Raw genomic sequence first — 72089 nt, 5'->3', positions numbered from 1 at the left:
TAAATTTTCCTATGGTTATTGTAAATTATTTAATTGATCTTTTGATATCTTAAGATGAGTTCAATTATGTGATGAATTATTAATTGACACATTGTTTAGACATATCAAAACTGTTTATACATTGTATATTAGAAATGCATATCAAAACTGTTTATACATTTTATATTAGAAATTCATAAGAGTGTGGTTAAAATGAATCAGAATTCCATTTAATTACAATATAGTCTTGTGTGGAATTATGATGTGCTGAGAAGAATTGGAGTATTGCTAGATACATGATTATGAGTGAATTTCAAATTATGTTGTTTGGACAATTATATAATTAGAGATATTAATGTTTGTTTTTAAGTAAGTACAAGAATTTTTATCAGGAAATCACAAGTTTTTCAGGAAACACTAGCTAGCTGTGGTCTCTGAATGTAATATTGTTGTAAATGTGTTTTAGTAAGTCTCTTTGTATTAGTTGTATTTGATGTTAAATGACAACTTTGTTGGACAATGTTAGATTTATGTCTAGATTAACTTAAAGGTTCTAAAGTATCTTTTTCTCACTCTTTTTGAGTGCTTTTACGACTCTAGGTCAACCCCCTATAGGCTGGGTACCTTTTAGGACCTAAATCTTGGGCTCTAACTTTTATTTGACTCTTCCCAAATCCCTTGGAAAGTGGGTGAAAAATTTGAGGCTTATAGAGAAGGCAAGTAACTTGTCACATCTAAACTAATTTCTTCAACTTCACATGCTGGGATTTTAAAGAGCTCAAACATGTGAATTCTTCCCAAAAAGCTCCCATGGGGAGAGTGTACACAAGTGCACCTCTTATCTCAATGCTCACATTTGTGGGGACCACCTATCCTTAAGATTTATTGGGTAATGAGAATGTGTGTGTGTGTGTGTGTGTGTGTTTGTGGGCGTGCACTTATGCATCAAATATTCTTATTAAATAATAATATTAAATTAATAAATGTATATGAATTTTATATAATTAAATATACATGCATACATTTATTTCCCAATTCATATTTTACATAAGTGTGCTTCTACTATTTTATATAAATACAAAATAAGATTTAACTATGTGCTTATATATAAATATATATCTAACAAGTTAGTTTCTAAAGTAATATATAAATAAGGGTTAGATTTGTCTTATTTCTATTTAGTTTTTATTGTTATTTTAGAAAAAAATTAAATAGCTTATAAGGAATATGACTAAAGCCCTAGCCACCCATGGTGGTTGTAGTAGTGGAAAGACATTATGGGAGATCTACATCCTTTCCCCCTACTTTTAAAGGAGGCAAAAAAAGTGTCATGGCCCCTATGACGACCATGAAATATGTATGGCCTCAAACCTATGGGCAGGGTCATGACGCTAATTAGAATCTTCACTAATTTTTAGCTTGTATGAAATTAGAAACTAAAACATGTAAATACATGCGTTCCAAATTATTTACAATATATTATTGTTAGGGTAGGTGACATCAACCTTGCAATCCCAAGTCATTTTCATGTGTCGCATGATCCTAGTCCAATGGGTACTTATATTCTTAGGGTCATGTGCGACATACAATTTAATATGTATTTACCTATGAAAAATTATAAATTTTGCATTTATAGAGGTGGATCTAGTCATCAATGGAAGTTAAATAATATATTAGAATAATATTGCTTTTAGGCATCCACATTAGAAATGTGGTATAATTGTATTTCCATGTCTATGTATGTTGATGCTTTTTGTTTGCATGTATCCTTTAGGTGGGTGCCAAAGTTTTCATATTGTGCATGTTAGCCATTAGAGAGTAGGGAAACACTCATTATTGACCAAATTTGAATGGCTACTAGTTAGAAGCCCATGTAAAGGCCATATAATCATTTAATTATTTTTACCATATTTATAGGATTATCAAGAAGAGGGGCATGCACTTTTTGCATGTGGATTTTTCCCTTGTTTTTAGGATAACACAATGGTTTCCATATAAAAGTTTCTATAAGTTAGGGTATCGAGTTAGTAGTTTCATAAGTTGTTTTGCAAGTTCTAGAGAAACAAGATGGTGCATAGAATTAGAGAGGAATCTTTTTTTTCTTTAAAGAATTAATATAAAAATTGGACCTTTTTAGTTGTTATTTTTTTCTTGTAAGGGTTCCTCTACATAAATATTATGTTACTTTATTGAGTGATTATTTATCCATTTTGTCATTATTTAATGTCACTAAATCACATAATCATATTTTAATGATCTTGAAATCTATTATTAGATTTGCATATACACTTTAAAGGTCAATATTATGGTGAAAATAAAATAGTGACTCCCACTTGTGGGACATCACACTATTAAAAGTGTTTAGCACTCAATGTTTGAAACACCTTCATCCAAAGGTTTTTCCTTGAATGAAGGTAGTGCATGTAACACCTTAAAATGAAGCACTGTTATGTGACTTATTCTCCAAGAGAAGATAAAGTTATGAAATAAACCTTTTACATTTAAAAAGGGAGATAAAAAAAATAAAGGATATTATAATCCTTTTGCTTAGAGAAAGATTAGTAAAGAATGTTAATGAAAACTCTCATAAAAGAGAGGTATAATTGTATTAATGAAATGTTAAATAAAGGTGACCTTTTCGAAAGGGTGTGATGGTTTAGAAAACCACCCCTTAAAAGGTTATATAAGTCATTTATGTGAGACTTGAGAAGGGCATGGAAATCACTCAAGGAAGAAGAAGAAGGTGGCTTGGTGGGCTATGGGTATGGGAGGAAATATAGTAATTTAGAGGGCACAAATGAATGAAGGTTAAGGTCATTGGTTGGCATGGGCATTGGAGAAGGGGCACACAGCATGTGTCCAACTCGGGGTACGGTGTACACTCGGGAGTGTCTTGGGTAGGGCTGTGTGTATTTCATGCCGTGAAGGCATGTGGGGTTCTGTGTAAGAATCGGGTTTATTTCATGCCGTGAAGGCATGCGAGGTTCTGTGTAAGAACCTGTCCTCCTGGAGTGCTTACTTGCCATAAAAGAGCCTAGACCTATGACTATTACTTTGAATTATAAATAATATGGTTGGTTTTGTGTAAGAACCAGTTTCCTCTGTGGGGTGCCATAGCCATCAAGGACCCAAGGCCACTAGAATCTTCTTGGAGTGAGAATGACTATTCCAAGTACTCAAGATTAAGATAAATATTGGAAAACCTTGATGCTATAAGATATTGAGAATGCTTTATGTATGATTTGCCAATAATATGGTTGAATTAAGTGGTTATATTATTCTATTTATTGTGTTGTTAATTTGCTTTATAATTATTATCAAATAATTACATGTTATAGTTACATTACTTATTTACATCTAATTTAATGATAATTACCTTTAATAAAGGAACTTAACATTAACATTTAATCTATTGATTCCGCTGCAAATAATTAATTAAGTCTTGGAAAAAAAGTGTCATTACATTTGGTATCAGAGCCTAAAGAACCTAGTGGTTATTATATCTTATAAAAGCATTGTTTAATTCAAACCATCTTATTCTAACAATAGCATCATATAGATATAAATTATGTTATAGAAATATATAATTCTTAAAAAAACAAAAATGAATTTATGAATTTCAAATTGATATGCACAATTTATATTACTCAACAAAATAATTTCTTTTGAATATTGACTAATATGTGAACATTGTAACTAGAAGCAAATCATCAAGATTTAATGAAACATCTAATAATTCTTGATATACAAGATATTTATTTCATCATGAAAATTATATATATAACAGATCAAGTATTGCAAATCCACACCCCATCAAAATTCCACCAAACTATTATGTTCTTTGCTTCCAAAAATGTCTATCAACTACACAACTTTACAAACTCATGATAGTCATGTAAAATTTGTACAATAAAAAAAACCTAGAAAGTCGACACCTCCCTTATGGTGCTATATGAATTTTCCCAAAATATAAATGAATCTATTTTCCTACTTTGGGAAGAGACGAAGAGACCAATTTGGTTCTCCCTTGGCTATCATTCAATGTAGAAAACTCTCGGCAATAACTACCTATATGAAGAGTTGTGTCCCATTTTTTTAATTTTTAATTTTTAAGTCTTTATAAATAGTTTGAAGGATGGCAATCTTGTCTCTATTCTCCTTCAAAGAATGTGTCATAGAGTTTAAATTCTCTAGTCTGCAAACAAATATCATAGAAAATGTAAATGACAGTACAATATTTCTTCCCTCCATTTCAAGTTTATTGCCAATGATGCTACGTGCAACTCTGATAGTTTCAATAAAGGAATCGAGACAACATTAGTTAATTTTCACTATCATATTAAATTTCAAAGGCCACCGCTTGATATTTTCTTATCGACAATTAATTGTTTATTGAAATTTGTTCAATTTAACGATACTTCAAACTTTAATGATCTACGCAAATGGGGATGTGTTTTCCAAATAGATATGTTTGTGAATTCTTCTATAATATGCATAATTTTATCAGATCCTTGATTGTCTATTGTGCATTATTGTTATCTTCTTGTGTTTGCCTTTCTTTTTCTATAGTTGAGCTTCTTTTATCAATCTTAATATATTTGTCTACCTTCCCTAGGAATAGGTCTTAGGCATCCAAGGTAGTAATTCATGGTGCCCATGAAGAGTCGATTCCTGTGAAATTTCAGTTGTGAATCCATTCTTTCCTCCTTGCTTCCCAATCTCAGATTTTGTACTTGACACAGTCCTTTCCTCCTAAAAATCCACAACCATTACTAGTACTCGAGTTGCATTCATTGCACTCACGTTTCTTATACATATAATATTTGATACTTTTCAAGCAATCCTCAGACTGGTCGTTCCATATACCTCTTTTTGCAAGGCCAAGGGAACAATGAGGGCATCCGCTTTCCTCTTAGAATTACCAAATGATCTATTACACCGCTGAGGTGTAGCTCTTGGTTGTAAGATAGCACAACTTTCACCTCTGCTCAAATAACATGTCACCTGCACTTTCTTCACTGGATTTTTCCTTGTTCCCATGTGCACCTTGGTCCGATCAGGGCTCAAATCTCTGATACTCTTTCTAACATCCATATCAAAACACATTTAATTGAATAGATTTGGGACATCACATACATAACTAATGGAAAAATAAAATAAAATAGAAGATATATTCAAACAGCACAATGCATGGAAGACCTGGGAACTACGTGCTAGGTATTTTTTCGACCATTGTCCAAATTAGAACTGCAACAGCTCCTTATTCTTCACCACTCTTGCCTCCACGAAATCAACGTTTTGCTGCCCAAAAGATTGGTAGTTGTAATATTTGTTCAATATGCTTCTCATACTAAAATTATTATCATGTGCTTGAAAAATACAATGTCTGCAACCTCAGAGGTCAGAACAGCCAGTTATTGAGATTTTTAAACACTCCTTTGTATCATTTACAAAAATTATCGGTCTCTGGCTATTTTGTTTCATATGAAAAAAAAAAACCAGACTTACTTTAGATGACTATTTTCACAATAACATATATTTTTAAAGGAAAAGCAAAATTGATTTTTTTTTGTAACATTAAAGATAGATATTACTGTGTACAGAGAGAATCTAAGATCTTTTTCTATTTTGTTTCAAACACTTTTTTTTTCTTTTTTTTAACTATTTTTCAATTCTAAATTAGAAACTAAACTAGTATATATATCACATAATGATATAAAAAATCTGCATCCCAAAAAAAAATGTGGAAAAAAACATTCTATAATGGTATTTGCTTATGAAAACATAATTATATTTTTGTAAAATTCATTTATATTATAACATATATAGATTTCAAAAGAGAAATAAAATACTAACAAATGTTAATAGAATTTTGTTTTGTTAAAAAAAAGAAAATTTGATTTTGAAAATAAATTTAAGATATTATAACAAACATTTAACAAAAAAAAAGAAGAAGAAGAAATAAAAGAAATTAAGTATTTCTTTTTTAGATTTATAATAGAAAATATCCTTACAATCAAGAAAAGATTTCTTTTATAAAGAAAAATAAATAAAAAATTAGAAACTTGAGTTTTTTTTTAAGGATGTATAATAGAAACATCTCTGTATTGATAATTAATTGAAAGTGTTATAAGTTTTTCATTTTTATAAATTAAAAACCATTTATTAAATTTATTAAGTTTTTAACTAGAGGGATCTTTCATACTCATATACAAGCCCAATTTTGAATAAGGAAACTTTAAAATAATAACATATTTAAATGATTCATAAAGATCTATCACAAGATCTAAAATTAGAGATAATTGTTTTAATTACATTAATCTCATACTTCTATGTAGGACATACCTTCTTATAGAAGTTGTCATTAGAATAGGCGCTAGTGTATTTGTACTTTTGAAATTTGTATATCCATATTATTTTGATTTGGTTTTGAGTCCATTTGGTTGGTTTTATTTTCCTTGGTATGTTGACTCCATACCAAAGCTACATTGTGATCCCATATCCAATAGTTCAATAGGTCCCATATTTAATAGTTCAATTTGACATCTCGAAAAAATATATTTAATTAAGTTAAAACATCGTAAGAGAAAACATGGAGACATGTCAAACTTACAAGGGGAGAAACAACTTTTAAAATTTCATGTTTGAATAGAATAGTATCATTGAGTTAAAATTAAAATTAAAATACATTAGTTACTTAAACAAAAGAAAGGTTAGAACCATTTGCTATGAAGGTCTTTGTGGGTGGTCATAACTTATTACTATTTCTTTTAAGATGCTAATAACATTATTTTTAGTACTATCTTTATCTATTGTACTTTTTTATTCGACTTGATCAACCCAATAACCTTGTACATGTGATTTATTTTATAAAAGAGGATATTCATGTAGTCCGGAATGCACGATTATTGTCTTTGAATATATGTTGAATATATAATAATGAGTGACTATATAGTATGAGATATGTATATGTCCCATCATGACATAGGATGATACTTTTAAATTTAGTGTTGAACTTACATATTAAATATATATACTAAAGAACTAAAGAAAATAGATTACATGATAATACAACTTGTTGAAGTTGAAATATATGAGATTAAGCATTTGGGATATACGTATAAGAAATATGTGTATATATAGTTCTCGTCGAAATTTCAATTGCCAAAATGATTCTCTCATAATTGTTTCTTAAAAAAAAAAAAAGGAAGAAAATAATATATTTAATGTAGTATAAACATATAATCTGGGCATATTCAATTACTGATTATGGTATTTTTTTTGAGTTGTGATGTAGATACATCTCATGCTAGTGAGGACAGCAGCTAAATTACAAGGGGAGAAATGTTATGTGACTTATTCTCCAAGAAGATAAAGTTATGAAATAAACCTTTTACATTTAAAAAGGGAGATAAAAAAAATAAAGGATATTATAATCCTTTGGCTTAGAGAAAGATTAGTAAATAATGTTAATGAAAACTCTCATAAAAGAGAGGTATAATTGTATTAATGAAATGTTAAATAAAGGTGACCTTTTCGAAAGGGTGTGATGGTTTAGAAAACCACCCCTTAAAAGGTTATATAAGTCATTTATGTGAGACTTGAGAAGGGCATGGAAATCACTCAAGGAAGAAGAAGAAGGTGGCTTGGTGGGCTATGGGCATGGGAGGAAATATAGGAATTTAGAGGGCACAAAGGAATGAAGGTTAAGGTCATTGGTTGGCATGGGCATTGGAGAAGGGGCACACAGCATGTGTCCAACTCGGGGTACGGTGTACACTCGGGAGTGTCCTAGGTAGGGCTGTGTGTATTTCATGTCGTGAAGGCATGTGGGGTTTTGTGTAAGAACCGGGTTTATTTCATGTCGTGAAGGCATGCGAGGTTCTGTGTAAGAACCTGTCCTCCTGGAGTGCTTACTTGCTATAAAAGAGCCTAGACCTGTGACTATTCCTTTGAATTATAAATAATATGGTTGGTTTTGTGTAAGAACCAGTTTCCTCCGTGGGGTGCCATAGCCATCAAGGACTCAAGGCCACTAGAATCTTCTTGGAGTGAGAATGACTATTCCAAGTACTCAAGATTGAGATAAGTATTGGAAAACCTTGATGCTATAAGATATTGAGAATGCTTTATATATGATTTGCCAATAATATGGTTGAATTAAGTGGTTATGTTATTCTATTTATTGTGTTTTTAATTTGCTTTAATTATTATCAAATAATTACATGTTATAGTTACATTATTTATTTACATCTAATTTAATGATAATTACCTTTAATAAAGGAACTTAACATTAACATTTAATCTATTGATTCCGCTGCAAATAATTAATTAAGTCTTGGAAAAAGAGTTGCATTACAAGCACAATCTTCAATCAAAGGTTACCTCCATTGGAAGGTGTCTTGTCCTCATTCAAAAATAGTAAAATTATATCTTCATTTGAAGGTGACCTTTGAAATAGAGTCTAAATTATGGTTTAAAAAGTAATAAAATGAAATGAATTTCCATAGTCATTTCATTTTCAAGGTCTAGCAATGTAGTTTGCATGTATTGAGCTCAATAGTGGTGAATCACATGTCAAAATTTTAATACGGCCCCCATTGAAGTATAGAGAGGTGAATCATGGGTCTTCAACTAATCATTTATTGTCAAACTACCATATTGCTTCAAAAAGAGGTTTTTCACACTTAGTTCTTGGCGAAATATTTTATTTAATGGATTTTTTCAATAATTGTTTTTTAAATTGATCAAATATAGTAAAATTTAATATATTTTTCCCTTAAAATATTTAATGAAAATCCTTAAGATTTATATTTAAATCTTAAATTATCATTTTGAAATCCTAAACTTTTTCTGAAACCCTCAACAATTATTTAAAAACCCTAAAACCTTCAATTCAAACCCCAAACAACTAGTTTTAAACCCAAAAATATTCTATTCAAACCTTAATATAGTTAATTTTGAAACCTTAAAATATTTAATTAAAACCCTAAATATCTATTTGAGAGTAGAAAATCTTTAATTGGTCATGTATTTCTAAATTAATTGACTCTCATCATATGTCATATGACTATGTGATATCAATGTTTATTTATTACTATTCATACCTTGATTCTATTTTTTCAATTCCAAGAAAGTACCTAATTAAACCCAAATCAGTCAACTCAAATTCCTTTTTCATGGCTGATTTGAACACGTAATTAAAAATCGCATATCAATATCAAGTGATCAACATATAAACACACAATTATAATCTCACCTTTCTCATTTATCTTAGTGTATAAAGTAGGCTCACTGCTACATCTATTGAAGCTATTTTGTTAAAGATAAGAGTCAATTTTTCTATATCAAGCTCATGTAGCTTGCTTAAATCCATAGAGTGCCTTCTTGAGTTTGCAAACTTTATTTTGATTGCCCTAAATATCATACCTAGGTGGTTGCTCCACATAGACCAATCTTCTTCTAAGAAACCATTCAAGCATGTTCATTTCACATAAATTTGTATTACTACCCATGTCTTTTGAGTTGTTATGGTTAATATTGTCCTCATGATGTGTAAACAAGCTACAAGTGCAAATGTCTCTTTGTAGTCTACCCTAGGTTGTTGTGAATAATCCTTTTCTACAAGTCTTACTTTTTGCTTTTTCACATCACCATTTGCATTCAATTTGGTTCTGTAAAACCACTTCAGTCATATCATCTCTTTTCCTTATTTAAGAATCACTAACTCCCATATTTAATTATTTTCTATAGTATCTATTTCTTCATCCATTGCATTTATCCATTTTTATTCTTTAATTGATTCTTCAAAATCAATTGGATCATCTACATATGAATATAAGGCAAAAAGAGAAGTAATATTTGCATTGTTTTCACCATAATTTTTCTCATAAATGTCTCTTAAATTTATAATATTTTGTCTCCTTAAGTTTTCTATTGTGGGGTTTGACATGTCACTTGAACTTGCAGAATGCAGACTTGATGGCCCAGCACCAAGAGTATCAATTGAAGATGGTGTTTGTTTCAGTTTTTATGGAGAATTTAAATGAGTGTGTAGGGTTTCCCTTCAACTTGATGATGGTGTCATTTGACCAATTGGTTGAGCTTGAATAGGCATTGAAGGAGTCACAATTGGAGGAGTGCCTTCAATTATAAAATCTTCTTTTTCTTCTTGTGGTAAGTTGGCTGCAATATTGATTGTTATTGTTGGTGTAATTATTTATTCATGTTGGATATTATTACACCTTACTTAAGTTTACTTAGGTACATGCATATCATAGTAGTTTGGGTATGAGACACTTGGGTGTTTGTGCCACATTGGGATAGTGTGTGTAGGACAATTCCATCTTTTATGGTGTGATCTTGTTACTACTCTGTCATATCCACTTATTGTGGAGTGATAATTCCACCTTTGGTGGCTTATCCACCTCATGTGGAATATTATATTGTTTCTCCTACCTACCACACCTATTTCCTACCTATCCTTGTTTCTTATTGAGTCACTTGTCATGTTTGTGTGCTCACATATCCATATAACCTTGCCTATATAAGCATGCTCATCTACATTGTATGTAACAACATTTGGTTGATGATCGAGTTGATCAATATTTTCATCTTGATAGAATACAGTTTATTCCTATCTGTTGTTTACCAAAAGTGATAAGCCAAGAACACCTGCAATCCTTCTATGAAATGGCCAATTTTAGTCTACAAAACACATCAAGGCTTGGACAACATAACATAGGACCCTAATTGATCCTCCTGCACTTCAGGTTCTGCTAGACCTAGGGGGAGACACCCTTTGATACTTTGAATACAACGATTACAGACACATAACTGCATCAACACTAAGCAGATAGATCATTTCACAAGCTCAACAGGTTAGGAGACACTACAGATTGGCTAGATTTGTACAAACCATAAGATGGAATAGAGCTTGGAAATAATGGAACACACACCCCTAAACATGAAGGGGAACTAGATTTTCTTTTAAAATGTGTATCTGAAAACATCCCCAAACTTGTAGGACCAGTGCCTTGTTCATTGGGCAACAAAGTCTCACACAGATTTGCAAATATGTCAATCACAGCTGCAAATTTGTTTTCCTTACAAAATATCCTTGCATTAATACCTTATACTAATGCATTACTTAGATCCATTCACAATATTATCAAATCTGGGACACATTCCATTATTCATGATTGATTATAGAATTTAAAACCTTCATTGAAGGATACCCACAAACAATCACACAACTTCCTTGAAATTGACAAATTTCATCCTCCTTGAGGATTGAATTCATAATACTGAAATGCATACACAGAGACAATATGGTGGGAAATTACTCATGCCTAACACAAGTAAAGCCTGCAACTAGAAAACACATCTTGAATGCTGCACTCAAATCCTGTGTACCCTAAAACCAAACAAAAGCATTTACAAACTTGGGTCAAGATATTCAGAAAATGGAAGCCATCAAATCTGGAGCATTTCTCCAAATTTCTGGAACCCTTACAAATGAGAAGAATTGAGAATAAGAAGAGGAGGGAAAGATCAGATCTGCCATCGAAATTGCCAAGTGTCTATTTTCTCTAACTGAAATTCTTTACCTTCTTCTTTCCCATAGAAATTGCTCTCGAAATATCTGATCTTTGTTGAAACAAACTCCATACTTGGATTCCTCACTCTGAGAGCTTTCCGGAAACATATAATACTTTATATTTTTACCAAACATTGAGCCCTGGGTGAATTAATTCCTCATGTGTGCACATCATTTAAATTTTTTATTTTTTTTATATAGTCTGAACTATATAATTAACATGCATTTAACTTTGATTTTTGCTATGATTGTGCCCTGATGCCTTGCCACGTGTTGGGACCTGATTGGTCGATGGGGTCCACTAGGCGCCACCTCGGATGACACCTCGTCACTCTGCCACGTGTCTGCTTGCTTGTCGTCCACCTAGGCGCCACCTCTGTGCCACATCATCGCCACCGGGATGGGACCTACCTGCTGGACATCTGACTGTACCTGCCACATCATCGCCACCTAGCTTTCGCCATTTTGCATTTCACCATTTCATGGCCTCTAACATTCGTGCATCTTTGCCTCACGAAACCGCGTGGACCGTCGGATCAACCCGGACTTGCTTGATCTTTACCACTGCTGCATTTTTGCCAACTCGCTTTCGCCATTTCGCAGCCTTTAACCTTCGAGCATCTTCGCCCTGCGAATCAACATGCATCGTCGGATCATCTTGGACCTGCTCACTGGTTAAGTCGACCCTCCTCTACAAAATTCTCCTGTCTACCTCAGGAAGTGTGCCTGCATGGGGTCCACCTGGTCGTCACTCAATCGCCACCTTGGTTGCATTGGGATCCGCACCCATGCGTGGGCCCACCTTGGGCGCCCAATGAGCACCGTGTGTCAAAAGCCTTGATGGCTTTGACATATTACATTAGTAGGGCTTTGGTTATAAATATCAAAAAACATGCTCACCCAGCCAATGTGGGACAAAAATTTTTGCCTGGAACTTCATTTTTGAAGCCTTTCCTGAGCTTTAATGGCATTTTCTGTGGCCTATTCACCATGCTATGCAGAGGGAGGAGATGATAGCTGCACTCTGTCGTTGGAACTTCAAATTTCCACACCATGCCAAATGGGGGGCTCTGGCCTGTAGATTGCACGTTGTTTCAAACTCGTTTATGCCCTCCAAACAACATACCACACAAATGGTCAAACTGCTGCTAATTTCATCACTCCACATGGATGTTGGCAAAGTCGCAGGAGGTTGGCTTAGCACCGTTCCACATGCACTTGCTAAGAAATTTCAAAGGCCTCTTCACAAGCCATTGTGCCACTCACACTCACAGTCAAAGACCGCTCAGAAACCCATGCAGAAGGAGATATTTACATAGACTGATGTTAATTGCATTTGTTTTGCCATCCACCAGAGGCTTTCACGTGAGGGAGGAGACACAAGGCATAGAAAACACCACGCTGAGGGAGGGGAATACTTGACTGGGCTTGCTGAATGCTTCAACTTCACACATACCCCCTCCACTGTCCACACATTTGCTTTTGTTCATTGTTTGGAAGATTTCACCGATGTCTTTTACCATGCCACGCACATCAAGGAGAGAATGGGAGGGGAGGGTGTTGATTGCATTTGATTTCTCTGCAGTTTTCATTTGTTTTTTTTTTTAAATACATTATGCCCCCTTTCAAAACTCCAATTTCAGTCTTTCAACATTCACGCAGAGGGAGACTTGGGCAGCACATGAAGGAGTTTTCTGTGGATTTTGTTTTCAATATGGTCCTCAGCCACCACACCATTGGAGATGAAGAGGCATGTGAGAGGTTTCAAACCAGATTTTACTACTTCCAGAACACTTGCTTGAGAACTTTATTTATCCCATAAACTCCAATGCCTTCTTCACACAGCAGGATAAGTAATGAAAAACAACAGAGGCATTCACATGGGGGGGGACCTCAATTATACAAATTCTGGTAAATAGGCATACATAAAATTTCCAATTTTCACATCAAAGGCATACCATCATCGTCTTCTCTTCACAATGATTAGAATAACAAACATCTAATCTGCAACTTTCTCTAGTATTATCATTGGTCAAAAGGGAGATTGCATGCCATGAAATAAGAGCAGTTCACCACAAGACTTAATGCATAAGCCTGAGCCAGGTCGGGCCCCAAAGTGGGTCCGACTAAAAAAAAATTTGTTTTAGTTCAACTGACCTTTGAAATGCTTCACGGACCTCAAACATATCTCTGGAAACGATCGGCGTCGTTTTCGGATCATTAATCCGCATTTTACAACTTTCTAACACTGGCGCCACATTTTCGCATTTAATCGCGAAGATGTATTTTTCAAACCTATCAAAACACCGTTCTGGAGCTCGCCATCTGACAAGCGTGTACTCTGATATGCAAGCATGAAATCTTCCAAACGGTTTCTCAAGACAAGTCCCGAGTGAAGAGATATTAATTGGTGAAAATGACCAACTGGCTTTGTCGACACTACGGACTTGATGAAGTCAATGTTCTGGCAACACATGACGCCTTTCTCAAAAATATCAAACGACCCCCGTAGGCCCTCAAATTTGAAATATAGGTACCTTGAAGTACATATTAAAACTTGGAAATCTTAGTTCAATCAAAAGACTGTAAGGATGCAAATGGTGCGCTCACAAAAATGGCTACATCAACTGATATAGCACTGAAAGTATGGATAACTGAAAATGATGGCTTAATGAACCCTTTTGAAAACCGATCAAACGGATTGACAAAGGCTTGAAATTTGAAACGTAGCTCATCATTTATACCAACATTAACCCGGAAGAAACATTATGTCATAGCACTTACTGAGGCAACTTTTACACTTATGCGAAACAGGGCTCCGACTAGCTGTCGAAACAGGGACTAGTCAAACCACACAAACTGCAAATGGATTGATCTTCAAAAATTGAGCAAATGGATTCGTTAAGACTTGAAAATTTGTAGGATAACTCACATTTATGCATATAATTGAATCCATTTTGAATTTATTCATGAAAATCAATAGGGAAAATGATACAAACACTCAAAGTAGGCTACTTAATAAAATCTGCTTTTGTGCCTAAAATGCACTTTCAGCTCACCTCTCGAAATGGGTACTTCATAAAATTATCCAAATTGAATTCTGAAAGTTGCACATCACTGCATAGGCCAAATGAAAGGTGTAGGACATGAATCCCAAGCCTTACCCCCTAAAAATCAATTGGCTCCATTTTACCCTCTCACAAACTAGGCCATTCAAACTGACTTATTTGGAAATGCAAAGCAAAAATTTGAATAGGGCCTCAAAACTTGACTCAATTTTAAATAGTCCCAACACTATCATCTATTTTGTCTCTCCATTTTTTATTTTTCATTGAGCTCTTGATCTTGGCAAAATCTCACATGGTATCAAAGCCATTAGAGCGTCATTGATTTGCCTTTGAGAGGCATTTTTGGAGGCTTCAATTTTTGGATTTGGGAAGGTGCTATTTTTGGGGCATCCTACAATGATTTAGACATCACAGTTGATTCCGAAAAGGAGTTTCCATAAATTTTGAGTATAAAATTGGCTTAGTTTGGAGAAAATTAATTTCGGGGGAATTTTTTAACCTATAAGGCTAGTGGTACGATTTTTTTTCAAAAAACATTATATTTTATTTTTTTGCGAAATTATTTTTTAAATATTTTAAAAATTTTGGAGTTTCTTAAATTAAATTGTAAAAGTTTTATTGAAATTTTTTTTTATTACAAAAAATCAAACTTGTGCAGGGTCGTACTTTGTCCCTACATCAATTTGTGCACGACCATACTCTGTCATGTGCCATCCCCGTCTGACCCCATTGTTGCATACTCCCGAAAGCTCTCTCTTTTCTCGGTCGTGGTTGTCGGTTCCACCTGTACATTGCACAATGCCACGTGGCACCTTTGGATTTGAGCATACGACACCCGATTACGCCAACACAACGCTCACTTGGTGCCCAATCGATTGCTCAATCAACGATCCATACAGACAGCTAGGAATACAGACTATCACACGTCTCTATCCTAGTCATCGACACATCACCTTCCAGTCTACCCAGTCAGCAAGACACGCAGACATGCCATATTAGCTTCCATACGGTCTGTGTAGGTGCCACGTCATCTGTCTGTATCGTATGGAACCCTTCGCACTGTGCCACATGTATTGATGACATCATCGTACGAACAACCATGGAGGGGGAGGTGAAGTTATTTTGACATCTAGATGGGTGTCAAATTTAAGCCCGCCATTTGCTGATGTCAGCAATTTTTTGAATTTTTTTTACCCCCTCTCATTTGGCTTTTGATTTCGCAGTCCGACTTCAGGAGGCCGTATCTTGGTCATTTTTGCTCCTTTTTTGGTGCAACTTTTTTTGAAATGGGATAGAATTTCATGATCTTTGCAGTAGTGGAGGAATTTTATGATTTTGATGGATGGATTTTTCAAAATTTGCAGATTTTCATGACTGTACTTGTCTAATCCCAGATTTTGCAACTTCAAAGGCTTCGTTTGGGGTCATAAGACCTCCTTTTTAGGTTCTGTTTTTTTTTAAAGTGCATAATTTTTTGTCTACTTTCATAATATGCCATTAGTTTGTAGGGATTTTGAGTAAAAATTTGTACTTTCAATATTTGGTCATTTTTGGCCTATTTGGTACTTGTATTTTGCTTGGATCTCGGTTTAGATCACTTGTAGTATTTGTTTGGAGTCTCTTATAGCCTATTTGAGGTAGTTGTAAGATTGAAATTAGAAGTCTAGCTTGCCTTGTTTTGCAAGTGTCCCATTGTATACACACTAAGTATAAAGTGTCAAAACATTATTTTGGGGGGGGGTTTCTTGATTGAGTGAATTTGGGGGGGTGTCTTGTGTGATTGTTCCTCTCTCTATCTTGTGTTTTTTCATTTTGGTGCTATGGTTTCTCCTAATTTTCCACTTTTCACTCCTCATAATTATGCTTCATAGAAAATTAAGGCATGAAGTAAACTAACGGAAAAAAGACTCATTCATTATGTAAATAAAACTATAATAGCACTACCTAATCCTAAGGCTAATCCTAATGCTCAAATTGAATGGACCACTGAGAACTCTATGGCACTTGGAACTCTTAGAAAGTATGTATCAAATGACCTCATTTTTCACATTGATAAGTGTACTACAATTAAAGAGCCTTGGGATATTTATGAGAAATTGTATGGCCAAGTTGATGAGATTAAGGGCTACAAGCTTGATAGTGACCTCAAAACATTGGATCCCAAGGATTTTGATACAATCCAAGATTATGTCACAAAAGCCAATGAGTTAAGAGCAAAGCTAAAGGATTGTGGCATTGACAAAAAGGATGCTCAATTGGTTTATAATTTGTTGGACAAGATTCCTTCAGAGTATGCAACCTTTGTATCTAGCTTTCACACCAATAGGTTAGCTCAAGGTTCCTCATACACTTCTCCCTCATTTGATGCATTCACAAAGATGTTGATACTTGAGCAATCTAAGTTGACCAAGATGGGGATTCTCAAATCTTCAAAGTCACAAACTTTGGTGGCTAACAAAGGAAATTAAAGTAATCAAGGAAAATACAAGAATCAAAAGAAACTTAAGTCAAAACGACAACAAGACGAAGCATAATCCTCCTCTCCACAACAAGGTGATTCTACATCCTCACCTAAGAGGAAATCATATAAAGACAACATTTTTTGTGCATATTGCAAGAAGTCAGGACATGATGAACATCATTGTTACAAGAAGGATATTGATGAGTTGAATAATCTTCTTGAGAAGAACAAAATCAACCTACCTTCTAGAATGTCTACTTCGGCTTCCAAAGAAAAGGATCAAGGAAAGGATCACTCTTTTGGGACAGATAAAGGAAAGGGACAAGCTCTTTGTGCTACTACAAGTCATGATTCAGGGAGATGGCTTCTATATTCAGGGGCTTCTCATCATATGGCATCTTCATAGTCTATGTTCTCTTCATTTGAACCTTGCCAGATGCCATAGATTTTCATAGGCAATAATACATACATGGATGTGATTGGGAAAAGATCTATTACCATTGGGGATAACTCCTTCAATGATGTGTTGTGTGTATCCCACTTAACAAACAATCTTCTTTCCATCTATCAAATCATACATGGGGCAACGCGAAATATTCTGGAGTTCACAACTGATTTAGTTATCATTAGAGACTTGGAGACTAGAGATATCATTGCGACTGGGGTGGTTGATCATGCATCTTGGTTGTACTCCTTTTCACATTTTGGTCCTATTGATGAGGTTGATTCTTCCTATGTTGATGATTCATATTTTGATGAGAACTTTGGGTACTTGAACTTGGGGATTCTCACATGTGAGCCCATGCTTGAGCCTTTTATTTCATCTCCTCTTATTGATATCACATCACCTCTTGCACCTGATGATGCATCTAGTGCGACCGTTTTTCCTTCTTGTGATTTAGTGTAGTAGGATATTACTTGTCTTCCAGCTTTAGTTGATTGGGATGACTACTTGATAGACATTGCAAGTTTGTTTGTGGACTCCTACATTGCATTTTTGGGAGACATCATTGATGATATTCGTCTTCTCTTTGACGAAGATGATCCTTCTTCGATTGTTGCGAGGGAACACTCTGATCCTCTTGTGCGTTCTCTACATGATCATTCTTTAGAGGTTGACATGATTGTGGATAATTTTGTACAATAGTTGGAGGAGGTGTCTTTATTATTTTAGGAGACATGTGAGTCTTTGGGACTTGTTCTACATTCTTCTACACTAGATCTTGGAGTGACTTTTCTAGCAGTGTGGAGCTGTTCACCACCTTTGGAGTGGGTATCTTTCATCATCGACATGGGGACACTTGAGTAATTTTCAGAGACTTCATTCATCATGAGTTTTTTTCCTACATATTCCCTTCATGATTGGGGAGACTTGATGGATACACATTTTGTTTTGTTTCTTCCTAAGGGGAGGAACTGTTAGACACAATGCACCACTGTGAGGGGAGTGAATAAGTGGTTCTCAAACTTTTCCCTTTGACTATCCTATGTGTGCATGTCGGATATCAGATCTAACTTAATGCAGAATTACCAATTAGTGAGGAGACTAATCACAAATGCATTCACACAAAAGGGACATCACATAACACAAGCATATATGAGGAAAAGCTAAGATGGGAAAAATCTCAGTGAGAAATGCTACTGGAGACTACTGCTCCAATCCAGCCTCACAATGAAACTCTGATTACACTGTTTAGGGCACCAAACCAAGGAGCACCAACCCCTAATTTAGGGCACCAACCCAAGGAGCTACAACCCTGATTTTAGGGCACCAACCCAAGGAGCTACAACCCCTGCACCCAGCAACAACTCAGTGAATACAAAAACATAATCATTTACAAATTAACAACCTTGTTACAAATGGATTTTGTAACTATTATGCAAATCTCTCTACTAGATCTTCTATCCAATTAACCGTCAATTCTCTACCTCACCCACTCACTTTTGCAATCTTATCTCCTGCTGCAACCTTCTTGGTTCAGTCACTTCTCCTCCTTTGTTGGTTCTCTCTTCTTTTAACTACTCTGCTGACCTCCACCAGTTATATCTTCTGCTGATTCCTTTCTTATCTATTCTGCACTCTTATACATCTCTTCACTATCAGTTTGGTCACCACCGGTTTCCTTCTCTGTCAGATTCAATGACCGAATAGCGGTTGCCTCCTAGATGTTGGTTGAACTCTTCAACTAGTTTCTCACTCACACACACTCAGTCTCTTTTCTGATACTCATTGAGTACTTGACTGATTTTGCTCTCACATGCAGTATCAACACTCTCTCCTTCAACAGCCCCAAACAATATCTTTGGCTTGCATACATATAGCTAGATTTTCCTGCCAAGATAAATATTCAAACTTGGCGCCTTGGTGCTTCTTCCACTAATGATGAGGCACATCGAATCCAATCAGATTTCATCCGATCTAATCGCCCAAACAACTATCTGCACATCACCGCCATTAACGTGTCTTCCAATACACATTTTCTAAACATAGAAAACACAACCCTGTATCTCGACCTACATATGTCAACTCATTTATGACCTAATTGTTTCCTTCTCGAGTTCCTCTTGCAATCCGATTTCCTTTCTTTGATCCAGGTGCCAACAACTCCTTGATCATTCATTGTCGTTCATTCTTCCTCGAGCCGCACTCTTCTGATCCAATCCACATATCACGGGCTCCATATTCAATACACACCTGTAGAAACACCAATCCCTACACGACACTTCACTGATCTCTGAATGTGTACCACTTCATCTCCACGTGGAAACTGTGTTGACATCCACCTCTGCTAGGTCACCTATGTCAGTATGAATGGGATCACCGACCAGCTCCATTATCGGGTTTATCTACCAGCTTACTAACCCTACTGACACAAATCACCTTGCCAATTATTGTTCCTGCCAATGTCTTATGGGTCCTACCGGTATATCATGTTTGCCAAATCATCAAACATGTCAGACCTCGGTAGCTATCAGGAGTAAATCATCATGTGTACCTTCATAAAGGAAGGTCTTTCACTTCTACTCATTCTGTTCACTATCCTGCATATCGGTGATCACCTAGATGACTCCATGTTATTATCCTCCAACACTTTGCACCTGTGGCAACACAACCCATCATTTGCATAATGGTAACTTTGAGATTGCAACTGCAGACCTCGTCCTCTCCTAACTGGGTCTCTTCAATGTCGGTTTGCCAAGATGGCAAACTTATTAATTTAATTCTCCTTCTCTGTCCTGGTAGGATACCTTGTCCTCACATGTTGATCCAGTGTGTATCTCTGATCTTACGCTCTCGGACTTCATCATCTTCCACTTGCTCATTCGGTTTCTGAATTCACTCACTTTCCTGTCTGAGAGAATCATTTTGCCGATACAAGTATGACTTCACCAAGGAGAGGATAAAATTTTTGGTTGATATATGTTACCCTTGTCTTCTTCATCATCAAACCATACATTATGTCAATCGGTTTGTCAAAGTGACAAACCCACTACCCTTCATCTGTCCCAACAAGTCAACATGCCTTCTCTGTCGATCTAGTGCATATTCTTGATTTCATGCACTTGAGGCATTCCTTTGATTCACTGGTAGATCCGGTGTGACCCTTTAAACATCTTCCTTTACCACTTCTTTCTTATCTCACAGAACTATAATTCACACTTTACATAATAGGAGATAAGCTCCACTTACCAATGGAAGTGGGTCCTTGTCATCTGCATCCTACAATGTACTCATGTGGCTTTCTTGTTTGTGCAACATACCTTTAAATAGGAACATGTGATCCGGTGTGGGGACATTCACTGTCTGTCATCTCTTCACATAGTGATTGTATGTCTATCCGGTGGGAGTCATATTGTTCTGCATCCATAATGCATACTGGTGACCTGTGCATCTCATCCACACAAGTCAAACACTAACTTGTGTACCGGTGACCACAGTGGTCATTCCTATGAATGATGTTCTCTCCCTTACCTTACCAATGTTCTGCAACACAAGGTGATATCAAGGATATCTCATCCTGTCCTCATCCATGATAGTGTTGCACATACATCTCTTATACTAGTAGACTTCTTATACCGGTTGACATCAATGACAACACAATGCCAACAGTCTCCCCCTTTGGCATTGATGTCAACGCATGTAGTATCCAGTATACTATAGTATCTTTCTCCCCCTTTGACAACAATGGCAAAGGGTCACATTGAAGGCTCTTTCTCTCCTCCTTGTTAGATTATGCTACATCTCCCTCTTGAGAAACATATAGGTAACCTTGGTTTGACACAAATCAAACTTATTTTAGTCTTATCTCTCCCTCTTTGACCTTCATTTTCTTCATCATCTCAAGCAGCACTACATGAGATGGAGGACACTCATTCCGACTGACACACATTGAGTGTACTAGTCTGATCCCAATTGTTGATAGGAATGATTTCTCATATAGAGGCAACAGCTAGTGGTATGTTCTTCCTCTGTGGAGATTGACCTGAAACAAATCATGCAGTAGGAATTCATCCTATTTCTCCTCCTTTCACCATCAGGGGCTCAGACACTACCAATTTTTTTATGGTAATGTTGGTAGGAATTAAATGTGATTGTATTATTAAAATCACATATCTCTTCTATGCAGGTAGATCTACTGGTTAACCAAATTCTTCTTCATTTTCTTTTCTTCACCACGACAACGGATGGTGACTTTGATAGATAGAAAAATTGAATATAGACATAGAAAAGTCACAAACACACCTGTGTTTTCAAACATCTGTCGGATTTTCTACTGAGTTCAGCATGTCTGATATTAATCAAAAAATATGGCCTTGAACTCCCCCTGAAACATAAACCTCTGAACTTCATCTATTCGGTCAGGTCCTAAACCGAGACTCCCATCTATACCTGTGACATCCACCATCATGACCATAATGCCAATTGCAAGTCACATATCCAACCTGTTGACCCATTAAGATTTATTCACATAAGGTCAGCTACCAAACCAACACATGTCATTTAGGTCCTTTCCAATATCACCTGTGACATAACCTCATCCATCCAGGCTACCGGAGTTACTATAATGATACCTCAACTCATTGACTTACATAACCTGCAACACTGATCAACATTCGTGCCAGTAACGTGCTGCACATATCAGTCTCTTATCTCTACCTGGGACACTTCCTCTTAACCTCTATCTCCTGGTCCCAATTACCTCTGCTACCATTCATTTCACCTATAGCAATAAACTGTCTTCCATGTGTAGTCAAGGCGGTAACTACACACACACTGCCATCTCATTTTCTTCCTCTTACTGACAATAGCTTGTTCATCTCCTTTGTCCCTTTCAACCAAGGGGTGAATGATCTGGTCAATATGTAACTCTGGGCCCTGAGTCCTATATCTCCTTTAAGCCTTAGGAGATATCACCTATGAATTGAATGCACAGTGTAAGTCCATGGTTCTATTATCTTTCTTCTTCGTCCATGCCTGCTTGATCTTACTTTTCTTCCCCTTTTTCAGTCCGGGGAGCAGGTCTTACTTTCTTCTTCTGCTGATTTGTCCTCACTCTACCAAATTCTATAGCATTACTAGAAGTAGTGTTGTAGTAGCACACAACATTCATGCCAATCTCATGATTGGGGAACCATCCAACGTACTGGTTTTCTCTTCCTTTTCTGATCATGCTATTGTGGCTAGTTACCGGTTTCCTTGGATTCCTTGATTGTGCAGGAACATTTCTCCTCTTGTTCCAAGAAGGTCTATGTTGCCCATATCCCCTGTAACTGCTCTCACACTTAGCATGGTTGTTCCACCAGTTGCCATAGGAATGTATATTCTTCTTTCTGCATTCATAACTTCTACGACCTAATCCATTACAGTTATAACACACAATATTTACAATACTAGGAACAACAAATGGATTCTTCCTAGCGTAACCGGGAGAGGGCATATGCATGCTTCCACCCGTAGATGCATTATGCTCATATGCATGATTTTTATGAGATCGTAGATTGTTTCTTCTAGATCCCTTTCTACATTCTTATACTCTATGGCCATAGCCATTACATGCAAAGAAATAACCGGAGAAAGGAGGCTTATTACTTACAAATTTATTCTTCCAAATATGAGGTGATCTTACCGGTTTGGCATCTCCATCTCTGCTTCTCCGGGAATGGATCCTAGGATGTACATTCTCTACAGGTCTTCCATCAGATCCCTTCTTCTTCCACACTTGTCTTGATTTGTGGACAACAACATCTCCTTGTCTTCTTTCAGTAGGAGGTCTTCCAAGCTACCTTCTCATGTTCCTGCTTCCGGTGAAGCTTTCTTCTCCTATCTTTCCCTTTCCTTTGGGATCTACATTGTTTCTTCTTGCAGCGCTGGTCCTCATCCTTAATCTCATGTCCTCACCAGTTGTGGTCACTTCAATCTTCCTTCTTCGAGCATTCCTAACCGTGAAGGTCTGACCCTTTCCATTTCTGTTTGAGGAGACAAATTGAGTATCTTTGTGGGAAGTCTCCTTGCTTTTGGAACATTCACTGGAAGCATATCCTAATCCTTCGGCATCCTTGGAATGTTTTGCTAATTCAACATTTTATCGAAGGCTTCAGTGCTTCCCTCATACCGGTTTCTTACCTTGAGTTCATTTTTGCATTTCTCAAGGTCTTTCCTCAGATTCTCCATTTCCTCTTTCAGCTTATGACACTCTTTGTCCTTTGTTTCTACTTCTAGCTGGAGATCCTCACATCTTCTCTCCTTAGTATCAAAGACTGATTTCAACTCACCAATCAATCCTTTTGCCTCTTCTAGTTGAGATGTCAATATGCAGATATTGTTATTTGATTCTTCAAGGCATATTCTCAACCTGATGCATTCTTCATGAACTGAATCCTTGTACTTTTTAAATTCCTTTCTAACATTTTGCAACTCTTCTAGTGCACTTACCAGTTCACATTAAAGATTTACTTCGGCTTCATCTTCATCATCACTCCTAAACACATCTTGCCAGTGAGATCTATCTGCTTTGTCACACTTTGATGTGTGCACTTCACTTTCTATTTCTTGTGCCATTAAGAGATGAGTTTCCTCTTCATCAAAAATACAATAGCTGAGCGATCTACTATCAACAATTCTACGTGTCTACTTTGTTGTCCTTCATGCTTCCACAATCGGATTCCATAGTGAATGGCTCATTTCCATAAAGATTCTTCATTCTATCCCATAGACTTTTTGTTGATCTACACTTATCCACCTATGAAGAGACATCACCGGTAAGCCCACTGAATATAGCCTTCATGGCTTCTTCATTGCACTTGCATCTTATTTCTTCTTTAGATCCAGTGAGAGGAAAAACATTCCTAGGGAGACCATTAACAATTGACATCTAGATATCAAAACCTAGAGAGGCTAGTTAGACTTCCATTCTACAGCTCTAAATAGAATAGTTTGAACCATTAAAAACTGGAGCAGGGATTGACACTAAACAAATCATTGTGTTCTTAAGCCAGAATCTACCCAAGCTGGAGAAAGCTCATCTGACTGGGAACCTAGGCTTTGATACCAATTGTTAGACACAATGCACCACTGAGAGGGGGGTGAATCAATGGTTCTCAAACGTTTCCCTTTAACTATCCTATGTGTACATACTGGTTATCAGATCTAACTTAATGTAGAATTACAAATTAGTGAGGAGACTAATCAAAAATGCATTCACACAAGAGGTAAATCACATAACACAAGCATATACTAGGAAAATCCAAGATGGGAATAACCTCGGTGAGAAATGTTGTTGGAGACTACTGCTCCAATCCATCCTCACAATGAAACTCTGATTACATTGTTTAGGGCACCAACCCAAGGAGCTACAACCCTTGCACCTAGCTACAACTCAGTGAATATAAAAACATAATCATTTACATATTAACAACCTTGTTACAAATGGATTTTGTAATTCTTCTGCAAATCTCTTTATAGGATCTTCTATCTAGTTAACTGTTGGTTCTCTACCTCACCCACTCACTTCTGCAATCTTATCTCCTGCTGCAACCTTCTTGGTTCAGTGTCTTCTCCTCCTCCGTTGGTTCTCTCTTCTTTTAACTACTCTTCTTACCTCCACCAGCCCTATCTTTTGCTAGTTCCTTGCTTGTCTATTATGCACTCTTTTGCATCTCTTCACTACCAGTTTGGTCACCACCAGTTTCCTCCTCTGTCAAATTCAATGGCTAGATACTAGTTGCCTTCTAGTTGTCGGTTGAACTCTTCAACCAATTTCTCACTCACACACACTCAGTCTCTTTTCTGATACTTGTTGAGTACTTGACTGATTTTTCTCTCACATGCAGCAGCAACACTCTCTCCTTCAGCAGCCCCAAACAATATCTTTGGATCACATACATATAGCAAGATTTTCCCGCCAAGAGCAACATTGAAACCTTGCTCCTTAGGGTTTCTTCAATTGATCACGAGGCACGTCAAATCCAATCATATTTCATCTGATCTGATCTCCCAGGTAGTTATTTTCAGATCACCGCCATTAATGCGTCTTCCAATACACATTTTCTAAACATAGCAAACATGGCCCTATATCTCAACCTGCATCTGTCAACTCATTTATGACCTAGTTGTTTCCTTCTCAAGGTCCTCTTACAATCCGATTCCCTTGCTTCGATCTAGGTGCCAACAACTCCCTGATCATAAATTGTCATTCATTCTTCCTCGAGCCGAACTCTTCTAATCCGATCCATAAATCACGAGCTCCATATTAAATGCACACTTGTAGAAACACCTATCCGTACACAACACTTCACCGATCTTTGCATGTGTGCCACTTCATCTCCACGTGGCAACTGTCTGCATCCACCTCTGCCAGGTCATCAGTGTCGGTATGAATGGTGATCACCGACCAACTCCATTACTGAGTTTATCTACCGGCTTACTAACCCTACCTGCATAAATCACCTTGTTAGTTATCCTTCTTGCCAATGTCTTCTGGGTCCTGCCGCTATATCATGTTTTCCAGATCATCAAACATGCCAAACCTCAGTAGCTATGAGGAGCAACTCATCATGTGTAACTTCATAAAGGAAGGCCTTTCACTTCTGCTCATTCTGTTCACTCTACTGCATATCGGTGATCACCTAGATGACTCCATGTCATCATCCTCCAACGCTCTGCACCTATGGCAACACAACACATCATCTACATAATGGTAACTCCATGATTGCAGCGGCAGACCTCGTCATCTACTGATTGGGTCTCTTCCCTGCCAGTTTTCCAAGATGGCAAACTTATCAATTCAAATCTCCTTCTCTGTCCCTGTAGCACATCTTGTCCTCACATGCTTATCCGGTGTGTATCTCTGATCTTATGATCTAGGACTTCATCATCTTCCACTTTCTCATCCAGTCTCTGCATTCACTCACTTGCTTGTAGCATTATGCCGGTACAAGTGTGACTTCACCAAGGAGAGGATACAACTTCTAGTTGACATATGTTACCCTTGCCTTCTTCATCATCAGACTAGACATCATCTCAACCAGTTTGTCAACTTAGTGACAAACCCATTACCCTTCATCTGTCCTGACAACTCAACATGCCTTCTCTATCAATCCTGTGCTTATTCCTGATTTCATGCACTTGAGGAATTCCTTTGATTCACTGGTAGATCCATTGTGATCCTTCAAACATTGCCTTTACCACTTCTTTCTTATCTCACAGAACTATGATGCACACTTTGCATAATAGAAGATAAGCTCCACTTACTTGTGGAAGTGATTCATTGTCATCTGCATCTTGTAATGTACTCATGTGGCTTTCCTGTTTGTGAAACATACCTTTAAAATGCACGTGTGATCCGGTGTGGGCACATTCAATGTCAGTCATCTCTTCACATGGTGACTTCATCTCTATCCGGTGAGAGTACTATTGTTCTGCATCAATACAACATAGTGGTGACTTGTGCATCTCATCCACACAAGTCAAACACTAACTTGTGTACCAGTGACCACAATGGTCATTCCTCTAAATGACGTTCTCTCCCTTACCTTACCGATGTTCTGCAACACAAGGTGATATCAAGGATATATCATCCTTTACTCATCCATGATAGTGTTGCACATACATCTCTTATACCAGTAGACATCCTATACTAGTTGACATCAATGACAACACAATGGCAACAGGAACATTGTTCGACATTCATGGAGCAGTTTCTTCATACATCTTCGAGCTTCTACCATTGATGCAAATTCTACATTGAGGGGGGGCTACTTGGTCTCTCTTCTTATTCTTCTCTCATATGGGGGGACTTTTTCCTCACATGGGGTTTTGTCCTTCACATACTTCTATGAGAGGTCTTTGTATATAGTTTTCATCTCTCCTTTTGGGGGAGGTTTTTTTCCCATTGGGTTTTTCTCTCTTTCCCTAGTTTATGAGAGATTGCTTTGGTTTGTGTGAATTTGCATTTGTACATGGGTACCTAACATGGCCTTGTAGTCGAGACCCATCTTGCATTTCTTAGTTACATTGTAGACTTAAGTGCATTTCCCTAAGTTTCACTTAAGGGGGGGTGTTGGTGTAATTATCTATTCATGTTGGATATTATTATACGTTACTTAAGTTTACTTAGCTACATGCATATCATAGTAGTTTGGGTATGAGATACTTGGGTGTTTGTGCCACATTGGGATAGTGTGTGTAGCATAATTCCACCTTTCATGGTGTGATCTTGTTACTACTCTATCATATCCACTTATTGTTGAGTGATAATTCCACCTTCGATGGGTGATCCATCTCATGTGGAATATTATATTGTTTCTCCTACCTACCACATGGGTAAGTGCAAGGCAATGGGTCACAAATTGAGGGAAGTCTACGCGTTGGAAAACACGCTCTTAGAAACGGGGGGCCGAGGCAAAACTAAAAGGGACCTCGCTTTGTTCTCAAACGAGGTCCCATTTTTAAAAAATGGGCCCTCATTTTTAAATCCGATTTTACCTATTTTTTCCGGGCGCATTTTGTCATTTTTACCTGCAACTATAGTGAGAAAAGGAGATAAAAAAACATGCCCCCATTTTGTGGACTCCATTTCAAGACTCCACCACTATCCCAAGTACACATTAAATAACCCATTTTCACATTTTTTAATTTTCTTATATATTTTTTTTTCTATTTTTTGAGTATTATTTAAGTTTTTTTGGTATTATTTAAGTTTTTTTCAAAGTAGCCTAAAAGTAAATTTCTTTTTAGATTTGTAAATTCTTAATTTTGATCAACAGTTAACCCTAAACCCTAAACCAAAATCAACAAATTTACAAATCAAAACCAAATCTAGATAGTTAACAAAACAAAATATCAAATTTACAAGATACAAGATATCTCACAAACATTAAACCAAAACCAAATCGAAACAAAACCAAAACTAAATGGAAATCAAAACCAAATCGAAACCAAATCGAAACTAAATGGATGTATCAAAACCAAAACCAAAACAAAATATCATGGCATAATAGGTCCTAACATAATAGGACCTATTATGGACCTATTATGACATGTCATGACATAATAGGACATATCATGTCATCATGGCATAATATGTCCTATTATACCATGATATGGCATAATAAAGTCAAAATATGGCCTCTCAAATGTGTCGAATAAAGAAAATGAACTATATGCTATTGAGCATACATAATGTCAACTAACATATGAGTAATCATGTCTATTAAAGACTGTGAAAGAGACGCTAGTGTATGAGTTATCACAAAGTTTCTGTCTGAATCTCAATAAATTTTTTCCTTTTTTTCTTTCACTTTATAATGATTATCAACTTGTTTGACCAAATTCTCTTCCTCTATGTTAAAATTCTTTATATTGTAACTTCATTCAGCCTAATGGTGCAAACTCAACATTAACACATATATTCTTACACATGAAAGTGGTGGGCTACCAAGGTCAAGGGCATCCATAGTTCTAAATGTAAACCTCAAGGGTCCTCATTCATGATGACCCTACTTAGATATTCCATTTGGTAAATCAAAGGCTTTATAGTTTATACACCAATATTAGAGGGATTTAATTCTCTCCTCTTGTATAATATCTCTAATTTCTTAATGAGACCTTCAAAACATGAATATTAATTAAGCATTAGCCATTGACATAGTCAAATTATTATAGATTTGATAACTATTTTCCCATTATTCTATGACATGACATAATAGGACCAATTATGGACCTATTATGGCATGTCATGGCATAATAGGACATATTATGCCATCATGTCATATTAAGGTATCTCATGGAATAATAGGAATATAGTAGGTCCTATTATGCCATGGCATGGCATAATAGTCCTTATGCCATGAAATGGCATAATAGTCCTTATGCCATTATGGAAAATTATGTTCCTATCATGCCATGTCATGGTATGATAGGACCAACTATGGAGCTATTATGCCATGTCATGGCATAATAGGACACATTATGTCATGATGGCATAATATGTCTTATTATGCCACGACATTGCATAATAGATCCATGGTTGGTCCTGTCATACCATGACATGGCATAATAGGACCTATTATGCCATCATGGCATAATAGGTCCTATTATGCCATGACATGCCATAATAGGTCCTATTATTCCATGAAATGGCACAATAGGACCTTTTATGCCATGTCATGGCATAAAGGTCTTATTATGTCATATTATGACATGTCATGGTATGATAGGACCAATTATGGACATATTATGCCATGTCATGGCATAATAGGACCTATTATGCCATTATCAAAAATGTTGCATGCTGCACCATGTTGTCTCAAAAATGTAATCCTGACATCAAAAACCATACTAGAAATATCAAGATATTTCCATTAACATATGTTAGTTTTCTCACCAATTACATCACCATCTACATGCAAGATAGTCAATGAATTCATGAAATCCATAGTGAAAACTATTGAGACATCAAGAGACTTTACTTGTAGTAAGATTTGATGCACTATAGAAAATTTCAAATGGACGTTGAATCTTTCAATATTGAAGTTGTGAGACTTGGGTTAAATGTTTCTAGGATTTATTTTTTTAGGTATTGGGCCTTTCAATAAACGAAAAAATTTAACCACTTCTAGGAAGCCACCATTCCAGTTCCTTAAATCACATGTGTACCAGTATTGTTCTTAATCCTCATTAGGAAATACAAAATCTACCACTATTAGTTATTGGTACCTTTCTAGTGCCTTGGATCTTTTTTAGGTGACCATGTGACCTTTTGCGCTATTCTAGAGGGTTATGGGAAGTCAAAAAAATAGGTGAGATGTTTTAAATTTAATGGATTAGACAAAATCCATAATTAAAACCACAATTTGAGCTACTGGACATTGGGTAACTAAAAATTCATTTTAGAAGAGGGAAATCCAAATGTATAACCTTAAGTAATTAACATTACTCTTCAAGTTTTAGATATCAAAGTTTAGGCTTGATTCATACCTAGTACCATTTCGAAGGAAATTCTAATTCTCAAACTTTGATGGGAAATATTTAGCAAGTTATTAGGTGAAAATATTTATAAGGAATCAAGGAAAGAGAAATAAGGTGGGAGGATGGATGAAAGTTTGACTTAAAAAAATAATGAAAGAATCAATAGAGCTAGAGAATTAAGCATAACTTGAATAATTGCTAGATGAAGAGAAGTTTGACAACTCAAAAAAGAAGCAAGGATGAAATTTTTTAGAAGGTTGGTTATTAAAATGACAAGGATGACAAGGATGATAAGGAACAAGTAGCTAGGTTAAGGGATGATTATGGCATAATAGATCCTATTATGCCATGACATTCCATAATAGGTCCTATTATGTCATGAAATGGCCCAATAGGACCATTTATGCCATGTCATGGCATAAAGGTCCTATTATGGTCCTATTATGCCATGTTATGGTATGATAGGACCAATTATGGACCTATTGTGCCATATCACCAAATAATAGGACACATTATGCCATGATGGCATAATATGTCCTATTATGCCATGACATTGCATAATAGGTCCATAGTTGGTCCTATTATATCATGTCATGCCATAATAGGTCCTATTATGCCATGACATGCCATAATAGGTCCTATTATGCAATGAAATGGCACAATAGGACCATTTATGCCATGTCATGGCATAAAGGTCCTATTATGGTCCTATTATGCCATGTCATGGTATGATAGGACCAATTATGGACCTATTATGCCATGTCATGGCATAATAGGATCTATTCTATCATGTCACGACATAATAGGACCTATTCTATCATGTCATGGCATAATAGGACCTGTTATGCCATGATGGCATAATAAGTCCTATTATGCCGTGACATTGCATAATAGTCTACCGATTATGCCATGACATTTCATAATAGTCTACCTATTATGCCATCATGGCATAATATGGACCTATTAAGGCATGACATGACATGATTTTCTCGAATTGCCAACTTCATCATCTAATTCATCTCCAACACTAAAGTACTAATTCAATATGTTTACTTAGTAAATGACCAGTTAGAGAGTTTACCATCTAATATATTAGTACTATTCCAACACAAAGTACTAATTCAACATGTTTACCAGAATTGTGACTAATTATTTATTATATATTACTTTATATATGTTGATCTTATTTTAGATTTTTTACAAGTTCATGTATGGAATATGTTATATTGATTTTAATATTTGATGCATTTTACAAGAAATGAATGCATTAAATTGAATATATAATAGATTTATGAAGTTTCAATGAAAGTTTTTATTAAGCTTTGTGCGCAAATTTTATATTTAAAGATTCAATAATATGTACATGTATATATTTTTTAAGTTCAATATTAAATTATATTTCATGTGTATCTCATTCAATAACATAGAAATGTTACTATTTATAAATGCTTTTTGTTAAACTAAAATAGATTCTTCTTTGACATAGAGTTGTATATAATTCATGTATATCTTTATATATGCAGGAGCTCTTTGATATGATGGATGTGTTTGACAAAGATGAATTTTTAGGTGGAAATCCACCATCGCAACCCCATCCTCCTCCACCTCCACCTCCACCTCCACCTCCACCCCTAGATTATATGAAATTCGTTTAAGAGAAACAATTAATGAAAACCTACAAGTTATTGAACAAAATATTACTTCAATCCAAAATGAGCCAATCACCCCCCCCCCATCTTCTAGAGTTTGCAAAATCAATTCAAACTATTGTTGAGTCAGTTAGATCAATTGATTCTCAATTAGGTCAATTGCATAGACGACAACAAGAGTTGCGTGATTTTTATGCTGATGGATTAACTTATAGGCAGATCACTGATCTTAGAATAACCAAAGCTCATTTATGTCCATATTTTACTAACCCAAAAACAAAAGAACCAATGCAACCTACCCAAAAAAGAATTTCAATTAGGTGGTGTGATCATCTAAAAATGGCTAGACACTTCTGGGATAGATGGTGGATGGTTTTTGATTATCCACCACATCGTAATTATGAGGTCCCTTTATATTTTTTGAAGAAATTATACTGTGAGTTTGTATTGCACAAAAAACCAAATTATTTTTATATTAAGTCATTCTAGGGTGTTGGTGGTGGAATGCCATAGCATAGATTAGGGGCACGCACTAATAATCCCCTACTAGATCCACCCATGGTTCCACTTGTTGCTCCATCAATTCTTGCAAATGTGCAGAATACATCATTCATTAAACATTGGATGCTTTGACTTCCCTCATAGGTAACTTGAGTGAGCAAGTTGCACACATGGAATCTTCTCCTCAATCGATGCCACATGTGTACGAGTTGTCATCAGATGTGCGTAGGTCCTACTGCTGATCCAGGATCCACTTCAGTTGCAGCTAAGCATGATGCAACAGATGATACTACGATGACATCATATATGGATTTTCTTTGCTCTGATGATCATATTGAGAAGGTATAGATATATATACTTGTACATGTCAATATGTAAATTAAGTGCATATCTTTTTTTTTTAATACAATCTAATACTTCATTAAATAAATTTTGTTTATGTAGATAAGGACTACACCAAATACTCGAGTCAATGTTGCATCTACTCCTACACAACTTGGCACACCTTTTGGGGTATAGTATCAATTTCTATCTAGACATTGTACTATCTTTTTAAGTTAATATGTTATCATCGTATATGTAGACATATAAAAATGACCATATTCCTAAATGAATATTTTATGTTCATTTCTCTATTTAATTAAATCCAATTTAATTAAATTATCCACATTCCTCTATTTAATTAAATAAGTTACTCAATTTATTTAAATTAAATTCACTATACCATTTAATGAATAAATCATTTTATTCAATTAAATCCCCCTATCCACTTTTAATTAAATTCAAATTTAATTAAATAGTTATCCTAAATTGAATAAATCTAATTTATTTAATTTCTCCAAATTGCAACCAAATTGAATGAAAATCATTTAATTCAATTAAATCCTATTATCCCTCCATCCACTTGCAAAATCCCAAACCCCTTTCTAATCCCTTCTAGAATCTTCTAATTTGCTTCTAATTAACCTAACCCTCCTCTAAATTTTGTCACATCCTTCAGCAAAGGGAAGTCACTTCTCAAAAACCTTAAAGTCTTTGATAACCATTGAAGGTTTTCAGCCTTCAACCACTAAAACCCTTAAAGCCTTTGAAAACCATTAAAGGCTTCCAATCTTCAACCACTTAATCCCCAAAGTCTCCAATAACCATTAATGGTTAATTCAAACCTTCCCACATGGTTAAAACATTTGTTTTGACTCAACCTCTATCCAACCCAAGGGTCTCATCAGGCCATTAATGCTTTGACCATGATTATCTCTTAATCATTTGCACAAAGGTTTATCCTTGGATTAACTCTTAATCCAGTGGGTAAGCCTAACTTAGACTTGACCCTTAGCCTTTAGATAACCATGAGGTCTTCTCAGGCCTTTAATGCCTCCAACCTCTTCTCTCAACCCAATCCTATATGGACACTTGTCACCATTTCATTGGTACAAATTGTGCACATGGATCCCCAACTTTCAAACCTGGCCCTTGATTAAACCTTTCAATCTTGACCATCCATTGCCCTGTTTGTGCTATAAATAAAGCCCTCATTCCTCCATTCTGAACAATCATCTTTCAAATTTGAAGCATCACACTTATGCTCAAATCATTTCAAGCTCTCATTTCATATATGCTCATCATTTAGCCTCTTTTAGATCATAAATTAGATCAAATATGCATGCTTAGATTACTTTCTTTATCATTTTAGTTCAATCATAGACTAAATATAGTATGCTAGGATAGTATTCATACTAACCTCGTCATCTTATCATCTAGTTTATTGCATTTTTAGCATCATACATAGCTTCATATCTATTTCATACTAAATCAATCAAAAGCATCTCTCGTTCTCATATTTGCCATCCCTAAACCATTTTGCTCAGTGATCTGAGAGCAAAAACGTTGGTTTGAGGGACATTGTGAGATAGAGAACCATGGGACCCTCCTTGGGAAGCTGAGTAACACTACGTTACTCCATAGCTTGCATCAAGAAGTCCTGTGTGTGTGTGTGGACTAGTTTTCTATAATATTTTCACATATTAAGTTTTATTCGCCCACTTTTCCCGCATACAGTATACTATATAAATTTTCATGTTGATACATTGAATGCTTCTTTCTCTAGGCTTCAGGTCATGATGGACCCTCTACATCACATCGAGAAGAGGGTGTGACAACTGTGACACCATCTATTGTATGTATCTTAGAATTCATAAATTAAATATGTTCTTACAACATTGTAACTTAACTTGAAATTATTTAATACACATATATATGTTCAATAAATATGATTTCATTAAATGCATGTTTGCAGGTGGACACTACTATTAGGATAGGTTATCCTCATCATTTTTATCAGAGCCAAATTGAATATCCATCGACATCCTTTGAGATGTTAATATGTAATACTTAATTTGACCTTAATTTGACTCTTAATTTGACATTTAATTGGACACTTTGAATTTGACCTTGCACAAGACTTAGCTAGCACTACATTTGGCATTGATTTCAATGTACATACACGTCAAGGTGCACAAGATAGTGCTAGAGGAGATGAGCAACCTTATGTACGATATTTTATTGTATGATTATTTAATCAAATTATAAATGTTCATTTTTATTTAATAAATAAATAAACACATGTGGATGTGCTCATGTTTGTTATATCATGTTTCTTATCTTGTATACAAGATGGCACAACTCCTGAGCATATAGTACATGCAGAACAAGTTACTAGAGTTGATGTGCACATGCATACGGTAAGTTTGTAACTTAATTTATGAATTCCAACTATATTTGCTAAATTGTTATCTTTTAATAGTTAATCAAGTATTTTAATATTATTTTTTCCTTGTACAACATGAGACGAGTCGATCTGGTCCACGTCTCGGAGAGAAGAGACCACGAGATGTTATTGATGATAGCACTTCGATTTTACTATTTATTTGGCTCTGATATGATGTACATGTATTATTTTATATGATATGTACTTTTTTATGGACTTTACACATTTGTTTACACATGTACTTATTTTTTAACATTGTATATATTGTCTTGGACATGCACATACTTTATATATATGGATAGTTGCATAGTAGGATTAGATAATATATATTTTTTGGACTAAATATATATATGCACATTAGATATTATGTGGAGTTCATAATGCGACCATCCAGATATATATGGATTAGATATTATATGGATTATGTGGACTTGAAATTTTATTTAAATAACTTGTGATTAGATAAAATAAAGGTGTAAATCATGAACTAACAATGATGATAAGACCAAAGTATCAAAACATATCTTATAATTATAACATATTTTAAAATAAATTAAAAAGTATTAATCATCATAGATATGCAAAATATATAATCAAATACATAATTGCCATTACAATAATAATGATGATAAGAGAAAAGTATCAAAACATAGGTTTAAATATATAATTACCATTTCAATAACAATTATGATAAGAGCAAAGTGTAAGGAACAAAGTAGGTGGTATGGCGAGGTCGAACAAGTAGAACCAGTGTGCTATGTATGAAATTAAATTTACCCCATAAAATATATAATATATTGAATAGAATTTGATTAAAACATAATTATCTCATTCATAAATTTGACCAATAGTCTCTCATTTATGTATATTACACAAAGTGTAATCAAGCAGACCTATCTAAAATCTTTGACTTCATCTCCTAAGGGACCTACAAAAAAAAAAGCACATCGTATAAAATACACAATCATAATTTAACATTCAAGTGCAAGAATATTACTTTACTCAAGTAAAGTTTAAAAATTTAACCTTCAACATATTTGTAAATGCACAAATAATAGTATTCGTTGATGTCGTGTACATGTGGAAGACCTGAAATAAAATAAAAAATAGTCTATTTAAATTATAATAAGAAGGATATATCTCTCAAAATACAACATAAAGTATGCACAAACAATAGTTGTCATTGAGGCCAAGTCTACTATGAGAGACTTGGAAAAAAAAAATGATTAGATTTTATAATGAGGATGCATTCAATTTAAAATACAACATAAAGCATATGTCACGATTCCTAAAAGGAAGTTTCTTTAAGGGAACAAAACTTTAACTTACTTTTAATTATTCAAAATAAAACATAAAGTATGCACAAATAACTTGGTTTTCATTGATACCTTCTACTTGTGGTAGAATTGAAACAAAATTACTAGATTAGATTTTATAATTAGGATGAATGATTTAAAATTCTATATAAAATATACATCACATATTTTAAAAGGGAGGTGGATTAAGGGTTCAAATTATTTAACTTACTTGTATATATTTATTTTGTTATACCATCTACATTCTCTCTCTTTTACAAATCATCTATAATTGTCTCGTGCTCTTCCATAGAGAGAGTCCATAATTGTTTATTAGTAGGTCTGCCATGATATCTATCCAATTTTATATTAGTTGCCACTACCAAATTCGAGAAATGTATAATCTTTTTCTCTAATTCATAATCTTCAAACGCGAGCAATCCATTCTTTCTTGTTAGATATTTGCGTAGCTAGGTGCCAACAACAACCACATATCCTGTTGGATAGTCATAACCATCATCAACTACTTGAGGAGTGGTTAGCTTATGTTTTGGCTCTACACATCGAGCCAACCAATACTATGTCCCCTCTTCATTGTCCTTTGGTGAAACAACAACATAGACATGTCCTATGCACAAAACAATTTTATTTTAATATTTAATGAGATATAAAAACAAAAATATACAATTTTAACTTGTTGTATAAGATCTGAAATGCGATCATAGTGATTTGATGCAAACATCTAATACATATCTTCATTAGTTCTTTCATGCGGATCATTTGCATCTATGGGTGTCAATGATCTTTGTTGCCATTCTTCAACCCATTCTTTATTCTCACAAAATTCCCAATCTCCGGAAACACAAAAATGACAAAAGCAAGCAAGCTCCCTTGTGAATATAGTCCATGTGTTTGAATTACAACTCTTAAACAAATGTCATTTAACTGATCCAATAATGGTATTACAATCATGCCGAATAGGAATACTATCTTCCTCTACCAACCAGAAGAAACGTCGAATTGCGGAGTTCTCAGTTGATCCTTTTGACAACTTTGAACTGTACAAATCTACAATTGCATGAGCATCTCTGAATTTTACTTCATCGTCAAATTTCAATTGTTCTCTAGCAAGAGCTCTTTTTACACAAACACTAGCTCCATCGTGTTCCCCCTTACCATGTTTCGCTTTAAAAAAACTCCATAAATGTTGGACATTGGTTTTCTTGTGAACTCTGCATAGCCAATAAAACATCCTAGCATTTTTTAATTGTCCAATGCAGTTATCTGGCCATATCATATGTTGTTTCATGTCAATTTATCTTTCCTTAAGATTATTATGAAATACCTCGAAGCAATTCGGAACAAAATCTTATGAGTGTAATTGATTATCACTAACATAGAAATGATACTCCCTCAAAAAATATGGCCATGGTCATGTCTATATATAATGTGCATAAATATGGCCAGTTGCACTGAGTTGTAGTATTGTGATTGAGTTTCCTCTTGTGGTTTTAGAGTATAATTTTTTGTAAAATCCACAACTAATACTATTGTTCCAATTGGAAATTTGTTTTTGCATATGCGAATCTATCCATCAAGCCATCGGTCATGTTGGGAATGTTTCAAATATTTTGGAACAATATGAATTTTAAACTCACTGATAAATGCATTCACACTATTCTGTTATGTAATCAATTCTAAATGTTTCCCCATCTTTCCATCCTTTAGAGGATAATCTATATTTTTAAATCTCCTAACATCAACCATTTTTTGTCCAAACTCAAATGAAACATGTTCATACAAACATTCACCTATAAAAGAATAGTTCCCACATAAATTGCAAAGGCCATAAATGCATGAACTGGAAAGAAATAATTTCTCATTAGGTGGTTTACAAAATAAATTTTCAATAAATTTTTTTATAGTTTCAGGTGGAACATAAACACCACAAACCTGCACAAGATCATTACCATGCAACATACAACGCATATATTGAGACAACAAGATATTCTTTGTTTATTGATTTTAACATACCAAGGTTTGCATTTTTCAAATGATCTTTAACTAATTCGTAAATTCATTAACAGAGATTCATCACTAAACATTTTAAAGAATTCAGTTTGAGTCATGTCAAGAAGATGCTTTGGATGAGGATCATGAATTTTTTATCCCATCCTTCACTATAAAACATTTCTAGCATTGGATTAAACTCTAGTGTTATCATGCCAAAATTTTGCGATTAATAGTTTAGTTTCATCATTTAATTTCATGTTCGACCTTTGAAATCTACCACTAACAATCCAACAATGGTTTAGTGGATCAATGTCAATTGTGTCTCTTCTTTCGGCCGCTCTTGACAAGGTTCTACGATGTAAGTTTAAATAGCCACTTATATCACTTAACATTCTTTTACTAACAATTATTTTGTCAACTATAGCAGTTGTGATAACTCTACATTCCGCATTCTTATCTTTAGATCGATTTGTTTTTCTAATAGAATTGATGGCACTGGCAACAGTAGATACAACTTGATTATATGATTCATCTTTTCTTTTTGGTTTTAAATAAATATCTATTTTTTCATGAGTTTACGCATTTTAAACATTTTTATTAATTGTAGCATTAATTGTAGCATTAATTGACATTGAAATCCTAACTTTTTATTATAGAATTTTTTTTATATAATTTGTTCACATGTTTTCTGATTTGTCTCCAAGAAACTAACCCATTAAGATTATCTAGCACATTGCTATCAATAGTAAACAAATTACATTCATTTTCTTTCAGATAGGGTGGTGTAGTATTTTTAATTTTTATTTCTTTTCGTATTGGTGTATTAAATTTATATCCTGCTTCATTTAAATCAGCAATTTGATTGGCATCATAGTCTTGGGGATTTAAAAACATACCAGGATTCGCATCCACATGAACATTTGCATCAACAGTCATACCCATGTTTGGTTCTAAATTGCTTGCGTCTATCTTGGTGTCTTCAATGGTCTCATCTACAACGGGCACTGAACTAGATGATTCAGTGTTCTTCAATTGTCGTTGTTGTGATCTTCGATCTCTTTGGCATTTTGCCTCCTCTCTTTGTGCTTGAATTTCATCCGTTGTCATTGTCTTTCTTTGTTTCTTTTGATGTTGCTTTGGACCCATCTTTACAAAATCCTCTTCAAAAAATAATATTTCTTTTTACCAATTCTTCTGAAATTTGTATAAAAAAGATTTTAAAAGTAGTGCTAAATGTTGTAAAAAATGTTTTTGAGTACGGATTCCAATGATAATCTGGTAAATTGATGCAATCTATCCTTTTTTGGACAGTAATGGTAATTTTAAGAATGGACCCCCATTTTAAAAATAGGGGCCCGTTCCGAAAACCAACGGTTAAAAGAGGAACAAGCCCCCGTTTCGTAAACGGGCAAAATGGGGGCCCATTCTGTGGAAGTTGATTCCACAACCTGCCACTTGCCTCGGGATTAGGTCCGAGATAGGCCTGGGATGGCCACACCTAAAACATGGACCTGCAAATTCAAATCTCCATGAACGAACACCCAAATATGAAATTCTGAAATAGTTTACGTGTCTCTAATTAGAGATTTTTTTTACAAAATTAAAAGAAATTTCAGATTATACTGTTTAGATTCTAAATATGTAAATATTTTTTAAAATTGATTATTTTACCTATTTTTCATTTAATTTATACTAAATCAGGTCCATAAACTTGAAATATTAACTAATTTTGTCAATTTAATAACTTTTTTTTTAATGAATTTTGAAAAAAAAAATGATGTCATTAATCTACACAATTATTTTCTATTTAAAAATAAAAATAAAAAAATGTTAAGTTTACGTCAAATTATGTGGGTCATACACGTCAAATTTTAAAAAAGATAATTACAGTCATTAAAAAATTAATTAAAAAAATAATTTAAAAAAAAAACAGAAAAATATGCTCATCAATCTTTAGTGTGTTACAAACCATTTCCCAAAATGGTTTGAGAAAATAATTTTAATTGTGTCAAAAAGTGTGGGTCGTACACATGCATGGTATGGTCCTGAAACAAACATTTTTAAAACATAGTTTTTAGAACTCTATTCATAAAAGGTATTTTTTATTATGTGGGTATTAAAATAAATTACATATTTGGAAAGTAGACTTAAAGGGATATCTTTTATACTCCTGACTTTTTCCAAGATTCAATCTTCAAGTGTTTCAAAATTTAAGCTCAAATGAGACAAAACCTAAAAAATAGGGAAAACACTTCCACTTTTTGGCCAAAAAGTGGACTCAACTTCTTGCACTGACCCACACCTATTTCCTACCTAACCTTGTTTCTTATTGACCCACATGTCATATTTGTGTGCTCACATATCCATTTAGCCTTGCCTATATAAGCAGGCTCATCTACATTGTATGTAACAACAATTGGTTTACAATCCAGTTGATCAGTATTTTCATCTTGATAGAATACAGCTTATTCATGTCATCTATTTTGTCTCTCCATTTTGTACTTTTCATTGAGCTCTTGATCTTGACAAAATCTCATAGTTATATCCATGCTTCCATCCCATGCTTCATATTCTACTAACTTCACATCTTCATTAATTATAACCTTTTTGGTTATTGGATTATACTACTTGTATGTCTTGGATTCATCACTATATCTGAAAAATATGCATTTTTCTACTTTATTGTCTAACTTTCTTCTCAACTCCTTCAGAACATGTGCATATGACACACATTCAAATACTCTCATGTGGGATATATCATGTTTTCTTCCACTTCTTGATTCTTCTATAATATTATTTCTAACACTTTTAGTTGTACATATGTTCATTATGTATTTTGCACATGCTACAACTTCAACCCAATGCTCATTTGAAAAGTTTCTTGCTTTCAACATGGTCCTTGCAATTTTTATTAGTGCCCTATTTTTCATTTTAGCTACACCATTTTATTTTTTATTAGATTAAAACGGGTTAATAGGGACCCAAAACCCAAACATAAAAAAATAGTCGTTAAAGATAAACTAGATGGAAAGCTAAAATGGGCCAATAGAAACAAAAACAGTAGAAAACAAGGTCTAACAACCTAGAGATTAATTTTTTTTGTTAAAACATTTGAACAATCTTAAGATTTTTATCAATAAAATCCCTATTGATATAAACATGCTCATCCATATTACTGTCTTTGATCTTCTTACCTTTATCCCTACTGTGATTTCTAGTTGAAGGTCCTTGATTAGTCTTGATATCACCTTCTAGGATGAACTCCTTCATCTTGCCTTTGCCAAAAACTGAGATGGAGGGGGAAGCATGAGTGGTCAAGGGGGAAACATCAAGAGATTGAGTTTTTTTGTTAATAGTCTTCAAAGGCCATCCATGCTATTTGCCATAGCTATTTTTCTCACTGCAATAACAACTCTTAGTTTCTCATTGACCTTATCCATAGCCAACGACACCATTTTGTTGAGAGGTAGTAAATGTTTTGTGGATACCATGGTCCTTGCAAAATCTTATTAAGTCATTTGAAATGTAATCACCACCTCTATTTGTTCTCAATGCTTTCATGCAATGCTTACTTTGCTTTTCAACAAGGGCTTTGAATTGAAAAAATTAGTCAAACATTTTATTCTTATATTTTAGAAAATAGATCCATATTTTTTCTTTCCAAATAGTCAATGAATGCCAAGAAGTAGTAGCTTCCACCAATTGAGGATGTTTAGATTGGTCCACACAAATTTGAATAAACAATCTCCAATGATTTGTTAGCATGGATTGGCTTTCCTGTCAGATATGACTCTCTATGTTGTTTACCAAAAATACAATATTCACATAATTTATTTGTTTTTCCATTAGTGGAAACCCCTTTATCATTATTTTCTTGTGAAATGGGTTTAAACCTTCAAAGTTTAAGTATCCAAATCTTAGATGCCATAACCAATTTTCATCTTTGATTTCATCTTGAAATATTACTTAGCTAATTGTTGTAGTATTCTCTTCTTCATCCTCTTTTGAATTCATTGAAATGTGTGCTTGAGAAAACTCTACGTTTTCAGATATGGATTTAGAATTAGGGGAAACATTCTATTGCTACTCATTTGGATTTTTTCTATAAGTCGATTGCTTGGAAATTTATCTAAACTTGTGCATTCTTTATTTTTCAAAAAATATTTGATACCCCTTTTAACCAAGAAATCCAATAATTATGAGATTATATTTTGTCATGAACAAAATATATATAAAAAATAAAAAATTTCTCACTTTTTGGGTAGAATGTTGAAATTTCTTTTTCTCATAACTAACGCTTTATTGTCATTCTCCAATGTAACATTTGATTTTAAACTTTTATCCAAATTAGAAAATATTTCCAAGTTCCCTGACATAGCTTGTTGCAACCCAAGTCTAAAAATGAAATGTCCTTTTATTTTCTTATGTAATATTGCAAGCTATGAACATGATGTCCTAATTTTGGTTTTATTTTGTAAAATTTACACTTCTTTGTCTAGAATCATTTTGTTTATTTTAAAATTCATTTGAATAATTCCCAAATTTATTGCATTATTGACATTGAGCTGAATATTTATCATACCTTTGGCTTGGAGCCTAATTTTGAGTTGAGATTTGATGGTTGTCTCTTCCACTTGAGTTTTTGTTAAGCTTGATGGGTTGGTTCTCCCACCTCTATATGACTTTCTTCCTCTACCTCTAAAAATTTGATCTTCCGCTACCGCCACAATTGTTGGTTGAAATTTGTGTCTTGAAAGCATGCTCCAAATTTAAATTTGCTAACCTACTTAGACTACGATCATGAGAAATGAGAGACCTATGTAGCCAATCAACTAAAAATTGTGAGAGATTCTTTGTCTCTTCTATGGCTGGCCACAATTGATTCAAACCTTGTAGACAAACTTCCTAAAATATTTTCAACCACTCTCTTATCCTTGAGTGTTTCACCATGTGATCTATTTTGATTTACAAGTCAAATGATTTGAGTGAAGAATGAGTCTATCAAATTATTTCATGTAAATCATCTCAAAATCCCTTCTTAGCATTTGTAATTTGACCATCTCCACCTTTTCCATTTCTTTGTAAGTCATTTGAAGAATATCTTAGGCTTGTTTTGACTTTGTTCGTGCTAAAATACTTAGAAATATGCTGACATGAACCAATTGAAAGATTAAAAATAGAGCTTTTGAATACCTCATGTTATCCTTCAATAAGTCTTTCTTTGCTTGAGTTAATGCATTATATGTTGTTGTACTATACTTCAATGTTGGATTATATGTTGTTGCATCTTCAATAAGTCTTTCTTTGGTTGATTTAAGGCTTATAATGCATCCCATTAATCTTGGGAACAAGAAAAATTCTTCATTGTGAATGTCCAATAGTCATAGTTTCTACAATTGAATTGTAGAATTTGTAGGCTTGTCAGACTTGTGGTTGGAGTTGTTGATTATAAATTAATTATTGGAACCCTCTTTAACTCCTAAAAAACTTTTGAGAAAGATTAACACCACTAACCTTCATCTTTGATACCATGTGAAGGAGAGACGTAGAGAAAAAATATAAAACAAAGGAAAGAAAAATAGATATGCAGCCAAAGAAGAGTAGAAAATGATATTTATATCTATTTATGTAAAACTCATGCTACTGCTCATTGCGTACTTACAAAATTAGTAGAAAAATCCCTTGGTTTATTTAACTGCTACTGTTATAGCTACATTAATTTTGATGCACTTTTTATTACCTTCCAAAAAATGTCTTCACTTCGACATATATGCCCAAGAAAGAGGAAAAAACAAAAACATTAATTGCAAATTCAATTCGAAGTTTCTACATCCATCATAGGCAAATCTTAAGGAGATAATAATTAAATATTTTAATTCAAATCTGTCTTAAGTGTGTTGAATGATAAGGCAAGGTGGGGTAGAAAAGACAATAGGTTGTGGGAGAAAGTCAATCTACATGGAACAATTGGAGATTAAATCCAACAAACAAAACAAATAACAATTTAACAAACTTCTAGAGAATGAAAAATGCAAAACCCTACAGAAAAGAAATACAAATGCCTCTCTTCAAAACAAAATTTAATTTTCACCAAAAGTAATTTGATTTGTGCCCTCCACACCTACCTTAGTATAACCTAGATTTAGAGAAACATAAAAAATAATGATATGGTGAATGCATACAAAGTAGAAACAAAATTTTTGATCAAGTTCATACCAAATTTGAGTGGAACCTAGATTTAGAGAAACATAAAAAATAATGATATGGTAAATGCATACAAAGTAGAAACAAAATTTTTGATCGAGTTCATACCAAATTTGAGTGGAGGCCGATGCCAATGTCCTCAAACTACTTATCCCCAAGAAATGAAGTAAAGAAGACATAGAAGACAAATGATAATCTGAAACAAGAGAATTAAGAAACACATAAATAAAGAAAAATAGAGAATGCTATTTCATACACATAAATTTCTTTATTCATTCAATTGATTTACAACATTGCACACTGTATCACAAATATAATTAAGCCTCTACTTTATAGAGCCCATAGTCCCTTACAATAAACTATAATCATGTAACTAAAGATAGAGCATGCACTAGTATACATTAGTCGCACAACAATTTTAACTAGAAGTTCTTTAAAACATAAATAAATCTAAATTAAATCTAAACTGATTGTTAAACTACACATGTCAATAAAAAGGAAGTGCATGGTAGTGAGGCTCATACCTAACCTCTCATTTCTCATGCAACTCATTACTCTCATTCATAAGAGATCACAAAGTATTCCCTTCCTTTCTCTAAAGAAGACCAATGACACTTCAATGCGTCAATCACAACAAGTCCTCATCAACTACTTGACCAGAACATTCAAACTTCAATTTATCGTCTCTTTTGTTCACATGTGAACACTTAGACTTATACAACCTTTTGAACATGTTTGTTACTTTTTTCCAATTAGATCCATCTATCCATCCATAATCAATCTACATACAACAGTTGTTAGATCGTTCATTCTTCTTTGTTCGAACATGACTTTTCAAAATGATTTTTTCAATCCACAAATTGAACGAGGGTGAAGATTACAACAATTATTTTCTTTATGTCCTCCTCTGTGACTATCCTCGTTATGATTTGTCTTTGTTGCAATGACAAATATTTGTTTTTCAATTGGAAATTCTCTCTAATCTCCTCCCTTAAATAAAATTTTAACTCATTGCTAAAATAACTTCAGGCAGTTGCTGGCAAACATTTTATATCATGGGCTTCCATCTTCTGTTCTCACTGAATCTTTTAACTCAGAAAACTTCTGTGTTTTCTCTTTCCAAAAAACCTATGACCTTGACTTTGGCAATTAGGAAGATTCCTTAAGCGGCTTCTGATCTTCAACCAACGACTTCACCCTCAAGTTTAATCGACATCTTCTACAGTCTTCAACTCTCCCAATCCTTTATTTTCACTCATTAATAGTGACCCAACACTATCAGTTTTCTTCTAATAAGCGGCTTTAAACACTTAGTAGCTTTCAACGATAACCAATGATCTTGATACAGTGATTCCTCTCTATCTTTAGCAATTCTCTGAATATTTTCAAGCCTCAAATGGTCCTAGAACTTTCTTTGATCACCTATTACCAGCAAATACCTTCGAGCAGATCAGATAGTCTCATGCCTAGAATCTTTTTCTAACCCTCAGATACAAAATCGTGAAATCTGAAGCAAGAAAATTAAGAAACACAGAAACAGAGGAAAATAAAGAATGATAGTTAACACAAATTTTTTTATTCTTTCAATCGATTTACAATTTTGCACACTGTATCACAAATAACAATAAATCTCTACTTTATTGAGCTCATAGCCCGTTACAATAAAATGTTATCATGCAACTAAAAATAGTACATACACCAGTATGTATTATTCTCACAATACTTTTAACTGGAAGTTCTGAAAAATAAATAAATGTAAATTAAATCTAAATTGACTGCTAAATTACACATGGCAGTCAAAATGAACACTACCACATAAAGGGGTGTTTTAAGACAATTTTTAAGACATTTTTTGAGGAAATTGTCTCAATTTGAGACAAAAAAAAAAGTTTGGTATTGTCTCAAAAAAATGTCTTTAACCGAGTGTCTTAAATTATCGTCTTTAAAATTATCTCTATATTATCTCTATAGAGACGATATAAAACATAATTTCTCTCGTCTTTGTAGAGACAATTTGGGTTTTAGAGACAAATTGTCTCTCTAGAGACAATTTGGGTTTTAAAAACAAATTGTCTCTCTAGAGACAATAGTTGGGATTAAAATCATATTGTCTATCGAGAGACAATATGTCTTTAGATCTGAGAGACAATATTAAAAAAGGTATTAAAAAAATAAACAGTTTTTTTAAAAAAAATTTGTGTAGTTTTCAGTAAAAATGTATTAAAAAAAATAAACATTAGAATTGTCAGAAGTTTATGGCAGTCAAAAGGGCTAAAAAAGGAAAAACCAGTGAATAATGACAAGTGACAAGACAGAGCAGCCATGAGCTTAAAACATCCATTTGCGTCTCTGAATATTTCATAAAGATAGAAATAGAGAGCTCGAGATCATCAATAGAATGCAAGAACTGTTAAAGTACAAGTACAAAGCCCATCATGAATCATAATAAAGAGCTTCTAGTCTTTGATGAAAACAGCATGCCAGGGATTTTGAAACAGATCACATCTTCTTAGTTGGAAAAATTAAAGCCATTGATAGTAAAGTGTCCCGTGAGAATATGAAGCAATGGAAAACTGGCACTTTCAGTGTATGCAAATGTAAGGTCTGTTGAGAGTTCAACCTCAAAGAATTAGTAATCTTAAGGCATAAAAATGGGCATGGTAATATGGAAGCGAGATATACTAGACTTGTGATCAAGGTAATTGTTGACTGACAAGCAGAGGTCAAAATCAGTATTGTTTGCTTGGATTTTAAGGACATTCCAATCATTAGATGACATAAAATGATAAATCCAAGCCAACTAGCTGCTAGATTGCTAAATTCTCATTAATTTTTAACAGCAAATTTCTCAAGAAAGAAACACTACGAAATAAGATCAACCATTCTCAATTCTGAAAAGTGAAAAACAAGGCAACTTACCATGGCTATAGTCCATGCAGTACATAAGCATACTACAAGACAACCAAAGCACACCAACCTTCAAAATAAAGGACTGCCACATTGTTGTCCACGCTATTTCTGGATAAACAGCTGTCGGTTTCAAATTCATTTCTATACAAGGGTCTGGCCTTTTCAAATCCTTGTTTACTTTAATCAAAAACATGATTGGTGCACATTTACACATTAGTGCCAATTGATGATAAAAACTGACGTGTAGAACTTAAAGCTTCATTATTTATTCATTGGTTATATATATTAAAAATTGATATAAAGCTTGCAACAGTTATATCTAATATGCAATTGTTGTGATAGAAACTGTGCAAAATTGACATGCAATTGTTAATACTTTCATGCAACCAATTATTTAACAACTGAAACATTTGCTATATATATTAATTGGTTACTGATTGTTATTTTAAATTCAAACCTAGAGTATGATCAGTTATAGCAGCAATAATGGTAGTACTTAAATCTGATTTAAAATGAACAATTGCGTCAAGCATATTTTTGCAAACTAATTGCATCATCTTGCCAACTTGCTCTGAAACCACTTACAACAAACTTCATAGCACATCATATGCAACAACTCTTCTCAATTAAGTGTTGTTAATCGGTTTTTTCTTTGAGATCATAAAACTTTTCCACAAAACAGAAAGTGGTTTCTGAAGTCACAATCAATTCCATGGCTGTGACATATTAGTTACCGCATCCATTCTGTGACACGGCTGAATTAAAATATGGTAAATGTTTCAGTTGTTAAATAATTAGTTGCATGAAAGTATTAACAAATGCATGTCAACTTTGCACAGTTTCTATCACAGCAATTGCATATTAGTGTTGCATGTTAAAATTCAAAATTGCATCCATTGGCTATTTCCTTCTCCTCCACACTTATTAGCTGCCGCATCCATTGGCTATTTCAATTCGTGGAAATGAACTTGATGAAGGAATGATTGTTTCTACACACTTGGAAGTTTCTTAATGACTCGGATAAGTCTCCCAGCAGTATGTTGGTGTAAACAGTGCAAGTACTTGCTATGCCAGCAGAAATTTTTTTCTTTCTGCAAATATTCTCCTGAATATATAGCCTTCCTCCTCCATTTGGACCAAAACATTATCCAATCTTGCTAACATGAAGCTTCCTCAAGTACCCAGGATAACTTGTGTATATTTATATATTATAATATAATATTTATAATATTATACTCTTATATTTATATCAGTTTTTGATTAAATAAAAGGGAAAACAAGATTCTCTTTCCTTACAAAGGCCCAAAGGCGAAGTCGGACCATAAACTAGTCAGACACAAAACACAAAAGCTAACAGCAGTAATGGACTAATAGCAAAGCAGTAATGAACCAGCAACTAACTGACAGGAGAACTTGCCAAGTCGCGAAGGCTTGACACAGTTATCCTGATAGCAATATCATGATTTGAAACTAAACAATATTTTTAAAATATATTCTGTTATTTAATATATATTAATTGTTTGTAGTTTGGAGACTTATATAAATAGCCCATCTTCAAAACAAATAAATCATAGATTGCAATATAAAAAAAATTAACTTAATTTTCCACTGTTTCGGATTTCGACATTAATGGATGAGATCAGTTGTATGCTTGTCCATGGCTAACTTTCTCTCAAAACCAGGCTGCACTTAGTCTTGGGTGAGCCAGCATTTCTGATTTCGATTTTAATGGTTAAGATCATGAGAGTAACTTTCCACCAAAAATAAGGAAAGAAATCTATTTTACCCACCTTTCTGCCCCTTGGATTCTCCTTCAATCAAACAATGAGACATCACATTACCAAGTAAAGCTTTTCTCTAAATTTACGGTATTGGTAATGGCTTCATTTGTTGTGCTCGGGCTAGTTATCTCTGTTTATCTGTTTATTAGAGGATTTTGATAATATTTTCATGGATCTTTGTTGTTATGGTACATTGTTGTTGCTATTTGTAATTGTTCCATGAGCATTTTTTTTAATCAATCTTTCTTACTATAGTTCTATTTTATGTAATTATCGTTCAGTTTCTTTCAAAACAAAGAGACTATTATCATTATTAATATAAATTCAATGAAAAAAAAAAGCATGGCGTATGAAAAAATAATCAGAACAATGGCTTTCATGTTTTTTCATTTTTGGTTCGTCATGTTTTATTTATTTAATTAGTCATTATATCTTGTAGAATTTATTAATTGGTCATAATATTTGGTAAAACTGAACACTGGGATGATATTCATGCTTTTTCTTCTTTTCTATTCTTTGGTTGAATCTTTGTTTTGTTTTATTTAATTATTAACATGTACGTTATGGGAAAAAATGGAAAAAAAATAAGCAGTCTAAAACTGAAAGAATCTGGGCTTCTGTTTCTATGTATGTATTTAACTGTATTTTTGTTTTCCTCTACAGTTGCAATCTTGAGATCTGGGAAGGTCTGTGCTCCAGTAATTCACTGTTTTTCACAGCTTGATCAATATAGAAACGTTGCATGGTTTTCAATTTCAAGAGTTTACACTGCAGCTTCATCTTCTATCATACCATGGCTACAGTCCCTGCAGTAAATAAGCATACTACAAGCCAACCAAAGCACACCAACCTTCAAAATAAAGGACTGCCACATTGTTGTCCACGTTGTTTCTAGATAAACAACTCTCAGTTTCAACCTCATTTCTAAGTTTTATTTAAATTTATAATAGCAACTGCTGCAAGGAAACCGATCTTCTAAAAAACCCTCATTTTGCTACCATATCCATAATCGCATCATATGCAACAGCTCTTATGACAAGATCCATAACCTGAATAGCTAACCATAAGACACATTCGCATTGGTAACAATCTAACATATCCATGTTTCCAAAAGGCAACATCTTTAGCTTTTAGTATATACCTGGAGTTCGCCATTACACTATTTTTGGAAAAAAAGTCTCCGCTCCTTGCCATTCTAGGCCAAATTTTCTCTACCATGTACCAAGCATCCCTCGCTAAAATGACTCAAATTTGCCAAACTGTGGTTACACATTCAGTTCTCTGTAGGTCCCAGTAGCAGGTGCACATATGGGGTCTCAATTGGCTGGGGATCTCATATTACAAAAATGGTCCAATCCTATGTATGCTTAAACCCACAACCTAATCCTACTCAAGTCACTAAATCAATTTTAGTCAGTGCAGCATTGGGAGAATTGAGTACAAAAAAGGGCCATCAAAACCAAACTTAAGCAACGGTAGCAATCATTTTTTCGCTAGAAATTGAATTCCAATTCTTATTACAAAATAACCTCATACCATTTAAGTCAGAAAATCGTTTGTACCCATAGCTGCATTGTGAATTGAACGAGGGAAATCTTATAAAACCCTGTTTAACCAGCACCTGTATTGAATTTTTTGCTCAACAATACAGTTCAACCCTGCTGCACCACAACCTAATGACATTTGTCACCAAAACACTGGTACCCACTGCTGCATTTTGAATTAAGTGCAAGAAAAGCGCATCAAAACCCAGCTTAAGAAAACTTTGCACCGCTTATTTTCTTAAACAGCAAATTCCAACCCTAACTACAAGAACAACCCTATATAAAGTCACCAAATCGCTTGCACCCATTGCTGCATTTTGAATTAGGCACCGAAGAACCTCATCAAAGCTCAACTTGAGAAGATTTTTTTTTCCACAAAAAACAATAATTTTCGAACCTCAAAGTAAGATCTCAATGATAGTCCCTGAAACAATAATACCCAATGCTATATCTTGAATTGAACTTCCAAAAACTACATCTTGGAGATCCCAAAACCACAGTATCTTGCTGCATCTTTCCAAAGTAATAAAAGTCGACCTTTCTGCTAAAAAATCTTTTCAATCCGAACCCTCAAAACAAACTCTAGTGTACATGTTCACTAACATTCCACCAACCATTAGAAACATCCAATCATAATGACTGGATAAAATAGAAAAGCATAATTGAATAGACTTCTTTACTCTGCCTCAGTTTTTGTGAGATCTAGACACAGAAAGGCAAAAATCAACCAGTCATGATAACTACTAACCACAAAAAGCAGATTCAAAAAGCAATGGTGTAGAAAATAAGCGAAAAGTAGAATGCCTAGATGCACTTTAAATGTATCGAATTTAAATAAAATTCCAGTTATCATGCATCACTTGTTATTATCTTTGAATGCACGAGTTGCACCGATGATTGTGGGATCCCGCCCCTCGCTAGACAGTTAATTCTAATTTTTTTTATTGTGGCTGATCCATTGAAAAAAGAAAGTTGATGGATCATCATCCCTTTTGTTTTATATGCTTCATATTTTGTTCAATCCAAAAGTGAAGGATGTGGTTGTGAAGTAGATCCTTAGAAGAGGAGCAGTGCGAAAGATCCAAAGGTTGTGAGGAGAACTAATTATGAGCTCAATAAGAATTCTTTTCTGTATGATTTTGCCTTGGATTGAGCTCCCTATTGAATCAGACATTATTAGATGAATAGGCAAATTTGTATTTGTCATTGATGTCAAAAAGAGATATGCAGAGATATCATTAACTGTCAAACAAATTATATAATAATAGTTACTCATAGATTTGACAGTCACAGAATTGATAATTATTCTTTTTTTATGATAGATTAATCTCTGTTATCACCGCTTATGTACGGAAAGTTGTCATTTATCAATGTGGTATCATTAGTGTGAGGCTACTGGAATTTAGCAACCTGTAAACCAAGTACAGTTTCTTACTTTCCTAATCAAAATTGATAATTATTTAAGAAACAACCAACACCACATGTTCTTAAGGAAGAGCTTGAGAGTAAATAAATTCACAAGTATTAATTAAACAAATATGATGATATATGAATTAGGTTTATAATAGCAATGAAAATTGAACAATGATGGGAAGCAAATATGTCTTTTGTTCATTTGTTTCTATCCATCCTCTTGCTTTGTGTCCTCTTTTTACGAGGCACCTTTCTGATTGTGGGTGTGGATAGTTCATCACATTGAACACCCTCCTCAATATTGTTGTCTCTCACTTGTTGAAATTCAAGGATGGTTTCCTGTCGAGTTTCAGGAATGACAATCGAATCATTGTGTGCAACAAACAATTCATCATGATCCTCTACCTCCTCTTCATGCTCACTACCTGATGAGTTTGATTGTTGGGCTTCCTATACATAAAACAATTTAACTTATTTAAATAAATTAATACCTCTAGTTAAATTATTGCATAAGTCATATGATATTATAAAGAACTTACCTTAGATTCATGACCACTCACTAAAATCTCCCCTCGATCTTTTCCCAGCAACCCTACAAGGTTAATCATGCCTAGGAGAAGAGAATAAGTAACAAAGAGAGCCATCAAAGTTTTAAAGATAGAGCAGATCTAAAGACTATCAAAAATCAATAATGACAGTAAAGAGAATATATATTCATGAAACAATAAAAAAAATAAAAATTAAAAAGTAGATAATAGAGAAAAGACCAAGCATAAATCTAGCTCTGCACATAATCAAGGGTAGGACAATTGAAACATCTTAAGGCACTGGAAGCATACTCTTTGACAAAGATGGAGAGAGGATTCGAAAGAAATAAAACCCTTAAACATGGAGGAAAAGTATAATCCATGAGAAAGAAACATGAAATAATATTTAAAAAATAATAGATGCTTAATGGCTTATCTCCCTCCGGCATCTTTCAAATAAAGATTGCCACAGAACAAGCTCAATGTATATACAACTTAATGCAACGATAGCTACTAGATTTTTCTGCCAACTAGCATTGAGTTTTATACCAGGAGCAATGACACGCATTCAGTTAGGCTCCGAGCTTTATAATAGTGATCATGAAGAAGGGTTTTTTAGATGCTTGAAGACCAGTGTTGATCTCTTCGATGATTTTGGGAGGGAATGCTTTGTAGATTTTGGCCTTATTTCCAGAGAACAAGAAAATCTGTGCTGATGCACTGCTGGACATTTGGGTTTATGTTCGAAAGCTGGAGAGGCAAGATGCCTTTATGATGTTGTGGGAACTTGCAACAAAAAATCTCTTGAATTTTGTCAGCAGTTCAGGGTATTTTTCTATCCTTCTTATAAGTTATATATATTAAATTTCTTTCTATCATTTTCTTTTCTAAAACATTGAGTTGATATTGTGTCTGTAATTATTAGAAGCCAAGCAACAATCTCTTATGGAAATGCCTCAGAGCTGTACTTTTATCAGCACGATGTCATGCGAGATTTGGCTGTATATTTGGGAAGCCAGGACAATATGGTCCATAGGAAGAGATTATTCATGCCCAGGAAAGAGCTGAACTTGCCAAGGGAGTGGGGACATATGCTTAATGGTAGACCATTTAATGCTCAAGTTGTCTCTATTTTCACAGGTAACTTGTTTAGTGGCATGTGATACAGGGTATTTTGATTATTAAAAGATTTTACCCTTAGCGGTTTTCTCATCATTGAATAATTATACGATTGAAGCATCAATAACTTCCATATAAATTCTTTATGTTTAACTTCTAGTATCCTTGACCCTAAAAAATGTTCTAATTCAATTGTATATGTGATTGACCTATTGCAGGCTCTATGGATGAGAATCAATGGTATGATATGGATTTTTCAGAGACACAGGTTCTGGTGTTACACTTCTCTACGAGCAAGTACTTTCTACCACCATTTGTCAAAACAATGAAAAGACTGAAATTTGTGATGTTGTGTAATTTGAATTCGAAGAGGGTCTGAAAAGTTTGGAATTTTTTTGACAAAATTTTAAGTGCATTACTTCTAACTTAGCATGCTTATCTAGCATACGTAGTAGCCAATGCCATCTAGGTAACATATCCAACCTTTCCCCTTATTCAAAAATCAAATCATGGAGCTCCAAATTCATTACAAAGTTAGTTGTAGCACATTTCCACTCCCCAAATGATTTTTGATAGGTGCATATTTTTATCATTTATTGTTATTATTTTTGGTATGTAGATAGCAACTGAGGGGTTGCATCCATTTATATTAAAGATGAAAGAGTTATTATATCAGATCATGATTGTAAGCCACCAAAGCCCATTAACAGGCACAACTCAAAAACATATAATTAAACTAACATAAAACCACCTTTGAATACACAAAGCAAAAAAGCCCTAAATTCAATCGAGAAGACCCCATCCATAAACAAGTGATAGAATCAAACAAAGCTTGTCTCCTAGTAAAAAATGGAGATAGGCCTAAATAATAATTAGGCAACTACTCCATCTTTAGAGTGGGAGCAAAGTTGCATGTAGAATTTGATCTCATTTTTCTTCTTTATTTGAACAATTGCCTATTTTTCTCTTGGGGTTCTTAAAAACCTAAAATAAATAAAAATAACATTTTCAATATTATACTATAATTAATTAAAAACTATTTATAAATTTTAATTTGCATCATAAATTACATACATAATCCATCATCAAAAAAAAATCTTAAATCACTCAGATCATCCAATATAATTAATAAAAATGAGTTGATAACACACTTTACACATAGCCTATCTTTCTATTGTGCCATACTTCGTATTCTCTCCCCCCATTTCTCAATAATGTGTGCCTACAAAAAAGGGCCTAAAAACATTCCACGGAAAGGATCACCTGAAATAAATAACCATTTAAAGAAAGTGAAGTACACAGTCCATGTTCCCTTTCTCCCAATAGTTTATAGATTTCACATAGTATTCTCTCACTGATCCCCATGCTCGCTATTCTTGCATGACCTTCGTTTCTAAATTCGCTGGCCTTCTACTAAGAAAAGCCTTCACATAGTTTTTGGGCTTGGCCTTGTAAAACCATATTGTAGAAGAAATGGGAGTGTCTTTCCATGGCCCGTCAAGAATACCGTCATGCTTTTTTGTACTCATAATGTTGTGTTTTTTCAATGGACAGCTTGAAGTCTATTGCAAGTCCACTATAGAGCCATGTGATGGCTCAGATACCTGCAATGCGATGGTGGGATACAACCTGCACACTGACCTAAAAATATCAGAAGTAGCATCAAGGTTCAAAGTAGACCCTGTTGCCCCTCTAGGTGTTAATGGTATTGATGTATCTTATCCGGATGTAGAGAACCAGATACTTCCTACAAAGTACTTTCTTAGGGTGCCTGTCACCTGCAACTGTGTGAATGGCCTAAGGCAATGCAGCTCCGTTACCTACAAGGTCAGGGCATCTGATACACTTTACAACATTGCAAACAGTGTGTTTGGAGGGTTGGTTACTGCTGAGCAAGTGAGAGTGGTTAATTGTATAAGTGATCCTAACCTTATTGACATGGGGCAGTCGCTGACCATTCCATTGCCCTGCAGTTGCTTCAATGGGACCGACAATGGATTGCCTACTATTTACTTGTCTTATGTTGTGCAGCCTGAGGATACGCTTGCTGGGTTAGGGGTTAAGTATGGGACCACTATTATAGATCTGATGACTGTTAATGCATTAGGGGCAGCTGCTATCAAGGCTGGGGATATCATCGTTGTTCCTCTTGGAGGTTAGTGTCATTTTCCCCCCTGTTTTCTTTTATTTTTTTAACTTTTAGCAAACAGTGAATGCCATCTCCATTATCAGGGGATATGGTATGGTTGAGGTTGAAAAAAAGTTTATCCATTTTTTTCAGGGAGATGTTATGATTGAGGATGTTAAAACCATTATGACTAGGGATACTTGTACATAGGAGTTGTGGAAATAGAATACTTTTGTAAGGTAAAGTGCTCAGCGTTTAGTGACGTTTGAACCAGTCATAGCTATGCCTTGAGGGCTGATCTTTTCCTACCATCTTTGAAGAGGAAAGATTAGCAAAGATGAAAACTTTGACCAAAGTTAACAAGGGATACTTTACGGTCATTTACCAGTAAAATTGCCCTATAGAATGCAAGTTTGGGAGACTTGCGAGGTGCTCGATCTATAATGACATTTTAGCCAGGTCGAAGAGGGTCACAATAGAAGGTTTAGATGCCTTATCTTCACTCACTCAGCTCAGGAGCGTTCGCTTGGAGAAGTTGGATGTATCCACTATTTTAGAGCAAATTAAAGTAATACAAAAATTAGACAAACTATCTCTAAGCTTATGTGAAGGTTTTGGAAATATTTCCACATTCATCAACACCAACCTACAAGAATTTAACCTCGACCACTGCAGTGATTTGGAGGAATGGCCCACAGACATCTTTCGTATGCCCTCTGCTCAGTTATGGTCTATTACCAACTTCCATCTAGTTGAAAAGTTACCATATGATCTGGACAATCTGAGGTCTAAGAATTTTGAGATTATCAGCATTACCAGCGCTGAAAGAACTTCCAGCATCAATTGGAAAACTTGGGCTGCTGGAATTTTTAGACATTTCACTATGTGAGGACTTGAAAGAACTTCCACAGGAGATAGGTCAACTCAAGCAATTGAAATACTTTGACATGAGAGAGTGTTCTCGTTTGAGGAGGCTGCCCAAAAGTGTTTGTGAACTAAGCTCTCTGAAACATGTCATCTGTGATGAGAAGATTAGGCACCTGTGGTTGCAAGTTAAGGCTTCTTTTGTCCCTGATCTTAGAGTTGAAATCGTGGAACCACAATTTACTTTGGATTGGCTTGATGATTGATTTCACAAAGTAGAAACTCCAACTAACTTGACAACCTTGTAAGTAATCACTATTGTCATATTCGATCCTGTATATAGAGCACACTGTAGTTTTCAGTTAAGCTAAATCTGTAAGAGTTGTTGTTATGCATATTTCAACCATGTAATTTGTAATGTTATATGTTAGAAACAGTCTCCCAGTATCAACAATTTGTTTGGGGCATCTTTGGTTGAGGGGGAAACTGTATGAAGGAATTTAGGGTATATTTTGTTCCTGTAATTTTTAATGTCATAGTTTTAAGTTACGATGTAATTTGTACTGTCTATATCGAAGATTTGCCTTTATTAACAGTTTTCTAGTGTCAACAATTTATTTGTGGCATTCTTTGGTTGAGGGAAAACTACATGAAATAGTTTGTAATGTAATGTATATATTGTCCATATATTTTAGTGTCTATGTCGAAGTTTTAACTTCAAAAACAGATGCATCAAATTTTTATCTTCTAATTCTTTGGGCATTTGGTTGGGGAAAATTGCATGAAGGATTTATTTTTATACCTTGTTATTGTATGTGGCATCGAATTCCCATTTTAAAAACATTTTAAATTTTTTTGCTGTAAGATCTTAGGAGTGAACGGGGATAATGTGGAACATCATATGGTTGGCATTACAGTGCTGCATTAATGGCTTTTGCGATCTCAAACGCTAATTCTCTCATATAATACACGTGAAGCTGCATGGCAAAATTCATGTAACTACATCTTTGAACATTGCAGCCTTTCTTTTCATCAAATAGATCTATTTATTACTTTATTTCCTTGCAATCGCTTTCAAAAACTGCGTAAATTTTTATTGGTTTTTTGTTTCCATCCCATCGCAGATTTAATCCAATGCTTCGACTTCATCTTTATGTTTGAGTTTTCCAATGCTTCAAAGAATCTACTAGCGATGCGAGGATGCAAGTATTCACAAAGTAAAGATTTGTAAGGTCCTACCCCAGGCATTGAGAACATTATTTGAGGCTGAAGGCATGTCAGGCAAAATTCGGTTACATGGAAAGTAGAATAATTTAAAACTTTTAGAAAGAAATGTTCCTTGTTTATCTTCAGACTTCCCGTGCCCTTCCTAATCTTTATTCCTATTTGAGCGTAACTGATTAAACATTAACCCAGCAACCACAATTCACGCGTGTGTGACTGCATTGACTTAATTACAAATTTAAACTGTGATCAATCTGTTCGACTTTATTACATACCCTGTTTTGTTCCAGCAACCACAATTCATAACTGCATTGACTTTATTACAGACTTCAATTGTGATCAATCTGTTCGACTTATTACATACCCTGTTTTGTTTGGCATCGTCTACCCAGCCCCTTCGATGCACCGACATCTTATGCATTGACTCAGTTGGCAGCGCAAATTTAGGCCTCTATGACCAGGTGCAGCAGCAAAATGAATAGTATACAGCTACTATAGACCTTTAAACAGTCAAATTAAATTGTGTAGGGTCTTCTCCAAAGTTAGCACCCCAAATATATGGATAACAAAATACAAATCATCCTCCCAAAATGATAGTACACTTCCCTTATAAATGGCTTCCAGGATCTGCAAATATGACTGGGTCTGTAACTAATATTGTATGGTTGGGAAATAAAGCCGATAATCGACAGCAGGAACAACAATATTTGATCACTATTAATCCTCCAAATAATAGTGCTACATTGGTCATGATGTACAAGGGCCGTAATGATGTAAATCAGCAGGTGATATGACCATCACAAGGTTGGCAATAATAGATTTTTCTCTTCCAAAAGTGGCACTCAAGTTGTATGACTGAAAATTAGACTTATGATGTTGGTACAACAACAAATTCTTCATGGCTAGAGCTGGAAACCTGCAAATAATGTCAAATTTGATCTGAACCCTCTAAAGATTAATGGAGCAGCAACTAGGGTTTGTCAAAATGGTGTAAACTCCTCAGATCCAACAAATAATTATGCAAACCTACTCATAAGAAAAAACTGAAATTGCTGTAGAAACCTCCCAAAATGATGTGTCAACAAAATAGAAAATATTTATTTGCAAACTAAATCACCCTATCACTGGAATCTTGTGTGAATCTCAAGAATAAGCTAAAAACACTATAGGGCCTCTGCAATAAACAGAATATATTTTCCCTGATAGAATCACCCAAGATTGGAAGAAAGGGTTTTTGTTCATGATCTAATTGACTATAATAATTGACTGTGATAATTATATACTGGATGGCAGCGTGTTATTGGATAGAGCTTCATTTTGCAATGCACATGGAACTACCCAAGGATTGGTGTGAGGTGCTCGTATTATAATTCAAAAATATGGCAACTGCATGACATCTAATGTTCTTATGGGAATGGATGCAAAAATTTCAAACTTACCAGTGGGGCCTTCTGTGTGACTGAGATGCGTTTTTGTAAGATTTCTACATCTTTGCACTCTAAATATTTATCTTCAAACAAATTGATATCTAATTGACTATGCTAATTATTAATGAAAGTTTATAGTCAATACCCATTAAGAAATTCTGACAAGAAAGTATATGTATTACTAATCTGTAAAACCAAATTGATGAAGTTTATTTAGATTGTAATAATCAGTCATAATAGACAAATATTTAGAAGAGTAGAGTGTCTGATTCGAACCTGTTACCCCAACGGCTCTGTAGGTCCATGATCAACCGCTCTTCTTAACCATAGATTTAGTAATTGTACATAGCAGACAACATTGTTTAGGTCTATGATATTTTTTAACTGTACATAGCATTTAATAATACTCTAGTCATCAATAATGACCATTCCTATGAGAAATCATTTCTTCTATGACCACGTTAAAAAGAAAATGAGGAAGTAGCCCCAGTTTGCCCAAGCCTGATGATGTAAAACATTTTAGCAAAAAACAGAGAAAATGGTACCTACGCGAAAAATAAAATAGAATGTGGACAAAAGATAATCCCAAAAGTCATAAATTTGACAGAGGGTTTCAATGATTAGGCACGACACAAATTTTCTACGCTCGAGCAAAAGTTTACATAAAAAATAAATACAGGAAGCAAATACCTTGACGAATACTGCAAATTTTCCATCGTTGAACTGTTGGGTTAGCAGAAATTTGTTAAAAAAAGGCCAAAATAAGGTCAGGCATTTAACCAAAATGTTGTTCGATGCACCTTCCAACCAAAATCTGTGAAAAAAAGGCCAAAATAAGGTCAGGCATTCAACCAAAATGCTGATCGATGCACCTTCCACACAAATTAGGGCAATCGTAGGAAAAAATATTGAAAGGGAAGTTGTAAATACTCATTGCATGATCGCTCTTTCAACGCAAGGATGTGAGCCCGTCCACGAATTCTCTTCTCAATCTCCGCTTGAACGAAGAGTTGGAGGGCTTGGCCAAGCCAGGAAGATTGAGGAAGATTGAGGAACTCATGCGATAAGTATGAGACGACGCCCATCATTCCCGCCAATGGAATTCTCATGCCGATGCCGCCGCAGAAGCAGAGAAGAGGGAGACAAGTGAAGAGGGTAAAAAACCCGGCGGCAGAGAAGAGGCCGCAGACGATTGCATGAAGAGGGGTTCCAATGCCGCCGCGGAAGCAGAGAAGAGGGAGACGAGTGAAGAGTAAAAAATCCGGCGGCATAAAAGAGACACGAAGAAATGATTAACTTTATTTTATATTGTCTTAAGCTAAGACATTTAAATAACTAAAAATATAAATTAAATGTAAAATGAGTGTTTAAGACGAAACTAAAGTTTTGTCTTTAATTAATGTCTTAAACATCCCTATCATGTAGTAGTGGAAGTGCATGGCGGTGAGGCTCATGCACACCTCTCAACATGCCACAGATATGATTTAGACTTTCATTGGGACGTGGATTTGCAAGCCGGGTGAGAGCTCTTGAACATGCGTGAAGTCCATTCGAGTGACTTGAGAGGGTATGTGTCAGACAAAAATCTGTAGCATGGCAGTAAAAATCTACGGCAGAAGTAATATATCCAGGCAATCAGATGCGGACCATGCATATTCTGTAAATTGTCATATTCGTTAACAATCCCTTATAGATGCGCCAGGTCTCCAGTTTTACCATTGAATGGATGATTTAAGGAGCCTCCAGGAATGAACTCGTATAAAAGCATGAGAGTGTTTTTCTGATAGACTTTGGACAGAAGATGAATTCTTTATCAAGTTTAAGTTTCTTCCTTATGAGTGGAGACAAGTTTAGATTCCCCAAATGCAACATTTGAAAGGCAAATTATGATTTCTTAGAACTACCTTTTTTAAAGAACTGAAACCTTTTTAACTCCTTTGGAGAATCAGAGGAGCAATTCATCTACTATTTTCTTTTTATCCCAAGATCCACTCCAGAAAACAAACACAAAGTTTCCTTGCTCGAACAAAGTATAAATAATATATATATATATATATTTTTTGAAGTCAAAAACTTATAACGTAAGTTATGATTCCAGTCATGTCATGTTATAGTGTACATGGGAAGAACGTCAAGTAATCTGGATCTGTATCTATATTTTTATACCAATAATAAAAAATAGTGAAAAAAATATAACATAAGCTGTTAATAGTAATAATTAATTATTTTTTTATTTTAAATTTTATACAAAATATTATTTTTGTGTGTTTTATAAATATAATTAGAGTTATGTGAATACATATTTATTGTTTTTTATCTACATTTAGAGAATTTATGTATTTTTTTATATTGCATTTTATAAAATAAAATTAATAGAAATTTGGAAGGAAAATAAGACATAATTTTTTGATTGTTGGTAGAAAGACCTTTTTTCTTCAAACTATACATAACTAACAACTATTATTCTATAATTGAAAAAATTAATACATTATAAATAATAAAATAAAATATTAAAAGCTTCATATTGTCATATATACAAATTAAAAATTAAGATCATTTAACTGGATTTAGTGTCAAATGAGTATATATAAACTATGAGAGATTTTCTTTTTAAGGCACCTATTTTTTAATATAATTTTCACATAAAAATTGATTAGGCTGTTTGAAAGGATATCTCTTGCTCGTGATAGATAGAAGTGAAATATAAATATTAACAAAATCTCTTATCTTTTATCTTAAATTTGACATCTATTTACACATCAAAATATTAATATTTTATAATAAATATAATATATCAAAAGATAAAAATTATGTAAAACTAATATTTAAATATATAAAATAAATAAAACCATTATTTATATCCATACCAATTTTTATTTCATTATATTTATTTACCTAAAACACCGTCGATAAATAAGTCACGGCTTGCTACATGGCATACGATTAGTGATGGCCATTTAGATGTTAACGGTAAAAATCATTTTATATTATTTGGTATTGCTATATTTTACATTTTGTCATAGCTAAAGAATCCAAAAGAATGTTTGAGTCGATTTGTCATGAGGTGGCATTTCAGAAAATAAACCAGAACAATGCAGTGAATTGGCCTGTTGGTGTTTGCATAAATGTTAGAACAGAGGGTAGCCATCCTCATAAAAAATTTCTTCCACTATATTTGTTTCCTTGCTTCTTCTTTCACGGGAGAATACATAAAGCGATTGATTTTATAAGTGCGCTAAATAAATAATAATATGAAAATTATCCAAAACAAAATATTAAAAATAATTACTATCTGTTTAATGTATTTTCATATAATATAATAAAATATAGATTAACGTAATTATTATAGATATTATATAAAGATAGATTCTTGAAATATAAATCACTAATAGAACTATAAAACTACTTTATATTTTATCTTTTAAAATGACGTTCACTGAAATTTTTTAAAAACCCAAGCATGTAAAATACAGATTCATTCCAAACAACTGTATGCACACCTTTAGTAAAATATGCTTGAGAGTAATCTGGAGCCTCTTTAAGCAATTATTGTATGAACAACTTCTCCATTGAAATGAAATTAATGTAAGTTACATGATCGACTACTAATTTATTTTTAGTGTCCATCTTAATAACAGTTCATTTTAGCATTATTGTTTTTATTTATATGCTTTTATGCTAAATATAATATTAAAAAATAATAATAATGAGGAAACCTTTATGTAACAAATTTGAATCTTTTTTCCAATTGAAAATTACATACTTTATTCAGAACATGTAAAATACAATAATTAAATGTTCGAATTCATGCTAGGAAAGTACTGTCCGATTTTTGATTTCTTCTTATGCCACAACACTGTCACCCTCTCCCTATGCATAGAAAAATCCATAGAAAGCAAATGCATGGTCCTTCGCTATTACTAATCAGTTCATTGCAAAGCATTTTCTAGGGATGTAAAGATCGATGTGTTGTCCGCCTTTGTTCTGCATGATTTTCCTAACCACCAAAACAAATCTTATAGCAAATTTGGCATTACTAGGTTAGCAATGCTAAACTGGTTATATAACACCCTTCAATACCATTGCACCTAAAAAAACTTGCTAAATTCTATTTCAAATTTGCATAGCTTGACATTGGGAATTTCCCTTGTGTTATCAAAGATTAGAAAGAGAAGCACAACAACAATTGTGCCCCCAATAAAGAGCAATTCCATGCACAGTCTCATCCTTCGCAGTTAAATATGTCCCCTTCTTTCTATTTATTTATTTGTTTTTTATTGGCCTGTAATCTGTCAAATGCAAGGAGAGAGAGCTCAAGAGAAGCTAAACTCTGTGCTAAGAGAATAAGCTAGCTCTTATCTAAATATATTTATACACTATAAATAAGATACACCAGCCAGAATCTAAAGAACACAGTATATAAATTTTCTTGTTCATGTAATGAAAAGGATGATAATGAAAAATTAATGTTGGTAGGAAATGAGCTGACATTGACAGAATATCACAACATCCCGAGCTGCACTGAAAACAAAAGCCAAGTGTGGAGCATTCATGTGTATTTATACACGGTGTTGGAAGTGGAGACACTCTGAGAGGGGGGGTTGAATCAGAGTGTCACAATTCTGACTCAAAAAAAAACTTTGAAAAAGACTATCTTGATTAACAATAGGTGAATGACATTGAAAACATGAGTTGTAAGTTTATTCAAATATGACTAAACATTGTAAAAACAACACTGTTAACAAAGTATGTAAAATGACCATTCAATAATAACAACAAACAGATAATCTTTGATTTAAGCTTTCTGAAAACAAGATGATTTTGCCACTTTTCACAAAACACGCAACATCTAAATATGATTTGCAAAGATTATATACCATACAGTTAAACACAGTAGAGAGAGAAAGAAAAATAACAAAAGATATAAAGTATCAGAGCATGTGAAACAAAATGAGACAAGATTGGACACATAACACCATAATTTTCATGAGTGGAAAACCCTCTTGGGGTAGAAAAACCACTCGGTAAAAGATTCCTTGAATTATTTCACACCAACTCAGTACAAAAAATTTAGAAGCCACAAGGCCTCAAGGAGCACCAACCCCTCTTCCTTATACAACATCAAAAATTGCCAACTCAAGCTACAATCACTGGTACCTTTATGATTGCACTATGTTTTGCAGTCACAAAACTATCAATGGTTGGAGTGAGTATAATAATCTGTCAATCTGTACAAATGATTCCCACTAAAAAAAAAATTGCAACAATGTCCTTCATATCTCTGTATAGTAGACAGAGAATGATATTTTTAAATTTTAAACACAATCAGAGAGAGTACACTCATTCTCTAGATAACAATAATAACTCCAACCTCAGTGGCATCAAGTACTCTACAAAATAGAGTAATAGTCCAGAACACTCTATGAAAAACAAAATGTCTGTCAATCTTCTTTTTACTAATTTTCTTGTTCAAGTCTCTCCATCTCTCTCTCTGTTTTTTTTAAGTCCTGTTACCAAAAAAACTTATATAATTCAATGTGTTCATTAGAAAATGATCAAAGACTGTCTTCAATAGTAACCCTCGTATAGGGTTACCCACCCTGGTTTAGGGTTTAATCAATAACTGAAATCGACTAACCTGTTCTTTGTAACAGCAAGAGAACTGTATTTTTAGTTAACAACTTCCTTTTCATATATATAAAAAAAACTGCTCAATTTTAAATATAAACAAAACTGAGAAGTTCCCAGAATAGTCTTCTACACCATCTATGAATTTCTAAAATGGTTACCGAAACCCTCACAAGGGTTTGATAAAAAAAGAAAAGAAATTATCCTCTTTGTAATGAAATCAACACAAATGATTTCATCAAAAACATAAAACCTTGCAACTATAAAATCTTTTCTTTTTTATTAGAATTTTCAGAAATAACAGAATGTTGAAAATTTTCAAAGCAACCCACTAAAATTGAATTATTTATCATTTATAATTCTAAGAATCTCAAATATCTCCCTGAAAACTGTAAGAACGAGAGTATTTTGAAACAATATTACCTGTTCTTTTGAAGAGATGTACCGAAGAATGAAATCCTAAATATCTGCACAAAATCCCATTGAAATCGGCAACTAAGACCACCATTCGACTTGTTTAACCTTGCAGATTGTCATACCAAAAACCCATAACCAGAATCCAGCAATATTTTTCCCTGTAACTACTGGAGTGAAACTCCCTGCGGTGGATGTATTAGGGTTTGATAAACTCAGTCAAAGAAAAGCTTTCGAAAGAGTTTTAATTTACTTCCAACAAAATACTTTTATTTTTTAATGCTTGCTTGAAATCTACATCTTAAAAAATATCAACCAAAGTCACTTAAAAATGCCACCTCATCTTTATGTCATCGCACTAAGAGGACCCACATCATATATTTGCTGGCAACACTGAACCAAAACATTTTACAAATATATTACAAACTACCGATAACAAGACCAATTAAATGGCACCCTTTTTGTCATCAAGGACAACTAAGGGTAACAAATTCCCCCTTTGTCCTTGATGGAAAAAATCATGCCATCATTGACTTGTACATGCCTTTTAACTAACAGAGACGAGAAACGTGAGATGCACCAAAAACCAAAGCAAATTACTTATCATGAAAATCTGTCAATATGTGTCACATAATGAACCTATCAATACACAGATGTAATACTGAACCTGTAATGAACAATGAATAGATGGAATAATAAACCTGTCAATGATACTCAAATATAGTGAACCTATCAACTATCCATAATAACAAATGAAATGTGACTGTGAACCAAATGTAAATGTCACTGTCATCCATAAAGGACCAAAACCAACTGTAATGTTAGTCATCAATAAATGAATGAAATGCCAATCTCATCAAATTGAAATGTATTACCAATCTGTCAAAACTGAAATGAAATGCCACTGTCAACAAATTGAAATGTATTACCAAGCTGTCAAAAACTGAAATGAAATGCCACTGTTAATGAAATGCCACTGTCATCAAATTGAAATGTATTACCAAGCTATCAAAAACTAAAATGAAATGCCACTGTCATCAAATTGAAATATATTACCAATCTGTCAAAAACTTAAATGAAATGTCAATGATGTCAAAACTATCTCCCCCTTTTTGTCTCAAGGACAAAGGGTAAAGCAGTGGATTGCTACTTGTGGAGAGAAAAGCTCCCCCTCAATTCATGCATTAGTTGGAGACAAGAGAAGATTGAGAAAGAACTCCCAATCTATCCATAACCATTCAAAAAATTCCTTAGACAGAGCTTTTGTGAAAATATTAGCTACTTGTGCTTGGGAAGGTACATACAAAACTTGAAATTCATTAGCCAATACTTGTTCTCGCAAAAAAATGAATTTAATTGCAACATGTTTAGTGCGAGGGTGCATCACAGGATTCTTGGAAAGATTGATGGCACTGGTATTATCACAGAAAATAGAGATGGGCTTGTCAACAGTAATACCCATATCAGCAAGTTGATGAGACATCCAAATTAACTGGGTACAACAAGCAGTTGCTGCAATATATTCAGATTCTGCAGTTGATAAAGTGACACTTTCTTGCTTTTTGTTGTGCCAGGCAATAAGATGATCTCCTAGGAAGAAAGTTGCACCACTGGTGCTTTTTCTATCATCTATACAGCCAACCCAGTCAACATTCGTAAAACCAACAAGAGTAAAATCATTATTTTGCGGATACCATAAACCATAGTCTAAAGTACCTTGAATGTACTTGAAAATTCTTTTTATAGCAATCAAATGAGATTGTTTAGGGGCTGATTGAAAACATGAAACCAAACAGACTGCATGCATTAAATTAGGCCTAGATGTAGTTAAATAAAGTAGGCTGCCTATCATTGATCTATACTCAGATTGATTTACCTTAGATGAATCATCTGACTTGGTTAATTTACAACCAGTCTCCATTGGAGTACTAACAGGTTTGCAATCTATCAAATTGAACTTCTTTAGCATTTCTTTTGCATATTTGGTTTGTGACAGAAAAATGCCTTGTTCAAGCTGCACGACTTGAAGACCAAGAAAGAAGGTTAATTCTCCCAACATGGACATTTCAAATTCAGATTCCATGAGTTTTGAAAACTTTTTGGACAAGGAATCATTATTGCAACCAAAAATGATATCATCCACATATACCTCAACAACCAAGATATCATTACTTTCAACTTTGACATACAAGTTACTATCAACTCCACCTCTAGTAAACCTATTTGCTGTAAGGTGGGCATCCAACCTAGAGTACCAAGCTCTTGAAGCTTGTTTAAGGCCATACAGAGCCTTTTTCAACCTGTATACATAATCAGGTTTATCTGCAGAGACAAACCCTTCTGGTTGTTCCATATATACCTCTTCATCAAGATAACCATTTAGGAATGTTGTTTTAACATCCATTTGATAAACTTTAATTTTTTTATAACAGGAGTATGCCAGAAATATTCGTATTAACTCTAGTCGAGCAACAGGTGCAAATGTTTCACCAAAATCTACACCTTCTTGTTGTGCATAGCCTTTACACACAAAGCATGCTTTATTCCTAACAACTTTACCGGATTCATCAATTTTATTTCTGAAAATCCATTTACCCCCTATAACATTTTCATCTTCTGGTCTAGGCACTAGTTCCCAGGTTTTATTGTTTTCTATTTGACTAATTTCATCTTGCATTGCATTCAGCCAACACTCATCAACAAGAGCTTCAAAAACAAACTTAGGTTCAAAATCAGTTACCAGACAGTAATGCTCGGCCATTTGAGCTTGTTCACCAGTTTTTGCTCTTCTCCTAGTCAAGATTCCTACATCCATTTCACCAATAATTTGACTCTGAGGATGTCTTTTAGTAATGATTCTAGAGGGTGTATGTAGAGGAATTTCTGCTTTAGGACTTGACGGAGGACTCTTCTCATCTGCAATTTCTGCTTCAGCAAATTTAGGAACTTGTTTTAGTCTCACTGGAATATCCTCTTCAATATCCTGCATACCATCACTTAGAAGAAATTTCTCATCAAATCTCACATTAACAATTTCAATAATTTTGTTCAATCTATTATTGAAACATCTATAAGCTTTACTGTGAGTAGAGTATCCAAGAAAGATACCCTCATCAGTCTTAGCATCAAAACTGCCCAGATTCTCTTCATCTCTTTTTATATAACATTTGCAACCAAAAATCTTGAAGTATTTAATTGAAGCAGCTTTACCATACCAGAGTTCATAAGGAGTAAAGGTGGATTTTACCTTGATTTGTGCATGATTCAAAATGTAAACTACTATGTGAACAACTTCTTTCCAATATCTATCTGACAGATTTGCTTCATTCAGCATTGTGCGAGCCATCTCTTTGACTGTTCTATTTTTTCTTTCAACCACCCCATTCTGTTGAGGTGTCCGGGTAGCAGCATATTATCTTTTAATGCCATGTCTCTCACAATAATCTATGAATTCTTGTGAAGTAAATTCACCACCCTTATCTGATCTTAAGCATTGTAATTTTAGATCAGTTTCCCATTCAACCATTTTCCTGAAAATTTTAAATTTGTCAAAAGCTTCAGATTTGTGTTTGATAAAAGTGACCCATACCATTCTTGTATAATCATCCACAAAGAGCATGAAATATTTTTCACCATTAATGGATTGTGTCCTAGTTGGACCACATAAATCTATGTGAACAAGTTGTAATGGTCTAGTAGAAGAGTATTCTTCAGATTTAAAAGATACTTTTGTCTATTTACCTTTCAAACACTCTTTGCACATAGAGTTTGTTGGTTTACTCAAAATGGGTAAGCCTCTGACATTCTAATTCTTGCTAATTTGAACCAAATTATCAAAGTTCACATGTCCCAAGCACTTGTGCCACAGCCAGTTTTCCTCTACTTGACCCATAAGACACATGCCTTCATTGATTTCATAGTTTGTGGAGTCAAGCAGGTTGTAAACATTGCCAATTGTTCTCAAACCAACAGCTACAATCTTACTAGACTTAGTTTTGATAGCACAACCTTGAGAAGTAAAGGACACATTATAACCACTATCACAAATCTGACTAACACTTAGCAGGTTGTGTTTCAATCCTTCAACAAAATACACATCATGTATTGGAGTATCATCATTCAATAATAATGCACCCTTACCTCTAACAAAGGCTCTTGAATTATCACCAAATCTAACAAAACCTCCATCAAAGTCTTCAAAATGAAGAAATTTATTTCTGTCTCTTGTCATATGGTGTGAACAGCCACTTTCCAACACCCACAATGACTTCTTACTTGAAAGGAATGCAATTTTCACTTTCATAGACTGTTCAGTACTAGGAACAAACCTTTGTTTCCACACCTTATGAATGTTTGCCTTTGATTTGCATTGAAAGGAAGTATGTCCAAAGATGTTACATTTAATGCACTTCACTATCTTTGGAAAGCCATAGGCTTGATTGTGTCCAAACATAGGAGTTCTATGTTGCAAAAATCTGCAAGTGTTGACCTTAAGGCCAAACTTATTGCAATAGAAGCAATAGCCATAGAAGAATCCAAACTTAAATGGTGGCATCCTGTTGTAAATCTGTGATTGCTTTCTGTTTGCAGACTTAGTGATTTGTTTTGATGATTTAGTCTTTTCGAAGCCTATACTAGTCAATTTCTTGTGTTGTTTTTGTTTGTCTAGGATTTCATTTAAGTGTATTGTGCTTTCATATTGCTCAATCTGTTTATACAAAGAACTAGCTTGTTGTTCCAAAGTGTTAACTTTCAAGTCACTACCAGCAAGTAAGACTTTTAGATCTTCAACTGTTTCCTTTGACTCTTTTAATTCAATTTGCAAAATCTGATTTTCACTTTCATGTGAAGCTACAAGATTCTTTAGTCTTTTGATTTCTTTGAGAGCACAAAGTAACTCTCCTTCAAGATCAATTTCACTTTGATCTAAATCATTAGATTGATTTTCTGATATGTTAACCATATCTTTCTTTATGGAAGTTTCTATCTCAACCATAAACAAAGTTTCATCACCTTCACAAGGTGAGTCATCTGAATCATTTTCAGAATCTTCTTTTATAAAAAGACTCTTCTTTTTCTAAAAAGGATTGAATTTCTTTTTAGGGTTCCATTTTTTCTTTTTGAAAATCTCTTCTTCTTCACTGTTTTGATCACTCAGAGGACATTGACCAGCAAAGTGTCCAACTTTGCCACAATTGAAGCATTTAAAGGGTAGTTTTCCCTTATATTTCTTTTTCAACTTTCTAAATAGCAGGGCTTCTATAGCATCTAACAGTTCAGATTCACTATCAGGTTCTTCTTTCTTTTCAACTTTAAAAACAATTTCTTTAGAAGTGAAAGGATTACTACCTATCCTCATTTCATAGGCTGTGAGTATGCTTTGTAAGCTATTAAGGGACATTGTAGAAAAACTCTTCTTTTCTTCTAAGGTTGATACCTTAGTCTCAAACTTAGGTAGCAGAGTTCTAATGACCTTTCTTACAACATCTTTTTTATCTATATTTTCACCAAGACCTCTTCTAGAATTCACAACCTCATCAATTCTAAGAAAATAATTTGCAATTGTTTCATCTTCTTTCATTCTCAAAGACTCAAACTAACTCTTGAGTGTGAGAATTTTAGATTCTTTGACCTTTGCATCATTGTGATAAATAGTTTCAAGCTTGCTCCATATTTCATGAGCAAAAGCACAATGCATAACTTTAACAAACACATCCTTGGTGAGACCACACAAGAGACCATGCTTAGCTCTAGCATTTAACTCATATTGAGTTTTAGCATTAGGATATGAAGGAATAGATGTGGGAACAATGTATTTTGGGGTAACAGTGTTCCACACATTTACATCAACAGAGATCAAGTATGTTTCCATCCTGATTTTCCAAAATACATAATCTGTGCCATCAAAGAGGGGAGCTCTTGAAAGAGAGGCACCTTCTTATGAATGAGCCATGATATAACTTCCAAAAGACCAGGAACAATCCCTAGGACAGACCTATATGAAGGGACCCTATGCTCTGATACCACTTGTTGGAAGTGGAGACACTCTAAGAGGGGGGGGGTGAATCAGAGTGTCACAATTTTGACTCAAAAAAAAACTTTGAAA

At 34.3% G+C, this 72089-nt stretch overlaps 2 protein-coding genes across 7 annotated transcripts; one reads left to right on the top strand and one right to left on the bottom strand.

The window, feature by feature from the left end:
• Positions 1-36433: 36433 nt before the first annotated feature.
• Positions 36434-61249, bottom strand: LOC131070144 (uncharacterized). Of its 6 annotated transcripts, none has more exons than XM_059216760.1 (4): positions 60872-61249; positions 60632-60755; positions 60218-60280; positions 36434-36581 (listed from the first exon to the last, which is right to left on the bottom strand). In XM_059216760.1, exons 1-3 carry the CDS (start codon positions 61210-61212, stop codon positions 60221-60223), a joined length of 525 nt encoding a protein of 174 aa, XP_059072743.1. In that variant the 5' UTR covers positions 61213-61249; the 3' UTR covers positions 36434-36581; positions 60218-60220. The 6 variants fall into 6 exon arrangements, with proteins under 6 accessions (XP_059072743.1, XP_059072744.1, XP_059072745.1 ...); XM_059216761.1 differs by lacking the exon at positions 36434-36581 and adding an exon at positions 45558-46426; XM_059216762.1 differs by lacking the exon at positions 36434-36581 and adding an exon at positions 46492-46511.
• LOC131070103 (lysM domain-containing GPI-anchored protein 1) lies at positions 55715-57556 on the top strand. The gene is made up of 2 exons (XM_059209162.1): positions 55715-56453; positions 57237-57556. The coding sequence occupies exons 1-2, from the start codon at positions 55772-55774 to the stop codon at positions 57554-57556; spliced, it is 1002 nt and encodes a 333-aa protein (XP_059065145.1). The 5' UTR covers positions 55715-55771.
• Positions 61250-72089: the final 10840 nt, after the last annotated feature.

Source organism: Cryptomeria japonica, chromosome 1 (assembly GCF_030272615.1).
Source record: "Cryptomeria japonica chromosome 1, Sugi_1.0, whole genome shotgun sequence".
NCBI lineage: Eukaryota > Viridiplantae > Streptophyta > Pinopsida > Cupressales > Cupressaceae > Cryptomeria > Cryptomeria japonica.
Note: the sequence above shows the minus strand (reverse complement) of the source record. Positions and strands in the feature narration are given on the sequence as shown.

Coding starts and splice junctions, on each gene's coding strand:
- LOC131070103 (XM_059209162.1), top strand. CDS start 55,772: ATGGGAGTGTCTTTCCATGGCCCGTCAAGAATACCGTCATGCTTTTTT. Junction 56,454..57,236: donor CATCGTTGTTCCTCTTGGAG/GTTAGTGTCATT, acceptor TGAGATTATCAG/CATTACCAGCGCTGAAAGAA.
- LOC131070144 (XM_059216760.1), bottom strand. CDS start 61,212: ATGCCGCCGGATTTTTTACTCTTCACTCGTCTCCCTCTTCTCTGCTTC. Junction 60,756..60,871: donor AAAGAGCGATCATGCAATGA/GTATTTACAACT, acceptor TTTTTTTCACAG/ATTTTGGTTGGAAGGTGCAT. Junction 60,281..60,631: donor AATTTGCAGTATTCGTCAAG/GTATTTGCTTCC, acceptor TGCTATGTACAA/TTACTAAATCTATGGTTAAG.